A 70801-nucleotide genomic window follows, 5' to 3' on the forward strand; every position below is an offset into this window, starting at 1 on the left:
GTAGGGAGTTCCCTGTCTCGCTTATGCCCAACGTCAATTAATCTGTATCCGACGTGAATTAGGTAGTGACCCTTAGGCCTTTACGCTTAATGTGGCAAAGTCTCATGTCTGACCCCATTATAGGTAGAGACACATCTCTCTTCTTACACTAAGTGTCACTTCATTGGCACCTAATGTCAATCCAAACAAATTCAATTCTCTCACCTCACATTTGATGCCACTCAAACCATGCCTGTCGAGACCAAGTCAGAGGTTATTCTTTCTCTTCACGTCCAACGTCACCAATCTTGTGTCTAATGCGAGCAAGATAAAAGACCCTTTAATTTGAGCCATGATCAATGCACCAATGAATTTTACACTTAATAAACCACAAACTTGGCCCAAGACACTTGAAAACCTAGAAATACCAACATGCATTGTAATATTTCATTCATAAAAATCATCAACAACTCGAATCCATACTCAAATTCAGCATGCAACCAGGTATAAGTCAAAACACCAAATTGTCTCTCTTTGAAAACCAAAAACACAAGGTTCAACCATTTTTTCAAATTCATGTAATGCAACCTCACCATTACAACCAATTAGTAGACATTACATGCATACAACTCAAAACATACAACAAAAGTATATTCTTACCTCAACTCCAAACAAAGAGATGAAAAAAGAAGAAAAACGATTTTGAGCTTTAAGTATTTGTAAGCTTCGCACCTATCCCACCTTGATTCTCAGTTATTTGACTTTGAATCAACAATTCACAACAATCTTTGCGCACTTGGGATGCTTAGGAAAAAGAAGAAAAAGAAAAGGAAATTAAAACTCTCCTCTCTAGTATCTCTCTAAAGTTCTATAAGAAATGACTTTTATAAGACTCAATTTTCAAAAAAAAAAAACCTTAAATACTCCTTTACTCATAGTTAAACTGGACCTCTTTTTAAAGAAACTCTCTAAAACACTTAAAGACTCTATGATTTACTTAATTCTCAAAGTCTATCAACACCACGCTTCAAAACACCACAACACATAATTATTGCTAATAAATAATAATTAACAAAATTTTATTGTGCTACAACTTTTAATTGTGACTAGTTTTAAGGTGGTATAAGATGATATGTTGTTTATGGTGGACCTATTTTTTTACCACTAGATCTTACAATTCCATCAAATATAATGGTATACTATTCATTGAGTTTTTTCTACTTTTCCTCCTCCAACCCCATCCTCAGTCTATTTCCATGGCCTTTTCATGTCCTTGATCTTCAAATCCCATTGGCTTTATGATCAAAGACAACACAAGTGTTGATGATAAAGAACTCAACACATGGAATAATGAAAAAAGAAGCAATGACAACTAAAGAACAACACTTTTGATCTAACATCTAATGGAATGAATATTGTAGAAGGACATGTAAAAATAAAGGCAATGACCATCACAAAGTTGGATGGTGAAGGAACTGTCATGGCTAACTCATGGAAGTTGAAGAAGTATAAGATCAAAGGTATAAATGTTGTGGGAGAGAAAATTGGTGTTATTATGAACTTGATGGTGTAAATGTCATTGTGTGAAGCTTGCTTTCAATCCTTGAATAACAATCACCTTTAGGTTGCATATCATGTACCTCTTCTTCATCTACAACGATGACATTTTGTAGATGCATATGATCTCCTCCTTGTTAAGAGTCATTTGACTTGATGTATATGAACGATGGTTATGACATGAAAGATGACCAATAATAATTAACAATGATTGATGGTGACAAATAGCAGTCAACACCATTATCAAATGATGCACTGTCATTCAATGGTGGTCAATTGCCAAGAAAGAATTGAAAGAAATAGTATGATGAGAAGAATATAAGCTAATACCTATGAGTTGAGATTAATTAAACAACTAAGAACTGCGATCCACCATAGACCACATGTTAACATGTTTCATTATATATCATTTTTAATTGTTTAGAAAAAAATAAAAAGTTTAAGAGTTTTTGTAATAATTAACATTTTCTCTCACATTGAAATTAGAAAAACATTTTGACATTTTTTCTAAAATCACCCACTTCATATTATATATATATATTAAATGACATATTTACACTCTTTCAATAACTATTTATTTTATTTTCTTTTTAAATTAACAGGTATAAAGTGTTTATTTTTTTTACAAATGTTTAGAAAATAACATTGTAAACCATATTTTGTTTATACTAGTAACTAAAAGACAAGTAATTTTTTATATGTGATTTCAAATTGAATAGAAGGAAAACAATGACAATAATTTAATAAAATTTGATACCAATTGACTATTTTAGAGAAAGAAAAAACGATGAAAATTATTTTTTTAAAATAATAATATATACATGTATAATTATTATATTTAAAAATATTGCAATATTCCTTTTTGGAAACAAATTACTAGAGTAATATGTTACAAATAAATCATAAACATACAATACGTTTAAGTTCACTCAATAGTATGTTGTGTTCAAGTTTATAAATTTAAATCTTGTACTCAATAGTATGTTGTGTTCAAACTTTTTCATTGTAATTTTTACTGATAAAAAATATATTGATTAAATTTTTCAAATTTTTTTTCTTATGTATATTTATGAATTAAAAAATTAATTATCTCAATTAAACACACGTAGATATATAACAGTTATAATTGTTAATTTGATATATATATATATATATATATAATTTTGTAAAATAATTAAACACATATTTTTAAATTGAAAATGTTGAAACTTTATTAAAAAATGAATAAAAGGTATTAAGAATATAAAAATAGAGAAAAAGATTCATAAACTTTATTTAATTTATTTTCATGTTGCATTCAACGTGCACGGGGTATATTTATAACTGAGTTGAGCATATAGTTTTTTATTTCATGGTTTTGCTATAAATATGAATTATAATATATATATATATATATATATATATATATAATAATAATTTTTAAAATTTAAAACAAATTATGAGTGTAATATGTTACATAAATGTCTGATGTTAAATTTATTTAAAATATTTAAAAATATAATTGCAAAATTATAAATATAAATATACAACGAAAGCTTAATTTTCTTTTATAAGAAATGATCATTTCATTGTAATTTTAATAAATAAAAAAAATATATCATTTATGTGTATATAGTATGTTGAATACAAATCAATATACAAATTTAATGCTGATGCTAAAATGTGAGCAAACAAATTTGCTTATCTCCAACAACAACTTAATTCAAAGCTTTGAAAATAACTAAGTTTGTGTTTATAAATTTTAAGTGTAACACAAGTGAGATTGAGTTGTATAACTTCCTTAAACTATGTCCATAATTATTTTGTAATTTAATTAAAACAATTTGTCTAATAGTAAGGGAGTGACCAATTGATAAAATGCTTATGTATATATTTAAAATTGCGTAAATAGTTAAACCGGAAAAGTACAAGAGAGTCTTTTATGTTCTTCTTCCCCGTCTGGTCTCGCTAGGGTTTACGGCGCTGCAAAATTGCGAAAGAAATCCCAAACCTTAGACAGCGGCAATGTCTTCGTCGAAAGAAGCGGACCCAACGCTGGGTTACCTGACGCGGAAGGATACGGAGGTGAAGCTCCCGCGTCCAACGAGGGTGAAGAACAAAACCCCCGCTCCCATTCAAATCACCGCAGAGCAGATTCTGCGGGAGGCTCGCGAGCGCCAAGAGGCCGAGATCCGGCCTCCGAAGCAGAAGATCACCGACCCCACCGAGCTCGGCGAGTACCGCCTCCGCAAGCGCAAGGAGTTCGAAGACCTAATCCGCCGCGTGCGATGGAACATCGGCGTCTGGATCAAGTACGCGCAGTGGGAGGAGTCGCAGAAGGACTTCAAACGCGCGCGTTCCGTCTGGGAGCGCGCCCTGGAGGTCGATTACAAGAACCACACGCTCTGGCTCAAGTACGCGGAGGTGGAGATGAAGAACAAGTTCATAAACCACGCGAGGAACGTGTGGGACCGCGCCGTCACGCTCTTGCCGCGCGTGGATCAGCTATGGTACAAGTACATTCACATGGAGGAGATGCTCGGCAATGTCGCCGGCGCGAGGCAGGTTTTCGAGCGGTGGATGAAGTGGACCCCTGACCAGCAGGGATGGCTCTCTTACATCAAGTTTGAGCTTCGGTACAATGAAATTGAGCGCGCTAGAGGCATTTTCGAGCGCTTTGTTCAGTGCCACCCTAGGGTTGGGGCTTGGATTCGCTACGCGAAGTTCGAGATGAAGAACGGCGAGGTTGCCAGGGCGAGGAACGTTTACGAGAGAGCGGTGGATAAGCTCTCCGACGATGAGGAGGCTGAGATGTTGTTTGTTGCATTTGCTGAGTTTGAGGAGAGGTGTAAGGAGACTGAGCGTGCTAGAGCTATCTACAAGTTTGCTCTTGATCACATTCCCAAGGGAAGAGCGGAAGACTTGTATCGCAAGTTTGTGGCCTTTGAGAAGCAGTATGGGGACAGAGAAGGTATTGAGGATGCCATTGTTGGGAAGAGAAGGTTTCAGTATGAGGATGAAGTGAAGAAGAATCCGTTGAATTATGATTCCTGCTTTGACTACATAAGGTTGGAAGAGAGCGTTGGGGATAAGGAAAGGATTAGGGAGGTTTATGAGAGGGCTATAGCCAATGTTCCTCCGGCGGAGGAGAAGCGCTACTGGCAGCGCTATATCTATTTGTGGTATGTTTGATTTGAATTATCTTTCCCTATCTAATTGTTTATTCACTGTTTTTACATTTTGTGTTGATATTTGTTATTTCTGTATTAGGATTAATTATGCACTCTATGAAGAGCTTGATGCTGGAGATGCAGAACGAACTAGGGACGTATACAGGTATGCAGCATTTTATGAACATGAAGTTTGGAAATTTATAATTGTATAGGCTTGTTTTGAATGTTGCTACTCACTATCATGTTTAAATCTCTGTTTTGTCCATCAACTAATGGTTAACCCTGTGCATATAATTAAATTAAGAAATTATGACTCGCTTTATGTCAAACATGTGGAAAGACAAACATTGTCGTAGTGTTGCGTTTGTCTGTATTTTTTTTTATGTTTTGGAATTGGATTTGTTGCACATGTAATTAGTGGAGACTAAATGGAAATATTCTTTTCTTATTGTTTTTTAGATTATAGATACAGATACAATGAGTTTTGCATAATTCAGTAATCTATATACCAACTGTTAATTATGATGTAATTACCTCTCAACAGTTCAAATTATGTAAATCGTTGTCCTTAGTACTGTATTGTCAAGCATTAATATTCTATACAAAGATATACATATGCTTAGAAATATCTGTATGTCATATATTAATTGGTGTCACCAGTGCTCACCATGTTAACTTACTGTGATCTCATTCTCGTCTAACATGTGGTGACTTAATTCGGAAGATTGCTGTTGAAATGAAACTACTAAAATATGTTCAATGAATATCATAACTCTCCTTCCTCTCTCACAGCTAAAAATAGATCACATAAAAAGAACATAGAACATAGCCCCTTAGTAAATGCAGAAATCTAAAGGTACAGTATGTCAATAATCATAGCGTGAAGGTCTTTGCATTTCTGGGTAGAAAACATATACAAGTATTCCAATATTGAATGTATGTTTTAATTTTGCCTTGGATTGTATGGACTATGGAATGTCACTTTCAGAGCAATCATCTAGTTTATACTTCACCTAGCCCTGAGTGTCAGCAATTAGTTAAAAGTTAAAACAGACCCAATAACAATTGTGTTGACAATCGTATCAACTTTAAATTGGTTAAAACAGTGGACAGAACGTATAAAGAATAAAGGAAGAATGAGAACTCTAGAATTTGCTGGGACTACAAGAGAGATATGTTCATTTACTACTTTCTACTTGATTCTGCAATCACATCTGCTTTAAATTCTAGGATCATCTTGTGTTTATTTCCATCCTTTACTAAATCACTTCAAAAACAACTTTTTTTAAAATTTTCATGAAAGTATTAGCATCATTAGAATTATTTTATCGAGCATTGGCCCTACTGATGTTCTTTGTGACTTCCATTTCTTTAGGGAGTGTCTCAACCAGATACCTCACCAGAAGTTCTCGTTTGCAAAGATATGGCTTCTAGCAGCGCAGTTTGAAATACGTCAGCTGAATCTCCAGGCTGCTCGTCAAATATTAGGAAATGCCATTGGAAAGGCTCCTAAAGATAAGGTAATATATTTGTTGATGCAAATATTATAACTTTATTCCATTGCAATATGTCAACTTTTCACTCAGTTTTTTTTTTTGACAACAGATTTTTAAGAAGTATATAGAGATAGAACTGCAGCTTGGTAATATAGATCGGTGCAGAAAACTTTATGAAAAATATCTGGAGTGGTCTCCTGAAAATTGTTATGCATGGAGTAAGTATGCTGAATTGGAGAGATCTTTATCTGAGACTGATCGGGCAAGAGGAATTTTTGAGCTTGCAATTGCCCAACCAGCATTGGACATGCCTGAACTGTTGTGGAAGGTACACACATTTATTTCTTCTGCAAGAAACATGCCTGGACACACTTAAATTGCTTGATTCATTATTGATGCAGCACAGGAATTTACTTAATTTGTGGGTTTTAATGGAAAGGGAAATTATGGAAATAGGTTGGGTAGATTTTTTCTTAAATATAAAGATCAATTTATGGAGCCTTATTCTAAAACCATTGGAAAAATAGGTGATGAAGGAAAAAAAAATGATTTTACAAAACTACAAGTGATTAAGGCATTTGATGAATATAATCTTGTGTTTTGACGTTTACATTCTTGTTGCTTTTGGGCTCAGAATTTGTGCTCAAAACACATTGACTAAGTATATGCACATTATTTTCTGTTTTTATAATGTATTAACACAAAAGAAGTTGAATAAAAATGGGGAGAATTACTGTCAAATTATTGTTAATAGATATTTCTAGTAGATGATCAGGTGGAAGTTTCTATATTTTCTCTTTTGTATTGCATGTTTTGGAACTACGTTGTTACTTTGTTAGCAACGAAATCTTTGATGATATTATTAATCAACACTTAAAAAATTAACTGAGTGGATGTATATTAGCAACTCCCACATATATCGTGACTCAGTTTAAGGGGCCAATTGCCACATAAAAATCTAAATATGGTGTGTGATAGTCTCCGTTTTTCATCATTCTGATTTATCATTCCTTCTGTGACTTTTATTGTTGTTTTGTACTGCATACCTTGATAACTACAAATATTGGTCATAATATATCTAACTTTGTGAATACAAAACAGGCATACATTGACTTTGAGACTGCTGAGGGAGAATTTGAGAGAGCAAGAGCACTTTATGAAAGGCTTCTTGATCGAACAAAGCACTTGAAGGTATGGATAAGCTACGCAGAATTTGAGGCAACGGCTATGGATATGGACAGTGCAGACTTAGACGAACATGAACAAAAGAAGCAATGTATTCAGCATGCTAGAAGTATGGGATCCCAGTGCCACACACAAGCTGTTAATTTTAATTGTTTGTTTTCAGTTTGAACATTAGTGAAATTATTTTTTGATTCTCTTTATGTCTTGTGTGTCTGCCTCAGGGGTGTTTGAGAAAGCTCTTACATACTTTAGATCATCAGCTCCAGATTTGAAAGAAGAAAGGGCAATGCTATTGGAGAAATGGCTCAACATGGAGGCTTCGTCTGGAGAACTGGGTGATGTTAGCTTAGTCCAGTCTAAGCTGCCCAAGAAGCTCAAGAAGAGAAGGCAAGTTGCCACTGAAGACGGTTCTACTAGGTATGTAACTAACTCACTTTATCTTTTGGGTAGTTCCCAAGGGTTAGTTGATATGGTTCTGTATGCAACATAGTGACGGCTATTCTGTGGCTTTATTTTCCGCTTTTCCACATATTTGAAGGTCCACTTTGAATTTTTGTCATCTTGCATGTTGAGATGCCCGTTAATTTTATAACTGTCGACATTTTCCCCGCTACTGTATTTTTGTAAGCCTTCTTTTTCCTACCTCATTCCTGTTAATTTGGTTTTGCAGAATTGAAGAATTCATCGACTATTTATTCCCAGAGGAAACCCAGACAACAAATCTCAAGATCTTGGAAGCTGCTTACAAATGGAAAAGGCAAAAATTGTCTTCTGATGATGATTAACAATATCTTGTAGCTGCTATACCTTTAGCATGTGTATATATCGGCAAGGTTTTATTGTTGTATAACCGGCAAAAACAGTAGCTTCTACAGCCAAGTCAATCACGGGCTTTTATAGTTTGTGACAGACACATTTGAGGAACATTTGTCTTGCAACCGAGATGGCCAAAATTTTTATTGGGAGAATGTTGGAAAACATATTTAAAACAAAAATGATAATTGAAACTCTTAAACTAACTGTTTTTTTTTGTTTTACAACAGTAACAAAAAAAAAATAATAGTGAAGTTATTTGTTTTAAAATGTACGGTAAGCCATAGTGCTTATCTGATTTGTCAGGGTAGTGATTCTTCTGTCATGCTGTCGAGTGAGATAGATCAAGCATGGAATGTCATTGGCTTTCTCTCTTCATTCTCATTCAATGATCATTTAACTACTTTGGATTCTTTTGATTTGCTCTGAACGGATGACCAATTGGCATAATAATTGTTAATAAGGTGCAAAAAGTTATATGTAATCTATTTTTTTAATATATATTTTAATGCCCTTTATTTTGTTGTCATTTTTTGTTTTCTAAATTTGTATTTTTTTCATTTTGCTTTTTTGTTGTAATATTCGGTATTCATTCTGATTTTAGTGTAAAAGGATTGTAAATCGCAATTTTATCTCCCCGGTTAGTACTAAAATCAACTATTATATATGGAGATGTATATAACCAGGACTTTTACTGGGTGATTACGGCAATGTATGGCTGGTCTGTATTAAAACCATTTGCATGCTCTTCGAATCATTTGATGCGACTTTATTTCGATTTAGTTACAAATTAACAATGGGACGCTCGAATATATCTAAAACCCAGATAAAAGATGGTATGAAATGAAAAATTATCCGTAGGCCAGAGCTTAGGGCAGAAACCAGATGCCATAACCATATATTCCTCCCAAATTAACCCCAGATGATTTCCCCTCCTAACAAATCGAAGTCCTCCTACCCCCATTATTATTCTCAACACATGACCCTTTTCCTCCTGAATAAGTTTTCCAAATGCATTGTCCATGACTAAACTGATCAGTAGATTAAGCCCATTTCTTCCCCTTGATCCTAATCTATTTCATATTCGAACAACCTGCTATGTTTCAGATTTTTCAATGCAGATACAATTTTGAAAATGCAACAGGTTTATTTACTTTGTAGTTAGTAATACCGAAGGGATAGGAAACATCTCAGAGAACAATATTTCAACTCTTGCCCGTAATAGTTTCACACATGTACTTTTTAATTAATAAATAATAACGGTGAAAAAAAAACGTCGCTGTCATTGACTAGTTAAATGGGAATTACATTTTTATTCTTGATTTATATAGTGCCTTCACTCACTGCTTTATCTTGTTAGTTTGCCCAAACACTTGGTTCATAATGCCTACAACACCAACAATGTTAGAAAACATGAAAAAACATCCAACGTTACTGGATACAATCAAATATTTGAGTGACTACATAAAGCTTCACACATTCATATGAATTAGACAAAATTACATCCGTGGTTACAACAAATGACTTTAGATAAATGCATATAGTAAAAACTCTAACAGCTCCATCAACAACCCCGAGTTCAGACTTTAGTGCAAAGAGAGAAAGCGAAGTTTTCATACTAAATACTTCATAAAAAGATGAGAAATCAGCTAAAAGTGATATATTTCAAATTTTCAATAGGGTCAAATCACAGCAATCACACTAAATCACTACAGTTATCCCACCCGACAATTTTGCCAGAAAATGAACCCCAAATTACTGGCCAACGTGATTCTATTATGATTCCCAATTACAAGTTACCCTCAATAGCTACGTTGTTCAAATACACAACCGTTGAAACATGAAAAAATTCTTATAAATGTTCACACGAAATCAGCTCCTGTTCACGGGCTCAAGCGCTTCAACAGTGACCACACTATTTCCTCTGATAACCTGCAGTAAGAAGGTATAATTATCAATTTAAAGTCCATGCTCATACTCTATCAACTGCTATACCTTGACTGCTTATATTTAAAAGACAATGCAGAAGAGGACTCACCACCATCCCTATGTCATTTTTCTCATTGCCATTCACTTCCACAGTATTGTCAACAACTAAATTCATAAACTGGTCAAAGCCACGGAGAGTACCAACAATCGTGCGGTTTGCATTCAGTTTGACTGCAGGGAAAAACCAAGGATTTCAGCATAAGATATTTTTATTCGTATATAAAGCTATAGATTCAGTAGGTTCAATTTTTTAGTTTGTTTAACACACATGTTCATACATAAACATCAAGACTCAAGACGCAGTCAAAACACAAGCAGAATTCACAAACAACAAATAAACATGCACATAGATAAGAGCAAGATAGAAAAAGAAACCGTAATGCATCCCTGATCCCTAAAAAATAATAAGAAAAAAAGACAAAAGCACTTATGAGTTATGATAGTTTTTCTCTAACCCATATTGTATTTCAATCATTTTCTAAGAAATAGTACAAAAACTCGAGACATCAGATATTCATAATATAAACCCTAAAGCTAAAAAAAGGTCAATTTAACAACCACGCTACAACATTCTCAGTACCACACAACTACCAAATAAACCCAAGCTGCTTAACACCACATCACCAGAAACCACTGAACTCGGCGACCAAGTAAAAATACAAAGATAGTGAAAATTTGCAGTTTAAGGAATTTTCAAATTTCCATGGACCTAAAAAATTAAACAACCATACACCACTAGAAAAACCTCGTATGACGTGGAAAAAAGCGAAGAATCGAACATGTAAAAATGGAGATAAAGAGAAAGCAAGAATGCAGAATCACACTTACTCTGAAGCTTCTTGTCCATATACCTGCCACAATCCCCAAAGGAAATAAAATTAAAAAAAAAAACCCAGATAATTGCATATTAATACCAATGGAGTGTGACAGAACTTGAAAAATTAAAAATTAAATAAATAAAAATGAGAGAGAGAAACACTCACTTCTTCAAATCCGGTGGTTGTCCTGATCTGCTCATGATGATGAGATGAGACAAACGAACCTTAAACCCTAACTTTCGGTTCTAGGTAATGATTTGATTCGATATGGTTTGGTTCCCTCTCTTCGTATTTCAAAGCTAAGTCCTGAATGGAAATATATACCTGTTCAGGAAACTTGGACTGTGCAAATGCAATGGATCCACTAAGGCCCAACATTAGGAGAAGCCCAACTCAATATCTAAGTTTTTTTTTTTTTGTAAAAATAAATTTTTATTTAACTTAATGAGCATGCACTATTTATATCTTTTCCCATTAAATGTCCTTTTGTCTACTATCTCACACAACCTCAAATTTTATTTCTTGGGAAAGTGTTTAAAAACTTATTTAAAGTAAAAATTAATTTTGAAATTAAATTTTGGATTAAGGATTTAATAATGCATAGGGAAAGTATTAATATCTTACGTTATTTGATAAAAAATTAGTTATTTTTAATTAAGTAATTATTTATAATTTTCAAATATTTGTCTCATCATAAAAATGAGTTACATTATTTATTATTATTTTTTATGATTTTTGTAGTTTTGTTTTTATTTTTCCTTGATTTTGATAAGCTGGAAGAGCAATTTATTATCCCTCGTTTTTTAAACACCCCTCGCTTTCAGTTGAGAGACAATAATAATAATAATTTTATTCAAGAATAAATATTTTATTCTTCTTTTGGTTAAAAAAGTTTTTTTTTTGTTTATTATTAGCAATTCTTTCTCTTATTTTTTTTAAAGAAAAAACAATCACTGAAATTCTTCTTTGTCTTCTATTATTTTCCCTTTTCTTTTCAATATTTCTTAATCCTATCGGATTTGGTTGAAATCGAGTTCCATTCCCAGGTACCGTTACCTTTTTCCTCTTTTATGTTTATTATGAGGAAAAAGAAATAGTTATGGATCCAATTTTACATGGTATGTTTCATTAACATTTCGTTGAAGAAAATCCATCTTCTCTTTTGCTGCACATGATTTTTCTCAGATGATGAAAGTGTTTGTAATATGAATATGGAATAATCAATGCATCAATAATATGAGGGAACATAAAAGGCAAAACTAGATGATCATAATGCATAATGTATGATAATATGAACATTAACGAATTAATGACAATCGAATTTTATCATGATTTCGATTCCATTCCACCATTCATTTGAGGATAATAATTTGATTGATATTGTAAAAATAAACACGTGGGGACTCCCTGGACCCTGGCTTGTCTTTTTTGATACATCTATGTTTGTGTATCCATCTTCAATTCTGCATGCATTTATTTAGAACTTATATATATACCTGTATTGTATGGTTTCGGGTTGTTTTGTTTCATCGATGTTCTTGTTCCCTTTTTACCCTCTCTTGGAGTTGAATATCATCTCCTAATGTATGCTTAATTAAATGAACATGTTCTTTACGTAAAAATGGTTTTAAAAAACAATACAAACTCAAGAACACAGTGGTTTTCAGCTAAATCAATCGACACTTTACGTTAAACATTTTATTTAAGGTTCAACACACATACAGAAGCCAACACATATAGTTTGGATGGTCCTATTATGCGATTGCAATTAAAAAAAGGTTGACATACACTTGATTCTTTTACTGATAGCTAATATTATAAGAAAAGAAAGGAGTTAAAAAAAAAAAAAAAGAAGATGAATATAAAAATATGATGGGAGGATTGGTTGGTATACTTTCCTCTCACGTAAGATCTTAAATTCATGCATAATGTAGGGAGAAAAAAATATCATTGAACTAGTTTTACCTTGTGGATATTTTGAGAAATCTTTCATTAAAAATACCTATGATCTAACTTTAAAAAATGAATGGGTCGGAAAATTTAATTCATGAAAACATAATCATCATTGTACTATAATTCATTAATTTATATGACATTCAAATTGTCATATATCACTGTCCTATATAATAGAGAGGAATCAATATTACACTATATCAAATTTTGTTGGAATTAAAACCTTTTAGATTTTAAGTAATTCTATTAGTTTTTATTTGGTTTTAGATAATATATTCATTATAAATTTCTTATATTGTAATATATTAATTAATAGGTTTAGTTATGAAAAACTTTCTCTTAAAGTGCATTTGCATTAATTGCCATATGCATATATCAATGTTTCAAAATTGTCTCTTAACTTGTCATGTGATCTGTTTACTTTTCAGTCTCAGGATTCTTAATCATTTTTTGAGGAAATGAAGAGTTCCTTGCAAGAAAACTCCTTATAAAAGTAATCGTTTTGAATGTCTCCCCAGTAAAAGGATGATCAAGCAGCACTTAAGGGGATTTTCCAATTCCTTTGGGAGACAAATTGATCTTGGAAAATCCGAAGAATTGAGAAGAACCAAAATAGGTACAAAATTTTTCTTGTGGACTTCCAAACTTGTGCTATATATGCATGAATTTAAGAATACACACATTAGAGTTAAGATTTTATTAATTAATCATCTAATAGTTGAATAATTAAAATTTTAACAACAGTTAAGTAATAAGCTTAAAATTATACATTTAACTAAAATTGTAATTTAATTATTCAAATTTTATTTTTAAGGTTTTTTCTTATTTAGTAATTTTTATATATTGTTTGAATTAAAATATAATTAAGAACTTAATATATATTTTACTTAAAGTTGTATAAATATACTCTTTTTAAATTCAAATTCAACCCACCTCATCCTGTCCAATTATCATCCTTAGTTTCATGAGTGCTTAGGAAACATAAGTTTAACATAAGAATATATTTTTTCTAATTACATTATTTATTATTAATTAAAATTTATTCAAAATTACAAAAATGGGGAGTGCTTAAATAATAAGTAAAATCTACAAAATTGGATGTGTGACTCGCAATTTTTATAACACAAGCTTTGCCTAGTGTAACCTCTCATGAACTCAACTTTTGAATGTTTACTCATCCTTCATTCTTGACAGATATTGAAAACAACCTCACACGAATAGCAAAGTTCATTAAAAGCGAAGAGCAAAGCAGAAAAGATGGAAACTCCAAAAAAGATAAAGAGGTCGTGGGGCTAATTGAGGACTTCTACGATGAATACCAGTCATTGTACAAATTGTATGGTCGTCTAACTAGAGAGTACATGAAAGCAACTCCATGCATGGAGGGTAATAGGGTGTCCTCAGTGTCTTCCTCTAGCTTAGAATCAAAGTCAGAGGAAACAAATGCCAATACAGATGCCAATGATTCAAACCAAAGAACTTTCTACAAAGAAAGGGAACATTTAGCTATTTCCAATAACACTCAAAAGGAACGCCTAACTATTTCTAATAACCAGAAGAAAGACTTCCACAACCGAATTGATGTCATGCAACAAAAGTTAGATTTCATAAGCAATCATAACAAAGATCTGGAAAGAGAAAGAGAAGTTTTGCAATGCTTGGTTCGAACAGAAAATGTTGGGGAGAATTTATCTAAAAATGAATTAAATGAAAATAATGTGCTAAAAGAGGAGTGTTTTCTTGCAAGGATAAAGGACTTGGAACTGGAAGTGGAAATTCGATGCAAAAATCAAAGCGTTTTAGAGGACAGAAACAACAAACTAGAAAAAGCAATGGCACAGAGAGAGGAAGAGATATCTCGACTTTGGAGGGAGCGCGTAAGTTTTAAAGAAGAAGCTTTTATACATGCCAAGGCTTTAACAACTGAAGTTGAAAAATTGAGAGTAGAGTTGGAGTTACAAATTGAACGAAACCAAAAAGAATATTCAGAAAGCCTAGCCAAGATGGAAAATCTAAACGCAAAGTTAGAAACAAGGGTGGCAGATCAGGAGGAAATGATAAAGAAGCTAACAGAAACCACTGAGCAAATAAACGCAGAAAACAAACAAGCCAAGTCTTGGTCGAGTAAGGTGGAGTTATGTCAGCAATCATCTGAAAGGAAAATGGAAGATTTGGCAGAGAAGTTCCAAAAGATAATGGAAGACAACAATCGCGTATTGAACCAAAGGATTCATGTGGTGAAACAACTGAATAACGAAAACAAAGAGAGTCACAAAATGACAAAAAGGTACGAGGAAGATAAGAAAAAGCTTGGAGAGAGAATTGAATCTTTACCAATAGAGGTTAATCTAAAAGGGTTAGAACTTGGTGCACTAAATTTGGCTGTAGGGAAGCTTGAAGAGCGTAAAGATCATGTTTTGGGGCTTGTGTCTAAAATGTTGGGGGAAGTTGAGTTTGCAAAGGATTGGGTAAGGGAGGGAAAAAATGAAACAAAAGAGCTAAAAGACAAGGTGGATTGGCTTACAATGTTATTGGATGAGAAAAAAGAGCAAGAGAAGTTGTTGAGAAAGAATGTGTGGAAGTTAGAAGCTAAGTTGAGCAAAGAAGGTGGGGAGAAATTAAACCTCATGAAAGTTGTGAAACAACTTGAAAGGAAAGTGTCAAAGTTGGAAAAGATTCTTAGAGACAAGGATGAGGAGTTGGTTAGCATTGCAGAGAAGAAGCGCGAAGCAATAAGGCAACTTTGTTTTCTTATTGAGTTCCATCGCAATCGTTTTGTTTATCTAAAGGAATCGATGTCAAAGAGAGGGGTTAATGACAAAAAATGAGTTTTAAGTGTCATTGCCCTTGTTATTATCTTTCCTCTCGTATAAACCCTGTCACTAGTTACTATATTTACAACAAAGAAACACAAATTTTGTTAAAACATGTGTTTTTCATGAGAAACTGTCACTGTTGTCTTTCTTTTTTAGGTTCAAGGTTGTTATCAACTAGCAACCACAATATATCTTTTAGAACTGCCACTAATGATGTGAACAAATTCCTTTTATCACTGCGAGGAGTTGTCACTCTTAACTCTTTTTGGTACTTTAATTCGATTGTCTCTCTAGTTTGCTTTTTTTTTTTGTGCTAAAAGTTTATATGAGTTCTTAAATAAAGGAACCAAACTCACCACGAGTTTAAGAATAAAAAGATATTATTTTCAAGTACAAACAAAAGTTACTTAAGAATAGAATATTATTATTGATGGAGAAACAAAGAAATGATCACATCAAGATCCAACTTAAAACTTAGAATGTTTTGAAAATTCAAATGAAAAAATAAACAAAAACGTAAATTCAAAATGCATATCATAAAATGCAAATCCAAGTTCAGGGAAATTAAAGATCAAAAAAATCAAAAGAATTTGCAAACATAAAATTAAAAAAAATCAAACAAAGATTTAAAAAGAATATTAGTTACAAATCCAAAACTAGTGTGGTGATGGGCTCACAAGAACGAGTAAAAATAAAAAGTTTTGGCCTGCATATTTGTGGAGGAAAGTGTAGGTAGGAGTGTAAATCGATGATTTGAACAAAATTTTATTTGAATTATAATTGATGAATTATAAATAATTAGTATTTTATTAAATATTTATTAAATGTAGTTAAACTAAATAAATTATATTTAAAAAATTATATAAATAGATATTTTTTATCATATAAATTATATTTTAAATCTATGATAAATAATTTATATTATAACAAAATATTTTATTTATTGAAGATTTATTTTAAAAATTAAAATTTAATTAAAAAATAATTATAATAAATAAAAATTGAATTATATAAATAGTTAAAAAGTTCTTAAAAATTCTCTTGTTGAAGAAGATTTTTCAAAAATATTCTCGTGTAAGATAGAAATCCGTGTTTAATATATGAGTTGATAGATTAATTTGTTTTACAAATTATTAAAAAATTTAAAAATCAATTTGTTCATAAATTATTTAAAAAAACTGTCTAATATATTTTTATTCAATTCATTCACAAATTAATTTTAAGAAATATGTTTTTCATTATTATTTCAAAATACTAACTCTCCCCGTGGATAAAAAAAAAATACTCATTTTCCCAGCAACAGAAATATTTGGAGGGTCAATTTGAGTTGGATTCGATTAAAGTCGTTACTTAAATCAATTTTTACTTAAGTTGGGACAAATTTGCACTTTTTTCTCCAAAATTTCAAATTGAACAAACTTGATACATGATAGATTAATTTGGATCGATTCTATCGGTCCAAAAGGCTAAAAAAAAAAATGTGTTAAAATTTTATAATATTGAAAGAAAATTAATAAATAAATGATTAAAAAATGTAAATAATAATTTGAAACTAAAATGTCACATAAATGAGTGAGATTTCGTGGGTAAAAAAATTAAAAATGAATTATCTGAATCAAAAGGCAAAGTTTGGAAAAGTTTAGTTAGGCTTCATAAAGTAATAACAATTTTTGGATCAAAGTGTTTGGAAATTAGTTTGGGTTTGTGGGTTATCCCAACCTATATATATATATATATATATATACTAATAAATACCAAAGTACCTTAATATATAAGAAACTACTCCACAATTTTAATAAATTTAAAATAAAACTAAATATGAACTTGAAAAAATTAAGGTACATGTGCTTAGTTTTTATTTTATTTATTTATTTTTTATTTTTTTAGTACAGGTCCTTAAGCAACTCATAAACAACTTGCAATATAATTGCTCAAAGATAAAGGAAAACACATTTTCAATTTGATCGGGAGTTTGGGTTATAACTCTCCACTTTATCTCATTCTCAGTAATAGTTATATCTGATTTTGTACATTATTTCTTTTAATTATTAATAAAATATTATGACCTTTAACTTAAAAATGGTAAGAGCTTAAAATTAACTTAAAAAATTAAAACAATAATTATCTAAAAATATATTTTTGCATATAAAAAACATTTAAATGTGTTTTGAATGTTATTTTCTATTTATTAACTAGTTGACTAATTAATTTTATTAAACATTTCTAATTTAATAAAATGACTTTAAACTTTAAACTAACAACATTCAATTAAAAAGGTTCAGTGGTGGAGTTGCGGGTAGACCCATGAGAATTTAGTTTCTATCTACGTTGATATCATTGTATACACACAAGAGACAAGAAAAACAAAACTTAGTTAAAAAAGAACTAAACAATTTTCAATAAACCTTGCCAAACATGACTTTTGTGATGTGGATGAGTAATGCCCGGCAAACTGTACACCGTAATGTTCAAAAATCATTATCTTGGTGAGAGTCATCTGTCACTAATCACAATGCATACAGTTTGGCTCCTCACACAAAACTTATTGTCACTGAATGAAAATAATATGCAGAGAAAGGATGGTGTATGGATATGGATACTGCTGACTTTTTACAATTGAATCTTCAAATTTCATTTACAGAAAATGAAATAATAAATTACCTTCTGATACTATCACTTCTGGCAAATTCTAATTCTTCAGTCAGATATTCTCATTTCTGCCCCAAGAATGTCCTTGGCCATCTCGTATGAAACGAAAGCAATAGCTATAGAAGGGACCACCTGAAATTAATGGAGGATTGCAATCAAAACGTTTCTCTTCCGTATATGACGCTATAAATTAAACTCTCTTCTAAGGCTAATAACTATTGTTCATACCGGTTATCAAAAATCTGGGATAAACATAAAATTTTCCAACCAAAAAATTTAATCCAATTCACTTGATCGTAGAGCATTATATAAAAACAAGGAAGTTATGCAAATGGCCAATAATGGATCAACTGACCTTCACTGAATTGGGAACTAAGCCTTTGTATAATGCTCCAAATCCTTCATACTTCACAGTTTTCCTGAATGCATCAACCATGCCAGTATACTCCATTTTCCTCTTCCCCTCACCAGCGACTACTGAAGCAGCATCTTTCCAACCCACCATTTGCATTCTTCGGCGAATGACATCAAGGGGGTAAGCCACAGTCTGGCCAACAGTTCCAGCAGCAGCCCCACATGCAAGCCTTGTGGTCACACTTAACTCAGAGTCCTGAGCTATTCCAAATGGTTTAGATCGAATCAACCAGTCTTTGAGAGACTCGTATACGGAAAAATTAAGCCCCACATACGGTATCTGCAAACAACATAACATTTTCATGCAAAAAAGAAACTGGATATCCCAAAAAGCAGAAAGCATGACACTTGAGGGCTCATTTACATGCAGGCTCCCTAGATTCAGATATTAGTACCAAATAACAATCTTTTCAACAATCAAATGTTGTTCACTTACAACTCCTATGACTGAAGGTAGCCAGCCTTTATACAAAGCTCGAGGGCCTTCTTCCCTGAAGACTGTTGAAAGAGCATGAAAAATTCCTTTGTATTGACGAGGAGATGCTTCTGTCTACAGAATCATTGAAAATGAACTGAAGTTACAGCCAACATAGCAAACGATTCAGTGTCATCTTTATCATCCACAAACAACACTTCTAGAAGCAAATCCAAATAAACCAAAATTCCAAAAAAAAACTTTCTTTACAACACCTGGACGGTTAGCCTTCCTCGCACCATGTCCATTGGATATGTTGCAGACATGGCAATGATTCCCGCGCACGCGCCAGCTCCAAGACGCAGAATAGGAGTGAGTTGAGCTTGTTCTGCAAAATAAGTTAGTTTGGTGAATGAAAATCAAGTAATCAACCCAAAAGCACCATCGAATGAAGACAAGCCTTAAAAGGGTAGGAACACATATTAATTATGAATCCCATGTCCCCGGACCAAATGTATATAAATCCTACTTATTTTCACAACTGTTAAAGGGGGTTTGATTCCTTCGGTCACCTTTCCTTCCAAAACAATGCCATCATAACCAAGTTTTTACACATAAAAACTAACATGCCATTGTACGAAGCCGTTGACCAGTTACAACAGCTACTACCTTTCTTTTCTCCTCTACAATCTATTCCTTATTTTTCACAATTTCTTCTCTATTGAAAAGTTTCTACTTTTCAAAACACCCGCTAGTAATACAAATAATTACATTAATAAAAATAAACATGCAGATTGACACACACGTGCTAATAATTTGCATACTAATGGAAATCTATATTCAGATAAGAAATAAGAAATTCATAGTATGAGTGTTATCATCAAAATCAACAGAATAAAGTGATCAGATCACCACACCACGATGAAGAATTATTCCCATGGACAACTCCACTGTTAATAAAAATGTCTACTTGTCTAGTATGAGTGTATGATCCCATGTGATTTTCCTTTAACAATATGATCACCAGCATATTATATGGACAGACGGACAGTCCAGTACTGTTTCTCAGTTCTCACTTTCTCTGCTGTATTGGACCATCTAACTCAAATAATGTTCAGATGCATGATAGAGTGATTTAATGGAGAGGTATTTTGGTTGTACCATTTCCAGGTTGCTGCTGGTAGAGCCATAAAATACCCCTACATTATTATTAAGCATAATTAGAGGGAAACTGATATAGAATTAACACATTTACAACAGAGTAATGAAATGAATATCAGAAAACAAATGTGGAGAAGCATACATGGAAGCTTGCTCATAGCTAAAGAACTTTACTGCTGAATTTGGGATAATACGAGCGCAATTAGTTCCGTTTCCTTTAAACATTCCTCTAAAACCCTCAGTTTTCCATATGTATTTTAGGCCTTGAATCGTTCCGTCGTATTTTATACTATGAGGATTTTGAACCTGCATTTTCAAAAAGCAATTTGTTTTATTCACTGAACAACAGAGTATATAATGAACACATTCTTCCCCGTTGAACACATTTTTCTACATGAATGAAACTAACCATCCACACACTTGCTCCATGGAGAAAATGCTGATTGCAGCATCCCTATGTAACTACAAATTACTTTTATGAAAAGGCGGTGTGTGGATGGAAGGAGGAGATTGGACAATAGCCAAAAGACAATAGTAGTAGTAATAAACTTAATGGGAACTACCTGCAGCAGAATCTTCAATCTCTCCAGAGGAGCTACAGCAGTTCGTGACCTATTAATATTATTAATAGAAGTTAGATATATAATGCTTGACTATATCATAGTACAAAATCAGAAGTCAAAACCATAAGGAAAAATAATTTCATTGTTTTGAACATTGAGAAGTGAACGCCGCAGATAAGATTCTATATAATTATCTTTACTTTTCATGTGTATTTTATTTTTTCCATACACGCATTGTAAAAATTCATCAAAAATTAAAAGTAACATTTCTTTATTGTATCATTTTTAATGTTTACAAAATACTTCTTAAGTAAAATTTGGCTCGTCGATGCCAAGAAAAAGTTAATGACGAATACTGATAATTTTAGTAATATTTTTAACAAACATATTCACATGTCAACAAATAGCTTTAACCCATTAGATTTGACTCTCATCCTGAGGACCTACCGATCCGGTAATTTGATAAATATCAAAGAATTTATATTCACTGCATTCAAAAAACTTATTATCAATTTTTACATACCACTTTTACATTTGACTTTAGTGGAATAAAAACAATACATGCAGAGAGCAATACATTATTTAAATAGTATTTTTCACAAATTTTAATATATTATTTTTTATTCTCTGTAACATTTTTGCTTTCTTTAACTCTATCTTTGTTGCATTAATTTAATTTCTCTTTTTTATTGTTATTGAAAAAAGCTTTTACAATTTTTCTACAAGTAATTGCCGTATATTTTTCCTGTCCTATTGAATGGGATGGACTAAGGAAATAAACAAGCCTATTGGACACCAATAACTAATAGCTCAGGCTCAGCAAAAGTTCTTTATGCTGCACATATGAATGAGAAAGAAGAAAATTAATTATATGAATGATATACAAGAAAATTCAGATTTCAGGATCACATGAAAAGGAATGAGTACCGTGAGCACTTCAATAATAAATTCAAATCGAAAAGAACAACAGAGGGAAACAAAGGCAATAATGGCAAAAATAAAGAAGAACGCTAGCAAGAAAAGCAAGAACAGTAACAAAGGTGCGAGACGAAAGGAAAGAATTAAAAAAGAAAAAGAAAAAGAACTAATGCAGAGGGAAACTCACACTCCACCGGCAACTCCACCGGCAACGAGAGACTTGCAGATGCTGAGAAGATCGGGAGACGGAGGTTTCGCACCCTCACCGGACGCCATTACTGAAAGCAACGAATTCCAACGGTTATGTGCGGTGGCGTTGCTGAGAGTCAGAGATCAATTTTGCTTTCAAAGAGAGAAAGGAGAGGAAAGTAAACGGTATAACAGAATCCAAACGAAATCAAAATTTTCTTGTTCGCCGATTTCCCTTTCGAAAAGAGACTATTATATATGCGCGCGCGTCCACATAACGTGTGATGCGTGACTTCTTGCTTTCTATTTATTTAATTCTTGTGCTGAAGTTGTATTTTTTTATTATTTTTTTTTGTTTTGATGTGACGGTTTCGTTAAGCAAAGAACAATCCAATCCATGACGTTTATGTCCTATCACACACATCTAGTCATGATCTCCTAATTTAAGTCTACGTTAAAAAAAATAATTTTTAAAATTATTTAGGCTTAATTACATTTTTAATCTTTCATGTATTATAATTGTGTGATTTTGATCTTTAAGATTTTAATCGAGTAATTTTAGTTCTTAAAAGATTGCAATTGTGCGATTTTAGTCGTTCAATATTTAATTAAACAATTTTAACCCCTCAAATACCATAATTATGCGATTTTAGTATCTCTTATTAAAAATTTAATAATTTTAATATATATATATACAATATTTTAAAATTATACAATTATTTATCTATTCAAATTAACGTATATTATAATTTTCATTAATATATTAAATGATATATATTTATTATTACTAAATAAATAAAATTTATATATTATTATTTTTATAATATTATTGATAAAATTAATATCAATAATATTATTAGTATATTTATAGATAAATTAATAATTTGATAAATATAACTTATTATATACTAATATACTTTTATAAAAATATAAGTATATTAATTAGAAATATACATATCTTATCTAATATATTTATATTTTTGTAAAAGTATATTAATATATACTAAGTTATATTTATCAAATTATTAGTTTATCTATAAGAATATTAAAAATATTATTGATATTAATTTATTATAAATATTAAAATATTAATAATATATAAATTTATTTATTTAGTAATAATAAATATATATATCATTTGTTACATTAACAAAAATTATAATATACTTTAATTTAAATAAGAAAATAATTGTATAATTTTAAAATATTATATATAATATATTACAATTTTTAAATTATTAAATTTTTAATAGGAAAGACTAAAATTGCATAATTATGATATTTGAAGGACTAAAATTGTTAAATTAAAAATTGAGGGACTAAAATCGCACAAATGCAATCTTTTAAGGACTAAAATTACTCAATTAAAATCCTATCAAAATTGTACAATTGCAATACTTGAGGGTTTAACTTAATTAGAGTCGAAACAAAATATTACACTTATAAATTTTTATTTTATTTTTATATTGATGCAATACTTTTTTATTAAAATAATTTTTTATTGAACATGTTTTTAAACTAGTATTCAAACATTTCCTTAATGTATTATATCACACAATCTAATGTTATGTTTTTTTAAAACAATTATTTAATTAAAAAAAATTCAAACTAATTCAAAGTCCATATTATCTCACATGTTATCTTATTTAAACAAATATAGATACATAATATGAAGAAAATGTTTTGAATTAACCTCTTGTTCAAATCCTTTAAAATTGATCCTTATAAACACAAAAGTTTATTTAGGTATAGATTCTTTTAATACTAAAAATTTTTGAATTTTAAAAGATTTGATAAGAATTTAATGACTTTTAATTTTTTTAAAAAATATTTTGTAAGAATATAATAATTTGAAAAAATATTTTTTTAATTAAAATTTTATAATATGAATTTTAATGAATTTGCTTAAGAATTTATATGATTTGAAAGAATTTTATTAGATTTTATAATATAATGATTTATTTTTTGTCCTTTAAAAATAAAATTATTGTTTTTAGTTCCTATAATTTTAAAAAATCTTATTTTAATCCTTATATTCAAATTTTGTTAAAAAATTATTAAGTATTATTGTATAAAATCTATCTATTAATGTTTCTGTTAGCAAAAACATCACATTAAATCGAGTTGATATTGTATAACAGTCTTAATTTATCACTTTCATATGTTATTGGTGACATGAGAGATTAAAACAAGATTTTTAAAAAATTTAAGGACTAAAAATAATATTTTTAAATTTGAAGGACAAAAAAAAATTATCTTAAATTTGAGAGACTAAAAATATATTTAAGCATTTAAAATAATTTATTGAAATAACTATTTTTCTTGATACTAACATATTTTTTTAACTAATTTTTTTTAATTAAATATTACTAAATTTTGACTACCCCTAAATTTCTGATTTTCTTAATTGAATACTACATAACTTTTTTGTATTAAAAAAATGTTGATTGGATATCACAATTCTTTTTTATAATAAAAAAGCTTTTTAAAAATTTATTGAAATTCTACACTCCCCTTATTTTAGAAGTCTGTTGGCGAAAGCAACCATAATGGTTTATTTGAAATTAAAAAAATTAAAATTATTTTTAAGACAAGAAGATCAGAGTTACTTTAGAAATTAAAAACGTAAATTTTCGTTTGTAACAGCTGCAAAAATGTTTTTAGAATAAATAGATCAAAAATCATTCATTAATTTGTTTTACTAATATTCATTAGCATAACTGATTGACACTTGAGTTGAATCTTTTATTTGAGTATAAAGTTGCGAGGAAAGATATTGGTTTATCTTTATAGGAGTAAACTGATCGGAAGTAATTTATTTTTTAGATTGTTTTTTTTCTATTTTTATTAATCCATAACTTTTATTTTTTATTTTAAAATAGAGATATTTAGTTTATCTAATTTTAAAAATATAAAATTTTAGTTATCATACAACATTTATTAATTATTAAATTTTAATGTCTACTGATATTTAAGTGATATGACATTTAGCAACATAACATTAAGAAATAAAAAAATTGAAAAAAATATAAATAAATTTTTTATTAATAAAATGAATATTAATTACTCATAAAAGTAAATACAACAAAATTTTTTTGTATGTTATTTTTAATTTTTATCCATATATTATGTCACTAAATCACATTACTTAAGTAGTGACACATCATTAAATAATGTCCAAATTTAATAATTAATAAATATCAAAAGTGTAATTTAGTCTTATTTCTTTATTAAAAAATTTATTGCAAAAAATTGATGTAAAACATGAGTCGAGTAAAATAAGTGGATCCCTTCTCTCTCTCATTCACACAAAGACACACATATATATTATTTATTAGTCTATGTAAAATAAGTAATTTTTGAGTTTGGTTTCTTTGATTTTTTTATTTTATTTTTTATTTCTCTAAAATTTGAACTATGTTTTTAGTCTCTACTATTATGTAATATTTTTTTTAATTACTCATGTGTTTATTAAAAGGTCAAATGACTATTTTAAATGATACTTACAATTATATATGATACTCGCTAATTTTATATAAATATCTATATATATATATAAGTATTTATTTATTTTTTAGATTCAAAACAAAGTCCAAGCGCATCTTTGTTATATTATTTTATTTTGATTGTATAATTCTATAATAAGAAATACTAGTATTTTTTACACTATATATACTTCTTATAGTTCTTCATTATTAAGTAAAATTTATTGAAAATCATAAGTCTATATTAAAATTAATTTGATTGCCATTAAAAATATACTTTATATCGTAATTAAATAGATTAATATTAAAAAATTAAATTATATTGTAATTAATTTAATGATTATAAAAGATGATAACTTGTATCATAATTAATTAGTCTATACTGAAGGAAATTAATTTTTATAATAATTAATTAATCTAATCAATATTAAAAATGATCAATTATATCACAATTAATTTAATTTTAGATAAAAATATAATTTGTATCACAAATTAAGTACACAATGAAACGTGATATAGAGTGACAAATATGTTTTTGTTATGTAAAGTAACATCCCTAAAACATAAAGAAAATACATTTTTGCTATGTAATATTCAAAGTAAAAAAATTGTTTTTGTCAAGAATATTTGTTAAAATAAAAAAGTAAGGGTATATAAACTTCGTAATAAGGGGTGTAAAAATAACAATCTCCTTTTAATTTTGGGCCTTATCGTTTTCAAGTTACAATAGAGGCCCATTGGAATGTAGCAATAATGGTTTGTAGTGTCGGTTCAAATCATTGTTACTGTAATCGGCCTACCACCCGAAACGTATAAATCAACAACGTTATTTGATCATTTATACATGCTTTGGCTATAGATTATTCCATCTATCTCCTTTGCAATGAAGACAATAATGCTACCTTGTTGGGATGGTTGTGGAATATGAAAAATAACCATCCACTAAAAATAGGGTAACTAAGTATGCCTTCCATTCTGACTAGACTCATGGTGACTTATTTCATTCACGCAAGTTTCGGTAGATTGACATCACTGTTATTAAAGTGGCAATCTCCTAATTTAAAACAAGCCTTGATACAGTGGTACTACATGATTATATATAATTCAAGGCTCAAAGAAAGATTCTCCCCCTCCAAAAGAACTACACTACACACCCGCTTCGGTATTTCCTCCCATCCTAGTGTCCAAGTTCACATCCTATTTATTTGCTCTTTTTGCGGTAGTTACTTAATTACACAACCTAAAAGGTAAGGAAAGTTTAGGCTTACATATACATACACATTTTTTTTGTTTTTGTTTTGTAATTAAGACTTAATTTGTTATTCATTAGTCCACGGCCGCCCCACTCATCATGGCACATTCTTTGGAGAAGCGCCATGATGAGGAGGATGCCGGAGCTACTTTTGTACTCCAATCAAAGGGTAACTCTTCCACCATCTCAAAGTAACTCATTTACACATATGCATGGTGTTATACATTTTTTATGGCATATGATGATATATGTATGGTGTTGTACATCTAATAAATTTTATGACACATGTAATGTAATTATGTATAGGTCAATGGTGGCATGCGGGTTTTCATTTGACGACGGCGATTGTGGGTCCATCCATACTGACATTGCCTTATGCGTTCAGTGGCTTGGGGTGGGAGCTTGGTCTTTTTTGCCTAACATTGATGGGAGTGGTCACATTCTATGCTTACTACCTCATGTCCAAGGTGCTTCATCATTGTGAGAAAGCCGATCGCCGTCACATACGTTTTCGTGAACTCGCTGCTGACATATTGGGTCAATACTAATTACTCTTCTCCATTTTTTTTCTTCAAATAAACATACATGCACCTATATTTCAATATTTTTTTCTGTTGGTTTTCAATTTAAATGGGCGTCAAAATTGACATTCAAAGTTGTTAATCACTAATCATTGAGTAACAATGCTAAAAACTCTTCCAAAATTATATACAAGATTTATAGTTTATAATTTTGTCATTAACATCATCAGATTTCCCTTTCAACACATGGCCTTAGTGTAATGAGTATATATATAACTGTCAACTGATATACTTCCTCAGGGCTTTACTTTACTTTTTAGCCTAATATGATGTTAGTGTGCTAATTCAAATGCCTATAAGTACAAGTTATTTTACTAACATGACAAATTTTGGGTTGTCCCTGTCTACTTAATTGTTGGAAACTTTGGTAGATATCAATTCAATAACTTATTTTGTCTGCTACCTATATATCCAACTCTTCATAAGATCTTTTAGGACTAACAACTATACATGATTATTGATACTAGTTAAATGTTTATAAAAGATAATCTTATCTAAGCTTAAATTGATTTAAATCTGTATGTTTCAACTTTCTTTGTGGCAGGGTCGGGATGGATGTTCTATTTTGTAATCTTAATACAAACAACAATCAACTGTGGGGTTGGCGTAGGAGCAATCTTACTTGGGGGCCAATGCCTTGAGGTTTTGCTTTGGATTTTAATTTCTTTTTCATCCTCATTTGTTTATTACTTGTTACATAATATCTTCCAATTTCTTGTTAATGTGCACTTTGAATTTGAAAATATCTATTAATAAAAAAATAATTATTTATCAAATCATTATAATCATTCAACAAATCAGCATTAATTTTATTTTTTTTGTTCTTGTTAGTATATGATAGTTGTCAATGAAATAGTTGATGGAATAATAGAAACTTATTTGTATTTAGAGAATAGTAGTAATTGTGATAATTGTTGTTGTTGTTACAATGAAGTCCTAATTTGCCTAGGCATGGTGCTCCATCTCTAGATGATGGTGAAAATATCTAGAATTTTTTAGACTCTTCAAGTCTCTACACTCTTTTAGATTTTTCTAGAGACTTATACATCTTTTCTTATATTTCTATAATTTTCCTTTTATTTTTTATACATCTTATCTTATGTTTCTAGAATTTTCTTTTCTTTTCTAGAATTTGCATCATAATTTAACAGTTCTAAGTGTTTTGAAATATACTTTTTGTCTAGTAGTTTATATTTTAATGTTTTTAAGTATTAATTTGTGAGTCAACTCTCAAGACACATGTTAATGAGTCTTGTAAAACATATAAGCTTCACTGACATGAATGAACAACTGCAAAAAGAATGAAAACAAACATACAATGATTTGAACAGATCTAAACATCATTGAAGAAATTAGAATATATTCTTTATAACTCATGATAAGGCAATTAATAGTTATGATTTGAAAGTTTCCCTTTTGTAGCAGGATATACACAATGTCAAACTATAGTATGATTTTAATTAACCCGAACATGAAACAGCTTTAGTAGCAAGAAACAATGGTGATTGAGTTGGATCGTCAATGTGGAAAAGATAAGATTCATATTCAATATTGTATGTTCACCCCCATTTCAACATATATACCCTTTTGTTACCCCATGAACTATGTTGAAAACCTACCTTTAATTTATTGATGATCCTTTATCTGCTTAGAAATACACCCTCTTACTCAAGATTTACGAGAAGGGCATCAAGTTGCTGTAAAATTCTAATATGTTAATATGTTACAATCATTATATATGTTTTTACCATGTTAGCATTGACATATGATTAAGTTTTTACCATGTAGTTATTAAAGGATAAAATGAGCAAAATAGATAACAACTTCATTAACTCTCGGTATTGGATTCTGGCTAATATGGTCGAAATACATGACTAACATTAATTATAAACTTTTTTGTAAAAAAAAAATAGTTATAAACTAATGAACTTATTAGTTGTATGAGAGGTGTAGGAAAATATTTTACATTTACATTCTTATGTAGACACATTAAATAATTAAATGATTTTGATATATGTGATAAGCTAATCATCTTAATATCAATATGTAAGATTTTAATTAAAATTAATGATTAACTTCTTCTTTTTTATATATTGTGACAGATCCTATATTCTAGTATTTCACCACACGGATCCCTGAAATTATACGAATTTATAGCAATGGTCACAGCGATAATGATAGTTCTTTCTCAGCTTCCTACTTTCCATTCCTTGAGACACATCAATTTGTGTTCGTTGCTTCTTAGTCTAGGCTACACAACGCTTGTGGTTGGTGCCTGCATTCATGCGGGTACTATCAACTCTTTATACCTCTTCATTACATTTATTGCAAACATTCAGTCGCAAATTAGTTCCACACTAAGTTTTTTTTATGCGCTATTATGGATACATCGAAAATAACGAGTAAATACATTAATCATAAATGTCGCATAATTTTTCACTAAGACTACCTTGAAGGGGAAATGACTTCTCATTTGATTCATTCGGTAACAATAAGACTCGTGCATTCAATTTCAATTTGTGACCAAAATTAACTAATAAGAAATTGCTACAATAAGTCAATAAAGTTTAACCAAAAGTAGGAATATTTTCATTATATATTCACCAATGCGAAAAGGTTTGTTTAATTGTAATATCTATGAAGTTGATAGTCATATTTCCAAATTGTACTAAACATAATTTGGTAGTTTCCACAATTGGGTGCCTTTATTTTTGGTTGAAATATTTTAATTATTTAATCAACTTCCAATCATTTTACAGGTACATTGAAGAACGCACCTCCCAGAGACTACTCCTTAGAACATAAGAAGTCTGCAAAGGCTTTCAATGCCTTCACTTCCATCTCCATACTTGCAGGAATATTTGGGAATGGCATATTACCTGAGATACAAGTAACCGCATTTTTTTGGCATCTTTCGTATAAGATAGAGTTAAATGCAGTGTCACTTGCTTTCCCAAAAGCGTTAAACTACCCTTTATTTGATAAATTATTCTTGATCGTACTTTGAAAATGTCATTTTGGATACAGGCTACTTTAGCACCTCCAGCCGCTGAGAAGATGGTAAAAGGCCTTGGTATGTGCTATGTTGTAATTGGCACGACATTTTACACAATTGCAGTTTCTGGATATTGGGCATTTGGAAACAAGTCTAGTTCAAACATTTTTTTGAGTTTGATGCCAAATGATGGACCTTCTTTGGCTCCAACTTGGGTCCTTGGCCTTGCAGTCATCTTTGTTCTTTTCCAACTCTTTGCCATTGGTTTGGTAAGCTCACATAGTTTTCATTTGTTTTATTTTAGTTTTAATTTTACTTTTGATTCCTTAGTTATGATTATTTGTAAAATTTTAAACCTTTATTTTTAATTTCACAAATTGGATCTTAGAAATTTTACTCGAATAACAATCAAGTGCATGTGCTTCTACATCAACTTCATACAAACTCAAATGATCATGTTAGCACCACAAGCAACGTACGCTAGATAATCATATTATCTATAACAAGTTATGATATCTACTTTGATTGTTACTTGTAAAAATATTATGAGACCCAATTTACGCAATTGAAAATGGAGAATTAAAATTTCATAATTGTTGGTGATTATTGAAGATTATAAGTAGAATTAAGCCCATTTTTTTTTTCTTTGGGAGGTAGTTGAGAGATAATAAATGACTATGTTGTTTGTCTTAACATATCACAGGTTTATTCTCAAGTGGCTTATGAGATAATGGAGAAGAAGTCAGCTGATGTGAATCAGGGGATGTTTTCCAAAAGAAATCTTGTTCCTCGCCTAATTCTTCGAACACTTTACATGATATTATGTGGGTTTGTGGCATCTATGCTACCATTTTTCGGAGATATCAATGCCGTTGTTGGTGCTATTGGTTTCATACCTCTAGATTTCGTTTTGCCTATGCTTCTATACAATATGACATACAAGCCTCCAAAATCATCCTTCACTTATTGGGTTAACACCTCAATTATGGCAGTATTCACAGGTGTTGGAATAATGGGCGCATTCTCTTCTATAAGGAAATTGGTTCTTGATGCCAAACAATTTCAGCTCTTTGGCAATGAGGTTGTTGATTAACCAAATGGATATAAAAACTATGTGAGAGCAACAAGATTTGACTTCCCTAATGTGCGTCAATGTAAAGCTCGTTTTAATGGATAAATGAGAAAAAAAATTGACCAACAAAAAAAACACTTCCCAACATTTTGTCCTAAAAAAATTCTAAGCTTAGGTCACAAAGCTTGTAATATTGAAAGAGTGTGCTTATTGCTTAGTATACAGTTAAGTGGTGATTTGTTCTTGTTTATACTTCATAGGAATGCTTATTTTGTTGATGTTGTTGTTTTGGATATTAGTATGCAAAAATCATGTAACGTTCCAAGTCTTGTTTTATAAACGATGATAATAGTCATCCTTAGTAGGGGGAATGATCATTCCTTGTAAAAAGTAATGAATTAATATTTTTTTTTCTGCGTACCAATATATTTTGTTGAGTCACAATTATACTTTTCTTCGCATTAATTTTATAATATAATTAAAATATTATATTCTCATTCAATTACAAATCATTTCTCCTAATTATTTATATAATAAATAAATAACTATAATTTTTATCCTAATTATAATAAACCCTAAATCCTAAATCATAAATCCTAAATCACACACATAAATTACTTCTCCTACCTATTTATATAATAAATAAATAGCTATAATTTTTTATCTATTTATAATAAATCCTAAATCTTAAACCCCCCCTCACACACAAAACCCTTAATAACTATTTTGCTCTCCTTTTTTTATTATATTATTATACCTTTTAATTACTAAGAATGAAACTAAAAAAAATCAAGATTTTTTTAGTCCTTTACATTATAAACTCTCACTTTATTTAAGTAACTATCCACAACCACTTAATCAACTCACTCTATCTAAATAATAATTATCCATAACCACTTAATCAACTCACTCTATCAATTATCTATTCAAATGTTAAGAAGGAAAAAAAAAACTCATGTTCTTTCCGAATTAATCATCCACAATCACATATTTCATTACCTCCTTTTTATTTTATTTTAATTTTAAAAAAGTTAAGATATGCGAAGTATTTTTTTCCTTACTAGTTATATATAAAAAAAATATTTTCCTTGATAACCATTTTTTATTAGATCATTTTACTCCTTAATTGTTACGAATAAAAAAAAAGAAGTAGAAAATCAAGACTTTTTTAGTCCTTTACATTATAGTTTCTCACCCTCTCTAAATAACCACCTACAACCATTCAATTAGTTATCTCATCTTTATTTATTTTTATTTTAAGAAAATATAAAAGCATGAAATGTCTCTTTTCATTAATCTATAATTTATATTTGTAATTTTTAACACAACAATGATAAAGAGAATACCATTCTTTTCCACTTTTCTAAAGACATATATACCTTTTAACTGTAACAAATATAAAGGGGATGTCATTTTTTGGTTATCATTTTCCTTAAGATATATTTACCTTTTAATAACTAAAACTTTCCTTTATTTGTAATTTCTATACTATTTCCTTTAATAACCGCAACCCTCCATTAAATAAAACTAACATTAATGTGCAAAAACAAAAATTTAAACTCAGTAAGTTCTTTTTGTATTGCAAGTATTGCAATAAGCGTATTAAACTGAGCCAATTCTCTCAAAAAAATTTATATTTTACTTTTTTAAAATAAAATATATAGAGAATGTCTTGAACCTATTATTGTATAAAGAAAATATTCATTTACTTAAAGAATAACTTTTGATAGAGTTATTATACTCAATAATCATTAAATTAAATGTTTTTATAAATAGATCATGTTAACAAATTTTTGTAAAATTTAAAAATTATTTAATAATTCGTTTCATTAATTCAAATTAATATATAATATATTTTTTTAAAAAAATAGAATTCAAATTAAATTAATGAAATAAGTTATTAAATATTTTTTAATAATTATATATATAATAAAATAAATTAAAATGATATTTTAAGAAATTTTAAAAATAAATAAAAAAGACGTATCTATTAAAAAACAAAGTGAGATGTATATAACATCTGCCAAAAACTATTTTTTGACCAATTGGACTCACTCCATCCAACAGAGTAAGTTAAGTCCATGAATTTTAAGCCCAAAAAGCTAAGTCTATCCGACTCCGTATTATTTTTTTTCCTCTTAAAATTTACATAAATGTAAAAAAAAAAAAATGACCATGAAGCCATGTTACGCCAACAAAAATGGAGCACGTAAACAAATAATTTGAATCGGACCCATCCTTTTCACGCTCTAACCTGCTAAGACCAAATGATCCTTTTTGATAGCTATACCCTTACGTCTATAGAAAAAAAAAATTATAAACATGCATTTCACATGGAAAAATATTTTAAACAACTCTCATATGCAGAATCACTAACAAACACGTACGTCTATATATATTTAATTTATTATACGCGATCACTTATTCATACAATAATATATTAGTACAACCATTTTTTTTCTTTACGTACCTTATCTTTCCATTGCATCATAATTATCTTATTTTATACAGTTCGTTCTCTTCCTACTTCTCTTTTCATCTTCTAACTCTGTATACATATCTTCTGTATCAGTCTAATTTCTATTATTATATTTGTACTCACCATGAGAAGATAACTTCTTTCTATTTCCCATCTTAAAAAAAGAAGCCTTTTTTTTATTACCCTATCCCGTTTCCCCACCTGTTCTTGTTTATTATATTACTTTGTTAAATTATCATATGAATCATACTCGAATGAAGAATACGCAATAAAGTTAAAAAAAAAAAAAAAAAGCTGATCTGTGTCTGAAATATCTCTAGCTATATTTGACCAAATATTGAGGTATCTGGCATCAACTAACATCATTTAGAAAACGCATGAAAAGTTAATCTTGGTTATATATTTTATGGTCCATGTATGGTGGACGTGAAAAAGCTCATAAGGACGGTAACCGTATTCATGACTAACGCGTTTGATCCTTCACCAACCATTTCAAAAGAAAAGGCGAAAGCGATTACACGACACTCTCTCTAAATCTTCCTCCTATTTAGTTTAGTTTTGGTTTTGGCACATACAAAAAAGACAGAACAGTCTCATAGGATTCTCGACATGTCTCAAACGACAAACAACCTAGTCTCTATGGAGAAACTCACACTGATAGAGGAAAAGCATAACCAACTTTTAGCGACAAAATCATATCGTAGTAACTTGTGGGATTGTGGGAGCACGCTCTACGACTCGTTCGAGCTCAACTCCTTCAAACGCCAACTCGACTCAGCCATAGCTAACTCCGCTAGAACCCTTTCCATGCCTCGTTTAGCTGAACACCCACTTCACGCGCCGCCGAAGCAACCGCCACCTTCGGTGGTCGTGTCACGGAAGTCCTTCAACTTCTCTCGGTCATTTCAGAAACTTGTTCGCTCCGTTTTCAAGTCCAACAATAAATCCACCAGCGTTGGTTTCCAAGTGGCGGAGAAATACTCGAGAGAGCGTTTGTACGTGGTTTATGATAAGTCTGGATCGGTTCTCTCCACCATACCCGAACTTCCGGAATTTGAAATCGGTGCGCTTTCGCCGGAGATCTCTTCCTTGGTTAGAAGGTCTGCTTCCGAGCGCTTCACTCCCACTGCAGTAGGTGTTTCGTGCGCTTAAGATTTACAATAATTTTAAAATAATTTTTATTTTTTTTATTTAAAAAAAACATTTCTAACTTGTATCTTAGTGTTAAATATTTTTTTCAGTTTTACCAACCTTGATTAGCTATAGGGAATTTTAGAATAGTTTCTTTTTCAGAAATTTGAACTGAAGGCAGTGGTTAAGCTGTTTTTGTTAACTATGAACTTAACCTTATTTGCTTTATTGTCTAATTCGTCTTGTATATTTGTATTGTATCGATTGCTGTATGTGAATTAGCGCGTGAAAGATTTCTGTTTCAAATATTTAGTTCTCATGGTTCGCCATGCAATTTTTGTTTGTATTTAGTTTCAACTTTGAATTATTGATCGGGTATAGGAAACTGCAACTTCGATGAATATATGATGCTAGCTATTTGTTTATTTATATATGATACTGTTTAATATAAAAGGATAATTATAGTTCGAATTCAACAATTCCTTTTATAACAATTTTTATTACTAGGCTAGGGATAAAAAGAGAGAGAGAAAAATTATAATCAAAAGGGATGGGAAGAAAATAAATAATGTGATTGAAAAAATGAAGATAATAAAAAAAAACTATTTCAAGGTTTAAAAATTTATTCATTATAAAATATGAAGACGAGATGCATGCTTATCATAAGCTTTAATTAACAAACTATATTATTGGGAGCTGTTTATTTATGAAAAAAATATATTTTGTTTTGTTTTGTCTTATTTTTATTTTGATGGTATTTGTTTTTTTTCCTCATCGCGAATAAGACAATTAATTAATAAATTATGGAAATAAAATGCAAAGAAGGATGGTGATTGAGTGAAGTTGAGCTGAAGATGAGGATAAATATATATATTATTGGTGTAGGCATGGGGTCGTTATTGATGGGTCTCATTCCACCGTGACTGTATTGATTGTTTCAGCACGGCACTGGAACAGTCATTATTGATGGAGCTTATTTGAATACCAAGTATGGAATCAGAGAAAAAATTGTTACATGGATATTTTTAATTTTTTAACAATATTTTATTTTAACTTCTTATATGCTAAATAAAAATTATTAAATATTTTTTACATTTCCAAAATATTAAATTAATTTATTTTTAGTTTAGACTTTGTAATATTTAAAATTATAAGAAAAATTACAATAAGATATAATATTAGTCAACATTGCACGTATATATTGATTTTATGTATTAAAAGGTAGGCCATAAAATACATGGGTAGGACAGAGTCATAATTGAGAGTAGGTTGGTTATAAATTCAGTGGGAGTGACTACCTTCTTGGCATGTATTGGCAACACATGGCCATGGTCTGGCTTCTAATATTTTTTAATGTAATAACAAAAAAACTATTTACTAAAAGAAAATTCAAAAAAATTATTTACTACACCATGTCCGTGAGTTTTCCTCACAGAAAGCATAATTTGGGCCAAAAGGGAAGATGCAACTAAACGTGAAAGAGTGTGTATGCAAAAAATCACTTTTAAACTACTTTAATTAGAAATAACACTAAAATAAAAATTATATTGTTATAAAACGGTTATAATACCCTAAACTAAAAATGCTCAAAGCTGTGTAAGTAAAGAATTCGCCATCTTAATTATATAGTTAGCAAAAATAATCTTTTAATTAAGCATACGAAATCGAAAACATCTTTATAATTTATAACCTAAACATACAGACTAGATATTAAATGGAGTTAATCAGTTAAATAAACTTAAACGATACATACATATAATTTTTTTTTCATTGTTAATTCATCAACTATTTTCTCTTTATTTAACATTATAACCAAATATTTTCTCAAAAAAAAACAAATATTTTTATAACCAATTAAAACATTCCGTGTATATATATATATATATATATATATATATATATATATATAGATATATATATATATATATATATATATATATATATATATATATATATATAGAGAGAGAGAGAGAGAGTTAATCACCTATACACTGTCAGTGTAAAGTTTTTTTATACTGGCAACCAATCATATCTTTTAATAGTGTCATGTCAGTTGCTTATTTAATGAAATAATAATAAAATAAGTATTTTTAAAAGATATGATTAGTTGCTAGTATAAAAAATTTTACACTGACAGTATATGGATGATTAACTCATATATATATATATATATATATATACTTATCAAATAATTTTTAAATTTTTTAAAAATTTGTAATTTTGATTTGTACATTAAAAATTTTAAATTCGACAATTGGATCGTTGAGATTTGATATAAAGCATTAGTTATTGAACGAAGTAAGTTTAGATAAATTTATTCCTGAAATAAACGGATCTTTCCAATATATATATAGAGAGGAGGGATAACATCTAAAAAAAAATATTTTATTATAAAAAATGAGATAATTAAAAATTGTCTTTATATTATAAATAAAAAATTAATGATTGAGATTAAAATTTAATCATTAATATTTATCCTATATATGAGATTATTATTATTAATTATCATTATCATCACCATTATTATTTATCATCATCTTTGTTATAATGTAACGTGACAAACACAATAATAATGATGATAACAATGATAATGGTAATGTTATCTCTACTATCACCATTACAACCACTATGTGATAATGACAATAATTATATTACAAGACTTATGAAATTAGAAATAAAAGTATAACTTATTTTTATTAAGATTTAATTTATTTATTAACAATCAAATAATGATATATATATATATAATGTATTTTGTTGATGATATAATAATAAATATTATTATTTTTAATTAATAAATTTTGATTTATCATCTAGAGATTTTTTGGCATAATATTATATCATGAAATACATAATAATATTATTATTTTATGAGTATGTTTAGTTGGTGTTTAATAATTTTAAAAGAAAAAGAAGAATAAATGAGAAAGAATGGAGCAAGTAGTTATAGTAAAAAAATATTTTTCATTCTTAATTATAAGAATTAATAATATTAGATAAAACTAAAAAAAATAGGAAATGTCAATATTTTATATTTCTAGAAACCAATAATTTGTTAAAATATTTATTCAAAACTTATACTCCTAAATATGATAACATGATATACGTTAACCTTTTCATAGATAATTTTTTATTATGTTGAACCAAACACAACTTAGAAAAGAGAAATATACAATGACGTTTGAGGGCATTAAAAATGACATTGAAATATAAAAGAAATGGAACTCTAACTAGTTAACCTTCACTTTTCTTGCAAAAAAACATTTTACAATTTTATATTCTAATCATTTAGGATTGTACAAACTGTTTAGATCGAAATTTATTGAAATTACGCACTTTAATGGATTACACTATTAAATCATGAATATATATTTGATTTATCAAAATTTGTAAAATATAATAAAAAAAAATATTAAAGAAAGTGTTGCGGTCATTTTTTGAATTTTGAAGAAACTTTTGATCTTTAATTAAAGATTGATATGTAATTTTTGCATGAACATAAAGTTACAGCTAAAAATATTTTAATTGTTATAGAGATCAGTCTTCTTATTAAATAAAAAATATTATTTAATAATAACAATTAAAAAGTGTTTAATGAATATTATTTTATTTTATATATACTAGTTATGATCTCTATACATAGAATAATATATTATTTTTCCATTTTATTAAAATTAAAATATTTATTTATTTATTTTAAAGATTTAAAAACAAAACTGTTTATTAAAAAAGAAATAACCATAGAAAACATAAAAATTTAAAACGAAATGATTAAATATATAAATTGTCAAAAATATTCGATGTGTGAGTGAAAACTAAATAAATTAATAATTTTTTTTATATTGATATCGATAGAAATATTTTTCAACTTTGCTAAAAAGTAGTTTCCAAAATATTAACTGTTTTAAGAGTATCAAATTTTTTTTTTATCAAATTCAAAACTTAAATTTATTTATAATTATTAACATTTTATAATAATTTAAATATTTATAATTTTCACATAATAATTTAAAATAAAAAATTTCGTTGGAATATTACCACACCCATAAACCTCAGAGATAGGTTTTTAGGTTTGGGGAGTTTCAGCAGTGGGGATATGGCGAAGGAGTTGTTGAGTCTTGAAGATGGCACAACCTGCACATCTTGGAACTACTCTGGCTCCAGACTCGCTGCGGGTTCCGCCGATGGCACGCTTTCAATCTTCGATTCCCGCCACCCACCTTCTTCTTCCTCCCTCCGCACTACTTTCAAGTCTAGGGTTCGTCTTCCAACATTGCACCGTTAATGTTACATTTCCGAATTTCCTTTTGCTTTTATTAAACCATTTAATTCGGACTAGGTTAATTGATCAGCATGAATAGATAAATATGTTTAGTTTGGCTTATATTATGTAGAAATTCAAATAGTACTTGTGGAAGAATTATTGTTCATTTGTTATCATTCTCTCGACGATTTCTACGCTGTATGTATTTATTTTCCCCTCGAACTGTGAAGGTTGTTGAAGGAAACATCGTGAAGATTGTTTGGGTTCCACCAGAGTATGGCGATGCAGTTGCGTGTATATCTGCCGATGGAATTGTGTCATTGTGGGAGGAGGTTGCAATTGCAGAAGGTATCATTGATTGGATTTTTTTTGCTTAAATTGAAAAAGGTTCTTATGATAAACACTTTTTTGCTTTAGTTTTCGAGCACAGTTGCACGCTAGCTATTAAAGTGTTGGGAAAAGAAACCTTGGTTTGGTGATACAATTGTTGATGGGATGCTATGCTTTTTGTTTTGCGGGTTGTTTTACATTTTCTGTACTTCTTTTTAAATCGATTGTTTTGGTTTTTGTACGATTCCATTAACAGCTCAGAGCTTTTCATTCATTGAGTTATTCTTTAAGGAGTTTTATTCAATTAATGCTGATAGTCTGAAAATTAATGTTATGTCTCTTTGTGTAGATTCCCAGTCTCTTCAGTGGAAGATTTGCAAAAGCTTTGGAAACAGTTCGGGCAAAGTCCTTGATGTTCAATTTGGAATCTCTTCGACTAGTTTGAAAATGGTTGGTTATCTAAATAGAAAAATTTAACTAATATTTGTTTTGGAACCGTTTTTTAAATCTAAATTTCCAACAGTTATCCGCTATCATAGTTATTAGTTTATTGGTTGCAATTTCACATTTTTTTATCAGTTTTTCCCTTACTATATTTTGTATGCGTTCTTTCATGTGAAATCCTGTAAGCATGCTTATAGATAATGCACTAATTATTTACTCTTTTCTTATTAATTAATTAATTAATTTTTCATGAACATTAAAGGTTGCTGCATATTCGGACGGTAATGTAAGAGTTTTTGAGCTCTTGGATCCCTTGGAACTGAGAAACTGGCAGCTTCAGGTGAAACTAACTTGTTTACCTATCGGTCAAATTATACATTCTCTGAGTCATAAAATGTGATACTAAACATTCTTAATGCAAGAATATCAACTTATTGTTCTTTTATTTTTGTTCTCTCATTTTAGGCTGAATTTCAAAATGTTATTGAGTCAGTGTCTGAATTTGGAAAAGCTTCATGCCTTTCTGCGTCCATATCTTGGAATCCACAAAAAGGTGGAAGCCAGGAATCCTGCTTCCTTATAGGTTTTAATTCAAATACACCAGAGCTTAATTCTTCTAAGGTAAGTCTAGTCTACAAATTTGCCCTGTTATTTTATTGATTTCAGCTTCATTACCATGTTATGATTATTGCATTCTAGAATTGTCTCTCCATCTCTCTGAACTATGTATAACCTTGCAAATGATACATGCTCTGACTGTGACAATGGGGAAGATTATTTCAACAGTAGAAAATTTGTCCACTTCTTTCTTCTGTTGGATTTGGGGAGGGGGATTCTGCATCTTTGACATTTGATATTTTTTCCCACAGGTATGGGAATTTGACCGGGCTCATCAAAGATGGCTTCCAGTGGCAGAACTGGCCATGCCCGAGGACAAAGGTGATCTGGTTTATGCTGTTGCATGGGCACCGAATATTGGCAGGTAAATATTTGTAAAATTTTAGAAAAATGTCAAGCACATTTATTGTTCTGGATTTCCAAACAATGAATGGTTGGCATCAAAAGGTTGGATTGGTGTGATAGCCATGATTTCATGTATGGCTTAGGATGTCGTTGTTTCTACCATAATTGTCTTTATGTTGTCAAACAAATGTGAGAGAACCTGTTCTGTTAAATGCATATATTACTAACTGGTATATTTTCGTGTAGACCGTACGAGATCATTGCGGTTGCAACTCAGAAGGGAATTGCTATATGGCATCTTGGATTGAACCCTGATCACGATGGAAGGCTCCCAATAGAGAGAGTTGCACTACTGTCAGGTCATGAGGGCATGGTATATGAATATAGATTTGCCTTTATTTTTGTATATTCACCTCCATTTTTTAATTTGTCTTTCAGAGACCATATGAATGTTCGAACTTAGCCTTTGATTGATTGTATGTCAAGGTGTTTCTTACTAGATGTTCTCCTTTAAATTTTGTTTAGGTGTGGCAAATGGAGTGGGATATGAGTGGAATGACGTTGGCAACCACAGGTCATGATGGAATGGTCCGATTATGGCAGTCTAATCTCAATGGCGTTTGGCATCAGCAAGCTGCATTTGAACCCACTTCTTAGCCACTCGTCACCAGTTATCCCAGCTGTTTTATGTGGAAAACAAATCTCTTATGGGCTCTGGAGAGAAGGTTGAACGATCTCAGTCTGTTTTTTAATGATAACCGATATTTAAACCTCATTCAATTTGTTGCAAATTGTAAGCTGGCAATGGCATGGGTTCTCTCTCTCCTTTTGTTTTAGCCCCCTAAGTTTTAACTATTGAATCGGATGACATGTATTCTGTTGTAATTTAGGTGGACAATATTCTGGTGTTACATGAAAGCCGTAATGCCAGATGGCTTTTCCTTGCCCACGACGAAGTATGCTGCCGTTTGTACAAATTAGACATTCGCTTCCGTGTAGCATGTTAACGATAAGATTTTCCTCAATGCTATATTGAAAAAACACGCTCCACTTTATCAAAAGGAGCTATTGATTTCTGTTTAGAGAAAGAACTATTGACACTCATGAACTCTCATTCTATTGCTTATTAAAATTTATTGAAAATTATAAACTTTTGTGGGGCTCGTTGTTTACTTGAGGCGTCTCACTTATGATTTTGTAAATTTTAACAATTTATAATCAATAATAGTATTGAGAAGAGTCTTAGAGTGTTATGAGCTACATAGACGGCAGTCCTCGCCTCCCAGTATTTCAACAACAGTTCTGGTCTGTTGCCTATGAAGGGTCACTGTGTACATATTTTGGGCCCAAAAATGAAGTAATTCTTCTGGTTCAATTATGAGAAAGCTTGACCATAAAAAAAATATGGCGTAAGCGAGATGAAAATGTTTTGACATTTGAAAGATGCAACTCTTACCTTTGCTTCTTCCTGATTCTGTGAATCCACTACTTTCTTAACCCTTAAATAATACTAATATTGTCCAAAAACAAACGTGGTTATTTTGAAATTAACAAACTACACCGGAACTTATTAGTGATGTCTGTAGCGTATGTATTACATCCTCCTTCGGTCCATTTCTTCAAATGCTAACCATACTACTTTTAACATATAGCATAAAATTCACTCTCAAGTGCACTTAGGAAATTGGGATAAAAGCCCGCAGGCATTGAAGGGGAAATATGAATCATCAATTCCCACTGAATGGAGTGAGAAATTAAAATCGAAAATTGGAGAATTGGTGGCTGATGTATCTGCTGAAACGATTCCGGCAACATCAGAATCTGGGCATGGCTTGTTACAGACGCCATCGAATTCATGTACGAGGAAAGACGGAGGCACAAAATAATTCGATTCAGCAGTGTTTGTAGATAACAAGGATGTTTGGGAGAGGCTTCTCAAGAAAGGATCATTCTCTAGAACCATAGAAGAAAATAAAGTGTGGTGGTTATCCTGTGTCATGCATCCAAACGAAGTCAATGGGTGTGCCGTTATGTTTTCCGTTTTCACAGTTAAACTGTCTTGTGACGGCTTTGCATGGTGAGACTCAACGTTATTATGCGGTTTCTCTTTTGTGTCTTCTGATTTTGGCGTCACAACGGCGTCGTTTCCCTTACAACAGGTGTGGCTTCCTCGGTATGTTATGTCAAAGGCATTGGGGTCTTCTTCTGATCTCTGCACTTGCTTCGTGGCGCAGCATCCCTTAGTTTTGCGGAACGTGCATCTATAATAGCTTCTGTAAACGTAACAATCCCTTGTAAATTAATAATGAGGTTACAAAGTTACATATAAAGTATTTTGTCACTAATTTTAATTTTTCTTATGGTATGACAAATAAAGCTAAAGTCCTCGTACCTGGGATATTTTGCACTAAGGATGTCTTTCTGTCCATATTTTCTCCAGCTGTAACCATCGTGGAGGGGTCCTTCAACGCCATTCTCAATCGTCACTCTAACCTGTTCCGTCCATTTGGGCGTCATCTTTCTGAAACCAAATTTCACATAAAAAGTTGGTTAGTTTCTCAATATGTTTACTTGTGCTATTCAAGTCTCTTAGTAAAACGCACCTTTTCTTTGAATTGTGTTTAAGCCCTTCAGCTTCCTCCCCCAGAGGACTTGTTTGGACGGATAATAGTGGGGGGTGTGGTGATGGTTGATGAATGGTTTGTGAGTTGGAAATTGATGCATTACATTTTAGAATAACTAAAGCCTTGTCATAAGAAGATAGTATCTTCTGCAACAATGAGTTCCTAGAGTCAACAGAAGAGGGTAAACTCAAATCTTCCTTCAACTTTCTTGCTACCTCCATCCCCTCAATTAGCTCATTGATCAGTGCGTCCTGCTCCCAACTCTTCTCACTTTCCATTTTCTATTATCTTCTCTAGAGTGTGATTAATACCTACTTTGTGCCAATGAGGAATGGCACTTTAAGCTAAAACAACTGGCTTCATATATTAGGCAACTGAGTTGAAAACGAAAGAATGCATGTGAATATTGGTGGAGTAGAATAAGCTATTAACATAAAATAGATAGAACAAGGTTTGATATTTAAAATGAAGTAAACTACGGGTTTCTATTTAATGGTAGCTATTATTTGGAGATTTTAAGTCCAAGTTTGACTGAGAAAGTGACTTTTGAGCCAAGACTGAGACTCTTATTTTGTTAGTAATGCTGACCAAGTCCAGTCCACGTCAGCGTGGTGCTGATAAGTGATTGGTCGGTTTTAATTGTGTGTATTATCTAAAGGGGAGATTTGAAGGTCAGAGTTGGAATGATGAGCACAAACCAGAGAATTTTCAATTCCCATTACGCGTTGTCGCTTTTAGTTTTATCCCTTTTTCGTCTTCTAGAAGGCAAAGCCGGAAGAAAAATGTTCATTTCACATTCTTTAGCTCTATGCAGGACTTGGGGTTTGATAAAATTTAGAGTGCAACAAGAATTACGATCGAAATGAAAATGATTGCTGACATGCATATACATGTTGCTTTAGTCCACATTTATTAGTTGATTTAAGAGAAATTCTAGAATGCATTGACCAGCAAATAATATTATTTTATATTTTAATTTATTCAATTCTAGAAGAATATTTTGTTTTTATTTAGGTGTCTTTTTTAATAGTTTAAGTAATATTGTTTATTATCTTTTCAATTATACTTTTATTCATTTCTATTTAATTTTTAAACATCTTACACACTTATCATAATCGTGTAAAATTCTTGGAAGTTATATTATTAAAAAATTAATATAAACAAATTTTATTAATTTTACTTTTTACTCCATGTACTATTAAGGAAAAAGCTTTAAAAAAAATCTAGACATATCCTTTGATTAAGTAAGTTGTTAGAAAGTGGAATACAATAGTAAACAATATTTCTTGGAGTTTACTTTTTTGAAAATAAATATGAAACATAACCAATTTTTCTAATATAAGATTTGTAAGAAATTAAATTTTTTTCTCTCACTAAACTCTTAATAACACGCACCCATCGAAGCACACTCTTATCATTATTAAAGCACATAAGTGTAATGATCCGACAGATTATTATATTTAGTATAACACAATTATTATGTAACAGAAATACAAAATTGAAATCAACTATCCTAAGATTTTCATGTAACAGTACCTAATCATTCATACAATATATATATATATATATATATATATATATATATATATATATATATATATATATATAAGGTGCAAAAAACTTAAAACAACAACTGCTTATAAGATTAGAAAGCATAAAGTTCCTTATGGAATTACATAAAAATCTTATACATATATACCACCTACATCATTGTACAAAATACTAAAAGCATGAAATCATATCGTCAATCAAGCAACTCTATACAACATAATACTATACAAAATAACATCACTAAAATTAGGTTATCTCTAGCATGACAGTCCACTAAGCATAACTCTCCAACCTTATCCTTCCTTGCTCTCATATCAAGTATGATCATTGTAATCCAACAATATGAAAAAAGTAAAAGTATGCTTGTGAAAGAAAATAACATAATCAACTTGGAACAACATGATAGGTTTCAACTAAACATAATCACATATTCAATATCAATAACTTATAACTTCAATTTCAACTCAAATTAGTTACAACTTTTAACAACAAATACCACTTATAGCATAAACAACATTGAGTTATAAATTCACAACTTATGCAACATACAACAACTCAACAACATCAACTTCTCCATATAGGTAACATTCTCAACATGTTCAACTTACAACGCAGTCATGCAGCTCATCAACATGTCAACATAGCATGTGAATAACACAAATTAATATATCAACACATTACATGCACAACACAATAACTATATACATCATCAAACATTCAACTAAAAGATCTCTTACAACACAGGTGAGCAGTCTAAGTGGCTTGACTCTACTGAATTAACAACAACACATCTTTTCAATCTAACTAGATCAATAACCAATTTGGATAAAAATTCACAACAACATGATTTCTCAGATTTTACCACTTAATCAAGGAAAGTCTAGTATTCTTGTCAGGGTAGAACAACTTAGGTGTAGATCTACTATGATGTTAACATGCATAACTAAGTCTCTTATGTGATTAGCCTGTTGAGTTAGGGATTTTGGCCCTTGACCTTCGACCTTACTCTAATTTGGCTTCTTTGTACACGTATGGCTCGACCTAATTCACATACGGAGCAGTAGTTGGTCACTTTATAATCAATGTAGCTCAACCTTACCCCTATACTGTATTAACTAAGGTCTTAAAAAACTCAACAATTCGCTTCAAGGGTCAACTTTTCAAAAAGGATTTTCAATAACGGGGCTCATAGAGCACCACAACAATATTCTCATAATGGGATATTCACTTTTAATATAGACTCTCTTATATTCCTAAGTTAATGAATACAACTCAACATAATGTCTTAAGCATTCTTAACATTATTGCTTCAACATTTCTACATTCATTATTCCACAACTTCCAACTTCAACAAGTTAGAACATCATACAACTTAAGCAACTTACATCAATAAGCAACTTAAACAATAGGTAACTTACAACAATAAGCAACTTGCAACAGTAGGCAACTTACAACAATAGGCAACTTACAGCAGTAGGCAACTTAAGCTGTAACATTGTTAAAAAAAAAAAAAAAAAAGAGGATGATTCAGTAGCCCAGAACGGGCCGTTCCCAAACTGGAACGGGCCATTCCAAGCTACTGAATTGAACTACATATTGTAGTTGAGAACGGGCCGTTCTGGGAAGGAGAATGGACCGTTCTGGAGGGAGAACGGACCGTTCTGGAGGGAGAACGAACCGTTCTGGAGGGAGAACGGGCCGTTCCGGAGGGAGAACGGGCCGTTTCGGATGAGTCCCGGAATGGGCCGTTCTGATTTCAGAACCGGCCATTCTGGGCGTTAATTTTGTGCGTGATTTGGGAGTTCGGAACGGGCGGTACGGGCCGTTCTGGGCCAATCCGAAAGTCTATAAATAGGGGGTTAGGGGCCTTCAGGAGTTTTGGAGTTTTTAGAGAGAAGTTTTAGAGAGAAGGTCTCTGGGTCAGTGAGCTCCTTTCTCTCCCAAATTTCTCTGTTTGACTCCTTTTCTCCTCTAGATCACTAACTCCTTCTGACTTTTCTTGAAATTCAGATTAGAAAGCTTGTTTTGGGAGGACTGAAGTTCCGAGTTGAGCCTCGAGGGAAAATTCTACTTTTGTTCAGTCTTTGGCTATCTGAGCCAATCTTCAGGTAAGGGAAGCTAGAATGTTTGTTATTTAAGTTGCATGTGAGTTTAGAAACTCAATTGATGCATGAAAGTTGAGGATCCATGGCTGGATCGGAGAATTCGCTAATTGTTCAAAGTCTTGGAAAAAATGGGGTTTCTGGTGAATTTGATGCATCAGATGGGTGCATGTTGATTCTAGGTTTATTTAAGTTGTATGGAGCCTATGCATTGTATTTTGTGTTTGCATGTGGCTGGATTTGTTGGTGTGGATGAGAGTTTGTGAACTCTGTTATTGGAATTTAGGCCGGGCGCAGGTTGAATGCGCTAGGCGTGGATGAGTCTTGGGACTCTCAGGCTGGGATTAGGCTGGGCGAGCTCAGGCTACGCTAAGCGTGAATAAGTTTATGAATGAATTGATGCTTATGCATGTTTAAAGTTGAAGTTTTAGATCATGTATGTATGATATATGATGCATGGTGAGGTGTGATTCATATGTATGCTTTGTGATGATACGTATGAATGTTTGAATATGATATGACATGCGTATATGTTCATATGAGTATGATTGTTGATCATAATGGTGGGCAGACCATTATGATGTATGATGCATTATTGCATGTGATGTCTTATGACATGTGTATGATTGTTGATCATGATGGTGGGCAGACCATTATGATGTATGATGCATTATTGCATGTGATGTCTTATGACATGTGTATGATTGTTGATCATGATGGTGGGCAGACCATTATGATGTATGATGCATGATTGCATGTGATGCCTATGGCATGAGTCTAGCCTAGGACTTGAGGAGAGGAAAAATATTTTCGAACTGGAAGAGCTCACATAGAGTCTCTTGAGAGTGGTGCTTGGATAGGCCACTGATATATGAGAGTGGTGCTCTGGGAGGCCACTAGATTTGGGAGAGTGGTGCTCAGATAGGCCACTGGGTTGGGTGAGTCTCCTCTAAGTCTTTAGCTAGTGTTGGAGCGGGGTATGAGGTCGAGGGTTATTCCCTTAACCAAGTACTCGGGAAGGTGCGTGCATCCTTGCGGATAGTCGGTGGGTGAACTCCACAATTGACTTGGTTAATGCATGCCAAGGTCGTGGTAAGCCCGTACCCAGCTGTGCTATACCTGACGGTGGATCTGGACTTCCAAGTGTGTAAGTGACATCATCCGAGTAAACTTGAGGGAGGATTATATCCTGTTTAGCTGTGACCGAGCGGGCGCTTTGGGCGTGAAAACGGTTGGGGTGGTTTCGGTAAGATGGAATGTCACTTATACAGCTCTATTGTTATGGAGATCTCCTAGGTGTATGCGTGACGACGCATTATATGATTGATATGCATTGATATCTGTCATGAGATGCATTTATTGCATGATTATTAATATGATGAAGTGTGGTGTTTGACTTCATGATTGGTGGATTGTATTTTATGCATGAGTAGTATTGGATAGAGTGTATGGTGACTCTATGAATACGATTGTGTAGTATAGATTATTATGATTCATTTGTGAATTCTAGCTTACCCTTCTGTTTCCATGTGGTGGAACTGCGATGATCATACTTGGTATGGGAGCAGGTCAGGGCTAGCTTGGAGTCGAGGTGACCGCTGCGAGACGGGGAGTTTGATCCTCGTGTTAGGGTTACCATTTTGGGTAGCGATTTTTGTCTGTTTGACCGGCACTAGGAAATATTATTTTTGGGATGACTGTACATATATGGCATTTTATTTTGTATTTAAAGAATTTGGTTATTTTTATTCTTATCTATACATGTATGTATGAGTTATCCAATTTAATATTTTTCTTAGTTCACTAGTAGTAGTGCGATTCCACTAAGTGTAGAGACCATGGCGGGTCGTTACATAAGCAATGTGTACATCTTTATACATAAAGGTGTCAAAGTGAGCTAACACAGCTCATATGAGTTGGCTCACCATGGATTGGTGCTTTAAACGGACTAACTCAACCTGACTCACTTTCTGTGAGCTAGAAAAATTTCAACCTGACTTGACCCATTACAGATTGGTGGGTTGGCTCACCATATTTTTTAAAATAAAAAAAATTAATCATATGTTTCTATTTTTAATAAATAAAATAGAGTTATAATTTTTTAATCCAGAAATGAAGTCTATCATTGATTTAAATATAAATATATAAGAAAATATCAATTAAATTTTCAAATAAAAATTACATAAAACATAAATATATACATTTTATTTTATTTTAATAGTGGGTTAAACGGGTCAATCCGATTTGCTTAGACTCGGATTTGTTTGGCTCACGGGTTAAGTAAGTCGTTGGGCTAGAATTTAGCCAAAATTGAAGAAAAAAAATTCTAACCTGACTCGAATCAGATCTGTGGTGAGTCAATTTAACCCACCGAATTTGACTCATTTTGATACCTCTATTTATAATACATCATATATTACCATATGTTATAAGGGGATTAATATATATCATTATTTTACGATATTTAATTCTCAATTAGCATACAACGACAACTTCCACATAACACAATAAATATGGAGTTCTGCCAATCCTATCAAGCTTATGTTTATCTCATATAAAAGTTAAGAAGATTATCTACAACTCTTATCTTGATCTCCAATTTTAATCAAAACATCTATTATGATGAAAATCACAAAAATCGCAACAGTTTTTGACTAATGCCTATAACTTGACATTTACTCACTAAAAATGTCATAACTTGAGTTATAGTCCTCCTTTTTAGGTGATTCTAAAGCCATTGGAAAGCTAACATTCAAGAATACAACTTTCATGAAGACTATAAAGCCTAATTCGTCCATCTAACATTGATCAACGAACATTTTCTCACTAAGCAAGCTAAACTTTATGGAACTCATCGATGAACGACTAATTTATAGCTGAACGAGTTGGGTTCTTTAGAATTCCTTATTGAGTGGCCAAAATTCACCACTGAGTGACCAAAACTCACTGCTAAGCAAAAATATGAAGACTAGGTTGATGTTTTTCATTTGTGTATGAATGCTAAGTGACCATACACTTCTAGCTGAGCAAGAATGCGGTGTTCTTTCATGGAAATCATCTTCTCTTAACAAAATCTAGCTACCCATATCAAATATAACATATTCAACCCATGATTATTCTTATCCATACCTTATACAATTCAAAACACCTCAAAAAGATCACATGTAACTACTATCAAACTCAAAATCATCAACTCATTTTCATCATTCGAAAACCCCAAAACTACATATCATGAACTTCATGCATTCTCGTGTCTTTGATTGCTCAGAAACAAGAAAGGGAAGAAAGAATAATGAAGAACAAAGCTTCCCAAGAGTTCATCGTATGACAACCTCAACTTTGAATTCTCAACCTTCTCTAGCCTTCAATCTTCAATCCAACACCACTACTCAACTAATGGAAGGATCTATAGTGCTATCACAAATTCAAAAAAAGAATGGAATCTCTATTACTCTATAGCCTACCTCTCTAGTTTATCTATAAAATTTTAGAGTTATGAACTTATGAAGTTCATTTATCAGAATTTGCATTATATATTTTAGCCTTCCTTAAACCAAATATATATATATATATATAAAATAACAACAACCAAACAACATAAAATAACATTCTTTTATTATATATATATATATATATATATATATATATATATATATATATATAATTAATGAATTAATTAATTAAGAAAGATAATGGTGTTATAGTCAACACCCAATCATAATTAGAATTATATACATAGACATTATATGACTAATTTGATTCAGGAAGGCATTCGTAAGAACCTTTATTAAGGTGTATTTTTTTTCTTCTTTTTGGGTATAACCAAAATTTTATAAGTATAATTTATTCTCATCAAGTTGATTCATTTAGCCATAAAGTCATACCTCTGATCATAGTTTTATACTAAAGTCAGAAATCAAATATCATTTCATAGTTAGAGAACATAAATACTAACCTAATTATACCAATGACTATTGGTGCTTCGTGTAGATGTATTTATTTCTATGAAAAAATAACTAAAATATGAAAGAGAAAGAAAGATTAAAAAAAGAAAAAAGTGAAAAATATACGATTTATATTAAAAAAGGAAAAAGGAAGAGAAATATTAAAAAATAGATTACGATACAAAAATATCAAATTTATAAATAAAATAAATTTTATATTTGAATTAAATTATCATTAAAAATTATTACAATCTATTTCAGGATACTTAAAAGTCCCATATCATTTAGGAAAATTAAAGATAGTTTATAAATATTTTTATTCTTTAACTTACTAAGGCATATTTTTTTAAGGATAAAATTGTAATGGTCCGATACAAACCTTGAACTATGTAACTACTTTAATGATGTAAAACTTACAATCGAAACATTGACTTTAAAAGGAGGATCTAAACTACTTTTACCCTTCAGTTCCAACAACTATTGTTATCTCTTGACCTCGGTTGAGAGTCGATATATCTAAAAATTCGACACTACTTTTACCCCTCAGTTCCAACAACTATTCTTATCCCTTGACATCGATTAGAAGTTGATATACCTAAAAGTTTCACATTATTATGAATGATGATAACAGATTTATGACCAAAATACAATATATTAATTTTTTTCTTGTTTAATAATATGAGGGATTTTGAATAAAAATATCATTCCATCTGAAAATTAAAATAATATGATTTAATTTATTTTAGATTATTTTTATAAAAAAAATTCAATTCAATATGATAAAATATAGTTTAAATTGGATAGAATAATTTAATTTTTATGAACTTATAGTGATTGACATGACATTTTAATTTTCATTTACTCTCCAAATTTCAAACACTAATTTTAAAATACGCATTAAAAAAATCATATATTAGTGAATTATTCTATAACTTAGTTATTTAGTTAAAAAGATATAATGTTATGTGACATAATTATATATTTATTCTTTTTTGGTTTAATTTTTTTTATCAATTTTTTTTCAAACAATCACATTATTATATTTAACTATAGTAACTAAGTTGATTATAATACATATATAATAATAATAATCTTATTTATTATATACTTAATATATTAAGGCGATTTTTTAGTAATCGTATAACAGTGTCCGATTAATTTGATATTTTTTTTTGCAGAAATAATGTTTGATGAAGTTTTATTTATTTTTATGTCAGATTAGTGGAAATCTTAAAATACTATGAAAATTAAAAAAAAAAAGTAAAGGAATTAATTACGACTTTTATTTCACCAGAATTCTTTCTAATAATAAATCAAACACTCTGCCACTGAACATTGATTCAACCCACCAATAACGTAGAATGACCCAACGAATTAATAATACCATTTAAATGTGCAGAAAATAGAGAAGACATAAATATCTAAAGTACATCACAAAGTCATCATCAATTCTAGGAGTGTTGCTCAAGTAATTGGTTATATGCCCTTGTTGTCGTCAGAGCATGTGAACCTTCTCTAATGAAAAAGACAATAAATTAGAGAAACCATGTTGTTGATAACTTGTTACACTTGAAGGCGTTTGGTGTTGCGCATGCAACCAACTAGTTGAAGATTGACATAGTTTTGAATGAAATATTTCTTATTATTCATACAACGATAATATTTAATAGATTTGTTAGATTTATAAGTTTGCGTAACAGTAGAGACAATTGAAGGGTATAATTGTCGGTTGGAAGTGATTTGCGGTGAATTAATGATGGAAAAGTTAGATATAGTAAAATAACAATAACCCCATGCATAGCTAAAAATTTTAAAACAAGAAGTAAATTCAAGATAATTATTTCTAATAACTTGTAATAATAATATTTTTATTAAAGTATTTTTTAGAACTAATTCTTCACAGTAAACAAACAAGAAGCAGATATAAAGATTACAAATAACATAGAAATTTCATAAAATTAGAAAGTAAATTCAAAATGATTGCTACTAATAATTCATAATATTATTACAAATTATTATTATATTTAAAATATATAAAAATAATAATTTAAAAATATGAGAAGGGAACATATATAATAATAATAAAATATAATAAATATAAGATATAAGATAAGATAAATAAAAGGAATCATACATCCTCTAATGAAAATTCTGACAGAAAAATAACTAATGTTTTTCGTTACGTTTAAAAGAGAGAGAAAAAATGTTATTAGCTCAATACTTTTCATTTGTCTTTGAGAAAAAGTTGTCTTATTGTGTGTTTGGATGATGAATTTGTATAAGATAATTCATTTATTTGAAGAATTTCAAATTCTTTGAGGTGAAATATTTTGTTTGGATGAAGAATTTACAAAGAATTTGAAATCCAAGCATTTGTAAAATTTCTTAAAATAGTAGAATTTCAAATTCTCTCAAAAATGGGAGAATTTGAAATTCCTCATATTTATTTTTCTTATTTCACCTATATATTTTATCTTATCTCTTCATTCTTTTAATTATTGAATATTCAAAAATATTTTTAAAATATTAAATATTATCTTATATTAATTTTTAAAATTATTAAATATTATCTAATATTAATTTTTAAAATTATTAAATATTTAAAAATGGATTAATATTTATTTTTATAAAATTTAATTTAAAAATCTCAACATATAAATATATTTTTAAAATCAATTTTACTATGATGGAATCAAATTATCATATTCAATCTAATAATTTAAAATTTAAAAAATTTGAATTGACTCATCCAAACAAAATATTTTAAGAATGATAGAAATTGAAATCAAAGTAATTCAAATACTAAGAATTTAAAATTCCTTAAATTTGTAAATTCCTCATCCAAACACACTATTAGGGTTTGGATGATATTTTGTTGTTATGTATTTTTAAGTTTGGGATTTCCTCCTTATATATAGGAGAATTAGGAGACACATGAAATTATTTTATTTAATGTGGGGTTTCTTAAGGGAAAGAAAAAAGTAATTAAAGGATGTGGGCTTATATTTTTAATGATTAAATGTCATATTTTAGGTTTGATTTTAATTAAGATAGAAATTGATTTTGTATTTTAAGTGTAGGCATGAGTTGTAAATTATTTTTATTTTTTCTTTTAGCATTTCAATGAACAAAACATGAATTTGTACTTTTTTTTATAGATTTATTTCACTCGATAAATCATGTCTTACATCAAATTTTAATTATTAGATTGTTAAATAAAAAATTATTAATGCATATATTAAGTCTATGAATTTTTTTAAAAAATTTGAAAGTCAAATGATATTTTATTTTATTGTGGTAGAATATAATTAAACTCATTCTCTTGTACTTATTTGATTAATATATTTGTCATTGTACTTCAATATTAGTGTTTTTGTTTATTATTATTTACTTAATGTTATATATTATTTGATCATTCATAGCTGGATTTATGATTTTGATAGTTATTAAAAAATATTTTCTTAACCTTAAACTATAGTAAAACATCTAGTGATTCTTATGTCGTGAATGAATATTGCTTACAAGTTATCATTGTCCTTTTTATATAAGAGATTAAGATTTAAAGAGAATTTAAAAACTAACGTTAGTTTTGAAGTTCCAAAATAACATATGATGATTTTATGAAAAGGAAATGTTATTTAGTGAAATCTAAACCTAATAACGTCTCATGTCTACTCTCGCACAAATATATCTTCCATTGTTAATATGATAAAAAAGAATAAAAATATTCATGTAACAACTAAATTGTGATTTATTGTCAAATATTGAGTTTATTTGTTTAAATTTAAAAAGAAGTGATTTAGACAAATTCAACAAAAAGTAAAAAAAAAATGCTTATTTTATTAAAAAAACACTTTTATAAAAAAAATTAACAAACAGACTCATTATATGGGAAATCTATAATACTTTATATACTTGCCAATTTTTAATTGAGTGGATATACTTACCAAAAGAGTCAGCACATAGTTATTAAACTCAAATTTTTTTTATTATATTAGATTATATTATTTAGAAAACATTAGGGCTCGATAATTTAATTTTATTTTCATTTTCATTTTTATTATATATAACTATAAAACTGTCGTCACATTTTTAATTTACTTTCTTGTTTTAAAGACTTGTAAAAAACAAATAAAAAATAAGCAACTAAAAAAAAGGTTGTTTTCAGTGGACCACCATTTACTGATCAAAGAATTAATGGATCACCATTTTTCTACATAATTTTTCATGAGAAACGAGGCTATATTATATGTATACATTAAATGTCTAAATTCCTCTATATTTATAGAGTAACGTAGAATTTCTCTATAAGTAATTATTAGTTATTAGGAGATAGAAGTCAAATTACAATTGAATTAAACTAATAAATAAAAAGAATGACAAGTGAAAGTGTGAATAAATCACTCAATTAAATTAAAGCAGACTGGTACAAACTTTTTTTTTTTATACAAACTAAAATGCAAACTTTTCCGTAGCTTCTAGGTTGAAGGAGAGGGAACACAATGAGGGGATAATTCTGTAAAATCCAGAACAAAATTAATGTATATTTACGAGAATTTAGCCCACTTGAAGAGAGAAAAAAGAATCACGAGTGTTTGGCTTTACTTTGATTTCTTGTAACAGAAAAAGCATCAGCGTGTCTCATAATCCAAAATCTCTCTATTTCTTCTGCTTTACGACCTGGAATGCGACCCGCTATCAGATTCCACCTGTTCCATCGCTAACTCATGTAAATGCTAAATACATTACTATTCAAATATCTTAATACTGTATTCATTTCACTATTCAAATATGTTTTATTAAATTTCCCTTCCCATTGTTTCGATTACAATGCATGCAACACCCATTTTTTTCTCTTGATCATAATAATCGCCGCTTTGGCTACATTTCATTTTTGCCTAAAAATGTCCAAGTCAAATTTGAATACATTCCTTAGATAAACTTCATTATTTCAAATAATTCTCACTATTTTAAAAACTAGTCTTTAGTACTCTGTCAAAAGATACTCCAAATTCAACTAAAATAATAAAATTACTTGTCGATTAATTATGCACTATAAAATTGGATTATAATATTGTTTGAAACTTCTCAATTAATTGGGGATAAGTATGCTACATTAATTATTTGTTTGATTCGTCTACAGGACCCAACTAAACAAACTGATTTTGATTTTTTTTTTTTTAAATAGCTTGATGTAACTATTAACGAGGGAGAGTGGTACAAGTTATACTATATGATTCTTGTGGTTGTAGTAGCTGCATAATATTGATTTTTATTTGCTTCATGCACTAGAACAGAAATATAAAATAGTTTGAATTAGCCTTTGGTTTCGACATTAATATATTTTTTTATTAAAATAAAAATAGAATGAAATCAAACCTAAATCTTTATACATCTACTATAATTTCCAATTAATTACTAGACCGATGCTTATTAATAACTTTTGTTTAAAACTTAATTTTTTAAATTAGTATATAACTACTCTAAATAGACTTAAATATATATATAGGTTTAGTTGGCCAACAACGACTATTATTGAATTAGACAAACCAGTAACGACAACATTAGCGATTCTTAATTAATCAGTGTACCTGCAGCAGTTAAATGGGTTACTTCAGAATTGATGACTAACTCATAACTAGAGGCGAATTCACCATTAAAAAAAAATAAAAAAAAAGATAGAATGGGATTAACAAACAAGACTTAACTTTAACTACATGTTCAATAATTTAGAACTCAATCCATTTTTGTATGATAGGTTGATAAGGTAATTAACTTTTTACTTTCTCTGCCAAACTTTTGTCTCTATGTAGTGATTATGCCCCTTCAGCGATTTGGTAAAACAACCTATAACTACCAAATAGTCAAAGTTCAGATCCGATGGCATGTATCGCTAACCAAAGAAAGGTGAATCTGAATGGATACATCTACTACTTTAACCATCGATTAGTTTGACTTTTAAAATCAATATAAATGAATGAGTTGATCCATGGTTAGTAGGTGCATTTTCCATGTACCTTAACTTTTTGGGTGCATGCTAAGTCTATCTTTATGTTGTTGCAGTACCGAAACATTCTAATTAATATTGTATGATCATCCTCGGTAAAATAAATGGAAAAGAGAGAACAGTTGAAAACTACTTGGGGGAGGCAGACGAACAGTCATTTTCCCCCCATAATAATGAAAATCATAACATTAACATTATCTTTATGCCATGAATTTTGTCCCTACAAAATATCAAAGAACTAGCGACTAAATTCACATGTAAATCATTTCGTTATACTGATTTAAAATTTTCCGGTAGCAGAAACAGAAATCCTTAAACTGTGATGGGGTTTTTTGATTAATGCAGGGATGATAGGTCATAATTGAGAGAGTTGTAGCAATATATATATACCTGTCACCAACTAGCTTGTACATTCTGCAAATGAGATCCTCCTCTTGCTCGCTCATGTGTATGAATTCCCACTCATTACTGCTCACTTCTGCATCCAGACATTAACATGCATTCAACAAAAAATGAATCATATTTGAGGTGCGTTCAGTTATTGACCACTCTCAGATCTCAATCTCTTAAATTATATATGCATGTATATATATATAAATAAGAAGAAGCCCGGTACAGATATATATATAAACAAGTGAATAACAATTGAAATTGCATATATGCATACCTTCAGAGGTTGTATTTGCTGTGGTGGACATCTTTGCCTTATTCTGGGGACGCGGCTACCTCACCTGCTCATACAACACACGCACAAACCGCTCAGGGAATTCCAGATAATTTGTTTTCAAAGTGTGCAAACACCACACAACTTATAGGTACCAAACTCATAACTCTACGGTACTTGTATTCAATATTTTAATAATAGAGTCAAAAACAGAGAGAGAAATTGTAAGGTAACATCAACAAGTGTAATAAAGAGAGATAAAAATTAATATTATAAAATGTAGAATAATATATATATTATCCATGTACATAATTCATATAATATCTAAAATTAACAATTAATGATTAATATATATTTGCAACATATAATTTTTACTCAACAAATGATGCAATAATTAATCATTTGTATCCTAGAACAATTTTTTTTATAATATATATGTTAATGATGTATATAAGTTATATTGTTATTAAAACTAAAACTTATCAATAAAAATAAATGAATAATATAACTCTATTATATTCGTATAGCTCTCTGGCCGTGGGTCAGTCAAACTAATGTTAATATATATAACCTTCTAGAAAACATATACAGAATACTTAGCGTATTTGATTTTGTTTAATTAATATTCCACGGTTTTCAGCATTAGTAGATGTTCTATTTTTTAATATTTCCATTTAAGCTAAACAAAAATGTAAGATCTACGTAAAGTTCAAAAGTACAGATTCTTCACAAAATAGTGCACGGGTAAACATCAAGCAAGAGAACAAAATTTTGGGTGGATTTGATCGAAAATACGTGTAATTATAATCTACGAGATTAATTTCTATACTTATTATTTTTGTCTACGAAGATATATCTGATATTTGTTATAAAAAAAAAATGCCGCGGCCATACATGGCTGTATACGCTATATATAGCAGTGTACCATTACTTAATATTTATATGGGTAAATGAAAAAATATTGTTAAGAAATTTGCTGACAACCAATGAATTTTCCAAGGTTACTTGTCAAATCTTCTAGGAGGAGATTGGATAATTTGTTATTATTATTATATAATTTTTATGACAGATGGTAGAACTGCTATAAGTACACTTAAAAAATGACTGCTTGGTGGATACATCACATGGTATGAACGGCTGGTGCAAAACCATCGATCTCACTTTATAAAATTTTAAAATTATGAGTTTGACTAGTAGATATCTCTTTTTGTGGTCAATTAATACATTAGTGGATAAAATTATTGAAATATTGATAATTGAGTTTTTCAGTTCATAACAAATTTAATTATTAAATTTGGGGAACTGGACAACCAATGTATCTGTAACAGAGTGACGCTACTACTGACGTTATATAGAACGAGATGAATTCAAATAGGTTGAATGGTTGGAATATAACTAATTCTAGAAACGTTTTAATATGGAATCTGATAAAAATAATGTGCATGAGCGTTATCATATTTAGAGAGTGAGTTTTCCTAGCTTCTTGATGTTGATGGCCCTTTCTTGAGTTCATACATGTTAGATTCTAGAAAGCCATAGCTTAGACTTGACTAATCCGCAATGAAGATTATTTTGTCGGAGATCACCTATGAAGATTTTGTAATTGAAAAATATGGTGTACGTGAGATTTGCACATTATTCAAATTGTTTTTAAAATATTAATATTACGGCCGGAGTAAAGTTTTATAAGGATTTAGCGATAAGTTAAGGTTTATAAAGAGTATGAATATATTTAAGATGCACTAATTTAAGTTATGTTTTTGTCCTACTCCTTTATTTAATTATTAGTAAATATATAACAAGGGCTGTGTGAAATTTTGAAGCTTTAGATTTATATTTAAAATTCAATATAATTTGTAATTCTCATTTTTTTATCGATTATAAAATTATTATTGAAGTTTTGTAATTAAGTATTCAAAATATTTAACTATCAATATATAAAATGACAAAATCGTTTGAGTAATTTTAATTTTTAAAAACTACTTTTTATCCATAACCATATGAAAAAAATAGGTTATATGCTTTGTTTTACAATGTCATACAATTACAAACTATTATGGATAATAAATTTGTTGATTTTTATAACAAATAATTAGAGAGTCGTTGCAATATTTTTTTTTTTTATTAATTGACAATGTGAAATATTTTACACTGTCAATTAATGCATACTCATTAAAATCTAATAATAATAATGATGCTTTAAAAAGTGCATGTAGTTAAAAAGATATGTTAAGTAGAATATGAATTTCTTTTGTATATACTTCTTGCAGTATTTTATTTTTGAAAATAAATCAAAATACTTATTGTTATAATGCTTAATAGAACTTAAAATCTTTTGAAGATTAATAGAATATTCTTTCTTTTCAATTAATAATCTTAGAACTATACAATTTTAATAATGAAATTAGTAATATAGATCATAACGAAATTTATCACCTAATAATTCAAATTAATAATGAGAGAAATACTAAGTAACACATTTTTAAATATTTGTTAAACTTTATTGGATCGAAATGATAATTTTTGTAATTAAGTCTTACTTATTATTTAAAAAGTATTTCTCTTAAATTTCTAGTCTTTAATAATTTTATGTACATCCAAGAGTGTACTGTATCGAGTATGTTGATAACACCATTTTTAATAATATTTTTTTAAAAATGATTTTTTTAAACCTTAAATGATTTGGGGCCTACTATGAATTGACAATGCAAAGATTTCTTACATTGTTGTCCATTTTCTTAAAACTTATATATATTTTGAATTTTAACTTTAACTTAGAAGTAACTTTTAAGATTTTTTTTTTAATTTTTATGCACAAATAATTAACTTTTAACATCATATTTTAAATGCGTGCAAACTTTCTACGAACAATTTAAATGTTGTCCAGCTTATATACTTTTGAAATATTTAGTTTCTTCTTGTAAAAAAAAAATTTAATTTCTAGATTAGTTTGTTTTCTATTAAAAAAACAATAATACTTTTAATGTAACATTTTACGAAATTCAATTATAAAGTGCGGTTTCAAAATGTTTAAAAAGCTATGTTACGAAATACAAGTATATAAGTAAAAAAAATATATATATATATTTAAAATTATTATAATTCTATTGTAAATATAAATTTATTAGAAAATTTTTCTTAATTTCCTTTTTAAAATTATAATTATATTTGTTTTATAAAATAAATAAAAAAAGTGATTAAAAGAGTGACAGTGGACAGAGACTTTACAGTTTTTACCGTGGATGTATCTTTGGGACTTTGACTAACGTGCATAGTGCATATTACACTGGTTGTCAAAAATTGACGAAAAGCTTACAGCATGGCGACTAGTTGACGTGGCAGATTCTACATTTGACCAATTATTAACCTCTGTGGAACAAAATTGGGCTAACTTTTATCACGCTCGAACGTAGGAATCATCAAATGAAGCTTCAACGTGGAAAGCGGTTGCCCAGATAGGTACCAATTGCAAGCTTTTATTTTCCACTGAATAAAGGAGATATATGCTTTATTGTACCAAACAATTGCACTAAATGAAGAGAGAAAACCCTAATCCAAATGCATGCTTAATTTTCGGCAAATCCTCCATTTGTTATTCCCATAAAATCAATCCAAATTAAAATTTTAATCATAAATAAGGAGTTATAAACGAAAAGTTATGAGGGAAAAGTCATGAATAAATATTTGTGAACGAAGAGATATGCATACATAATTATTTCGTCTTATTCTATAAATAAGAAGTTTTGTGATGATATTAGTCATCCACTACGAGTGAGGGGGTGATCATCCATTAAGAGAGCGAGGGATCACTATCCAATAAAAGAAAATGGGTCATCATCCTATGTAAAAGGGGTGATTTTTGTAATGAAAAGCTTTCTTCAAATTTTTCAACTAATAATGTGTTTTAACGAATGAATATATGTTAAGATGATCCCATAAACATAAATAAAAGATTGTTGAATTACGTTAAACTCATGTATTTACTATTGTATATCTGTGTTGCATTTGTGTGTATCCACATTTTGATCTTCATTGTGCGAAATTTTTTTTCCTAATATGTTGCGATTTAGTGAAGTTAGATGAGGATTTGATGAAGTTGATGGTGAATTGTGTGGATCCTTATGTCGAAAGTTTTCTTAGTGAGAGTTAAGTGACGTGTCCTGACAATTAACAATGGTGCAAATTTTGTGTTGAAAATCTTCTTGACAATAGAGTCAAGAGACGTGTCCGAGAAGCTAACAATGACGCAAGTACAAGAAGTGTCACCATCAAATACTTGTGGACAAATATTGAGGTTAGAGGTATGGCAAAGAGCATGCCAAAGTTTGAAGAGCAAAAACATGATGTAAAAAAATTCTAAAGATGAATCTTTAGAAATTTTAATTGAGGGGAGGTTGTTGGAAAACCAATTCAAAATTTGGAATCATGAATAAAGAATCATGAGCGAAAAGTCATAAACAAAGAGTTGTGAAAGAAGAGTCGGCAATGAAAAGGCATGAATAAATGATCATTCTGTCTTTTTATAAATAGAAAATATCTTGTAATAACATTAGTTACCCACTATGAGAAAAGGGGTCACCACCCATTGTGAGAGAGGGGGTCACCACCCAATGCAAGAAAATGGGGCATCACCCATTGTGTGAGAGAGGGTCACCACCCAATGTAAGAAAAGGGGTCACCATCCCTATGTTAGAGGGAAAGTTTTTGTAATGGAAGGTTTCTCAAGTTTATCCATAAAAACTTCTAATATGTTTTGATGAATGAATATTTATTGAAATGTTCTCATTATTTTATATTTGTGTTGTCCATAAAAACTTGTAATATGTGTTGCATAGAGAGATGTCAAGAAAACTATCCTAAGAAGACAACCTTGAAGATAAAATCCCCGCACAAAATGATGCACAATAGTGTCTAATAGCAACTAGTACATAAGTGATTGATCATGTGTCTTGCAATCGATATTGACCTATGATGTTGTGGACAAACTCATGAGGTTTGCAACAAATCTTAATAAGGTTATTTGCTTTACATTAAGTTTATAAGAAATTTAAGCAAATTCAAACAATTAAGTTTGAGTTTTTAGAATGTTTGAATAAAAATTACTCCAACTAAACTCGTTGTTCTTTAGATTGGTATTGGATTTGAGTGTTAAAAACCCTATTGAACCCAAACAATGAACAAATTTTAATTTTTAAATTCATTATGTCTATGATAGTGTAGGCACCACTGAAGTTTTTGTTTTAAACTTAAGAATTCATAGTAGGTTTATTTCATAGATGAAAATTTTTAACCCAAATAATCTTACTTTTAGATTATTGTTCATGTATTTGTTTTAATTTTCTAGTATAGACAAGATGATTAAAAGAATATTGATTAATTAGATCTTTGTTTCACTTAGACATTTATAACAAGAGGTTGTGTTTATTTGGGTGTCAGTGTTTGTTAAAATAAGACTCAAATTAAAAGTGTTGTTCCTCATCATTATAAAAACATTCTAGAATATCTCTCTTCATGTAATTTTATCCGTATTTTCGTATTAAGTCTCTATTGTTTAATATATTTTTTTAAGTTGTAATTCTAATATTTTTAATAATTAAATATTATTATAAACTAACACCATTTTAACTTTATTAACTCATGTTATCATGGTGTTGTTGCATATATAGTTACGGAAGGTTACAGGGAATAAATTTATAACAGCCTAGCTACGAGCAAACAAAAGCTATTAAAATGAGAAGCAATGAAAAACTTTAAAGAATATTCTCATAATTACAAATAAATAAAGAAAACACTAGTCAACATAATAATAAAGAATCTGAGTTCAACGTTTTGAAATCTTACCGTGAAACATTTCCTTTGTTCATGTGTTTAGAGAAACGAATCAATGTGGTGAGTGATTAATTAAACAAGTAGCAACTTCAATTAATTCTTTCATGATTATGTACAATCATACCTACTTCAAATTATTAGACATATAGGATACCTTTAGTATTTCCTTAATAAGGATGTAATTCTATTTTTTTTTCTTGTCTTTAATTTCCTATTGATCAAAAAAATAGTAAAGAATTTTGGTAGTTTTCACATGATTATTGGTTCTAAAATTATTCTTGCCAGTTATTATTAAAAAAATATAGAAAACCCCCCAAATATCTCCATGTGTTATGTCATCATAATTGTGCAAAGTATTTTCTTATTTTGTTAATTATTAATCTTCATTAGAGAACTTTGTTAACTATTTTTAGTGATTTTTTTGTTTAATTATATTTTATTTATTTATAATACTTGAATATAAAATTTTGTTTGAAGAACTAAAACTCAATATCATTTGGACCAATAAAATACTAACAAGAAAGTTTGGTTTCAGAAACTACTGTAATCGGTAAGAAATCAATAAATTTAAACATATTTACAATCTCGTAAAATATAAAATAAATAGTGAATTGAAAAATTGATAATTATATGTCTTTGTTTTATTTGTTTGTACTTTGTAATAAAACTTGAGTTGTATTTTTTATAAGTTTCTATAAGTCATTATATTTAGTTTTCATATATGGTAAATGATTTTTAGGATATGTAAAAGGATTTTAAAATTGTTACTATGTATCTTTTTCAAAATATTAACTTTGTGCCTCATCTTAGATATAAATAAAATTATTCTGACAGAAGAACAAATTAAAATGATGTTAAGTGTTAAGTATTAATTAAAGTGTACGTAAAAAAATGTTGATGAAAGAAAGAAAAAATGGAGGAGGCTCCTGCTCTGTATATGCATCAGATTGTGTCAGCAGAAACAGTCTATATATGGGAAATTAGTTTGCATTCTCATTGTCATGTAACAAAAAAAACAGAAGAAGAATACAAATACAAATTACAAATTACAATGGAGGAGCTACTTCTCTGACATCACATACAACCCATTGTCTGTCGCGGGATTTACGCAAATTTTGGTTTGGTGATGAATTGAATTTAATTGATGCCAAAGGACATTCAATGCAATTGCATATGGGTAGTTGTAGTTGTAGTTACCACTTCCCATTTTTACTAGTCAAGTTAGCTGCACTCCTGCAATATAATACTACTATAATCCCCCATTCCTATTAGTAACCTATTCTTCTTCAATCAACTTTATTTATTCAAATTAATCTCTTATGATGGACCAAAACATTCATCTCTTATGTTATTTAATTAAAATGGTCTATTTTCTAAAGGGCAACTCCATCTTTCAGAATGCTAACTTCATTTTTGTCATGATCTTATATGAGAAACAAAGAATGATTAAATACCACCAAATATGAGCACATGCACCCCAACATAATTCGAACACAATTTGTAATTAATTTTATGGGGACTAACCTTTGTAATATATCCAATCTGGTTTAGCTTTTTTCTTAACAAGTTAATAACTTATTTAGAATATTAAAACATTATTTTATAATCGCAAAAAAGTCAGAGAATGAAAGAAAATCTCTTAGCTAATTATTTTGATATCATATTAATGGTTAGTTTTTATGTAAGATAATTTTAAAATTAGTTTAATAACAAATAATTAAAGTACTGTTAAAACAATCATTGTTAAACAAACAAAATCATATTAGTACAGTTAACTTTTCTTAAATAATAAGGACTAAAATTAATATTTTTCAAGAGACCTATATCAAAAGTTTATATATTTCGTAAAAAGTTAGATGCGATAACCAAAGACCACTAATTTAAAAGAAACTTTTAAGTTAAATTTATATATATATATATATATATATATATATATATATATTATTTTTTATTTTTTTACTTTTTTTAGTTCTTATTTCAACTTTAACATAAAAACTATATGAAATAAAAGCTGGCCAAATGAACCCTTAGTTTTTAAAATATAAATTTGATGACAAGATTTTTCAATTAAAGTATGTGGTGACAATTTTTTGAAAGATACTAAATTAATTAGTGGTCTTTGTTTAAAAATATGAAGGACTAAAATTAAATGTTTATTTTAATGATATTTATAATTTATTCATATCATCCCTTTTAAAACCTTTGTGTAACACATCACCCGTGAAGAAAAAATTAAGGTTGTTGACACTTGTTTACTAGCTACCATTATTCAATGAAAATGTCACTTGTATATATAAAGTAAAAAACAGGAAAACTAGGGATAAGACAATAAAGGAATGACAAACAATAAATATATTTGCATTAAGACTCGTGTGATTAAAGATAGATCAAGATACCTCTATAGTTTAAAGTTATTTTATTCTTTGTTATCGTCCTTCAAAGTTGCTAAAGTCCAACCTATCTTATTAATTATTGGAACCGAAAGGATGTTCATCCCACATGAAACATTAATTAACATGAAATTTAGGATTAAAAAAAGCTTAATCAATGTCTTGCTTTTGGTTTGACAATGTTACCTTGATGGAATAGGTTCCAACTTGAAGCAAAGGGATATGATCTTGCCACTAAATTTCAAAAGTGCCGATACATGGGAACCCCACATAATAAGGTTAACGATTTCCAAATTTTTAATAGCTTCTTTTTTGTGGTGTATAAAATGGGCTTCATAGAAACCTTGAAGGAATTAATAAGCTAGATGAATATGAGAGAGAGATGGATGAATAAAGGGGATTAAGTTTTCACCCTCCCTCAAGGGCTTCTCATCAGGACCATCTAATCGTTTTCACAATGTATGGAAGTTGAAACAATTATATATATTGGGTCCGTGTATGAGGCAAGAAGCCGTTAAGGAGGAGTAAACAAGTTGTCCTTTATGCATGTTTTTGGTCCAATAGTGGATACATTTATATGGGCCCTTGGTAACATTTATTGCTCACTTTCCCGCAAGGGCTTTAAAAATTGCTTCTAGTTTGAAGTTCTTCGGCGGAGAGGATAGGGCACGATCGGTATGCCTTAAATTTTTTTTAATCACGTTATTAGTATAAAATATCCTTTAAATTTATCAATAACTAAATTCATACTTTAATTTTTAAAAAGTCATGCAATATTGAATGTTCCACAATTTATTTTATTTCATGGGTTTGTTTTATGAAGATTTTTTAATGAAGATTTTAGTAAGTGAGCATATTTTAAGAGTAAAATGTAATTCTAGTTATAACTTTAAATTTAAGGCTGATTAAATCAATCATAACCGTTGATGAAGAAATACAAATGTGAAATGAAGATGGTTTTTAAAAAAAGTTAGTATGTGTATGGAGAGAAGCGTTGCATAGTGACAAAAATGGTCTCCAGTCACGTGGTGGGTAGGGCGGTAATGGTGTATTGTCCATGGTTTCGTTTTGAAATGTTTGTTTGTCCCTTTATATTGAAATGGTCTTTCTTGAATTCCATTTCAAATTTCAAGTAATGACCATGGCAAGAGGCATTAATATTGCGTGCTTCTTCTTCTTCCTTTGGTTTTTGACCTTGTTTACCTTGTCATACGCTCGCATACCCTTCCACAGTCACATTGACCGCACCACCCCCACTTCATTCTCCCAGCCCAAACCCCAGGCCCAGGCCCAGGCCCAGGCCCAGGACCAGGACCCATCACCTGACCCGCTTCGTTTAACGGTCCTCAGCTTCGACCCTCGTATTCCCCCTAGTCCTAGACATCCTAATCCTATGCACCGTTGCCACCACTGCAAGCCCCAACCACGTCCCAGAGTTAGACACGTCGCACGTGGCTGGACCAGGCTTGGACGCGTCGAACCAACCCTTTCCCGCCACGGTGGCATGCCCGTCCAGAGGAGCCACTTACTCACCAGGTTTTATCACCGTCACCGCCCTCAGCTACAGACCAAACACACTGCCATTGTCAAAAGGATTCGCAAGTTCTTGAATAACTTTTAATTATGCCTGTTTAATCTATATGTACCTATTTCAATTTTCCTTTCATTTCCTAATCATGTTTTACCAACCACTACATGCTATATATCATCCTAAATAACACGCACAATGCTTTCCATTCATACTCTTCTTCAATGCTAGCTTCTTCAATTCTTCCGCTTCAATTATTTCATAGTCTGCGCCTATTTTTTTTAATCTAAGATATTGATTATCATGTTCTTCTGTCTAAGCTACAACATTTATTTTATAACTAAACTTTATGTACCCAATAAATATTCCAATTAGAGTGTTTAGGGAAAACCATAGATAGATCAAAGTTTTCTAATTGCAGTTTTGGGTTGAAAATTTAAACGAAACGTGCAAAGTAATCTAAAATCAAGCCAAGTTCTGGGCGTTGGGTTGATGCAAAATTTTAATGCTATGCCCGTTCAATTAACTTTCTTGTCCAACCCGTTACACAAAAAATGCCAAAGATGGTCCTAATATGAGAACAAATATGACCCAAAAATATTATAACTTGCGTAATGTAAGGGCAGATGATAAACACACCTCCACTCTCATATAAATACACCTCCTTTTTAAAAATATATATATAAAATGTCTAAATTTCCCTTAAAAAAAATTTAAAATTTACACTCCTCTCCTTTGAAATTGATGTGGCTGAGATTTGCCTGAAACAACCTATGGTTTGCAATCCTCTTAGGCAAGGGATGTTGAGGCTCCGGTATCACAGGCCGTAAAAAGAGAAGTAGTATAAAATATTAGGCATTATACTCTGACTCATATATTCCGGGAATTTTTTCCAGATCTTTCCGGCGAATGTTTATAATGGTCTGCTCATGAAACTTCGGGTACCTTGACTATCGATAAATGATGTTCCCCAGGAGCAAAGCCATCTAAGCCAAGATCGTCAATTCCTTTCACTACCAGCCGCCGCTCAACAGCATCGGAATCAGGGAAGGCGGCACTCTCTTCCCCGCACCCCCTTCCCCTCACCCTACACCCCCCTTCTCCGCGCAATATATAATAAATAGGAGCAGCTATATATAGGTTTAATTACTGCTACATTTCATGGCTTCTCTCTCGTCCTCACCACTGTCCAACTTGCTACATCCACGATTCTTACATTGGGGTTCGCGTGGTAGTCCAGCAGCATCGCCACCATGTCCGGCGACACTATCTCCGCCGCAATGTGGAGCGGCGTCTTCCCGGCGGGGCCGGAGGGGTAGTTCACGGCGGAGGGGTAGTTCACAGATCCCAAAAACTGAAGCAGAGGGGGTACGAATTCCGAAGAGCTAGGCATGAAACATAGGAAAGAAGAAAACCTGAGTGAGCAATGCGAGCTGTTCGACGCCGAAGTATCTAGCTGGGTGTCGAGGGCGAGATCAACGGCGAAGGTGCAATGCGTGTGCCATTGAGCGGAAAGAGGTTTAGGAAGAAGGGGGGTGTGGGGTGCGGGTGCGAGAAAGGGAGGTGTGAGGTGCGGAGAACGGAGGTGCGGAAAATTGAGATACGGAGAAGGAGATATAAATTTAGGAATTTTTTTTTTAAGGATAATTTAGACATTTTATATATATTTTTTTAAAAAGGAGGTGTGTTCATACAAGAGTAATCTAAAATCAAGCCAAGTTCTGGGCGTTGGGTTGATGCAAAATTTTAATGCTATGCCCGTTCAATTAACTTTCTTGTCCAACCCGTTACACAAAAAATGCCAAAGATGGTCCTAATATGAGAACAAATATGACCCAAAAATATTATAACTTGCAATGACCCAAAAATATTATAACTTGCGTAATGTAAGTAATAAGAGTGAAAACTTACCCCAGCTTGGTCCATTCTCCCTATAAGTCCAGCCCACTAAAAAATCGAATCATCTGTTTTCAATTGTATATATGTCCAATTAAAATACAATATCTACATAAAAACATTGTTCTCATCGAAACCTGCAAGTGTCCCCATGGCGGAGATGACATCCTAGCTATAAATGTTCTTACCAAAACATTGTGTTTCATGACCCAGATGGGATAGCTAAGTTTTCTTGGTATTGGATGAAGAATTCCCACAGGTTCAAGGGAAGGACAAAAGGGGGATTATGAAGGCCAAAGTTAACTAGTGTTTGAAGTTGGTGAAATCACCTCACCCTTTGAATGTGAAGATTGTGTTTGCATTGTCGAGCACCGACAATTTGGACCGAGCATTGAAGGGTGAGTATGGTTGTGTCAAGTGTTGTATCTGGTTTTTGTTTCGAAGTTGTTTGTTGTATATTGATACATTGCTTGCTTGTGTGCAGAGCCAACAGGGAAGTGCACGTGGAGACAATTGAAAATAAAGTTCAAAGTCCACAAACGGGGGTTGATGGTTGTGGTCAGGACTGCTGAGGAGGAAGTGAAATAAGTGTTAAACTTATTTTTTTTTAAGATGAAACTATAAATCTTTTTCATGTTATTTAAGAATAAAGTGATCCTTCTATTCATAATTTTATTTTCAAATTGAGAATCGAACCTCATTTACTAATTGTCTATTTTTTAATTGTTGTATCTTTAAAATTGTATATATTTTTTTTTGTAAAAATAAAAAAAAGATTACAAAAATAATTACAATGATCATCTTATTTAAGTTTTCATACTTATATTACCTCAACTCTTTTCCCTCCAACTACTAGGATAATCTAGTAATTAAAATTACTTATTTTGCTCTCAACAATTTTCTCGTCAAATTATAAAATATCATAAATTAATTTTGTCTCTACATACTTAAATCACCTTAATCAAGACAAAATTATCATAATTATAATTATAACAGTTTAGGTAGGCGCAGTTAAAATTGTGACATTTTATAAGTTAAACTATTTTTTCAAAATAATATAAACTTTATTTATTTAAATAAATAGAGAAAATCTATATTGTTTTATTTCTATTTCTACCATTTAAATAAAACATTTTGTACTTTATTTCTTAAATTTTACTTTTAATTCAAATATTTGTAAGTCCTTAATAAAATTAAAAGTTA

General features: G+C 30.2%; 9 protein-coding genes, 1 long non-coding RNA gene and 1 other non-coding gene across 16 annotated transcripts; 7 read left to right on the forward strand and 4 right to left on the reverse strand.

The window, feature by feature from the left end:
* The first annotated feature begins 3423 nt into the window (after nucleotides 1-3423).
* On the forward strand, nucleotides 3424-8595 carry LOC109801046 (uncharacterized). The gene is made up of 7 exons (XM_083067031.1): nucleotides 3424-4697; nucleotides 4786-4851; nucleotides 6064-6208; nucleotides 6294-6512; nucleotides 7286-7478; nucleotides 7591-7786; nucleotides 8040-8595. Exons 1-7 carry the CDS (start codon nucleotides 3541-3543, stop codon nucleotides 8152-8154), a joined length of 2091 nt encoding a protein of 696 aa, XP_082923157.1. The 5' UTR covers nucleotides 3424-3540; the 3' UTR covers nucleotides 8155-8595.
* A 1232-nt stretch (nucleotides 8596-9827) lies between these two features.
* Nucleotides 9828-11273, reverse strand: LOC109801431 (putative small nuclear ribonucleoprotein G). The gene is made up of 4 exons (XM_020362495.3): nucleotides 11155-11273; nucleotides 11000-11022; nucleotides 10221-10342; nucleotides 9828-10114 (listed from the first exon to the last, which is right to left on the reverse strand). The coding sequence occupies exons 1-4, from the start codon at nucleotides 11187-11189 to the stop codon at nucleotides 10055-10057; spliced, it is 240 nt and encodes a 79-aa protein (XP_020218084.1). The 5' UTR covers nucleotides 11190-11273; the 3' UTR covers nucleotides 9828-10054.
* Nucleotides 11156-22348, reverse strand: LOC109801430 (mitochondrial adenine nucleotide transporter ADNT1). 2 transcript variants are annotated; one of them, XM_083067033.1, is made up of 9 exons: nucleotides 22066-22348; nucleotides 20961-21009; nucleotides 20540-20703; nucleotides 20398-20435; nucleotides 19512-19624; nucleotides 19258-19371; nucleotides 18763-19101; nucleotides 18420-18539; nucleotides 11156-11295 (listed from the first exon to the last, which is right to left on the reverse strand). In XM_083067033.1, exons 1-8 carry the CDS (start codon nucleotides 22152-22154, stop codon nucleotides 18456-18458), a joined length of 990 nt encoding a protein of 329 aa, XP_082923159.1. In that variant the 5' UTR covers nucleotides 22155-22348; the 3' UTR covers nucleotides 11156-11295; nucleotides 18420-18455. The 2 variants fall into 2 exon arrangements, with proteins under 2 accessions (XP_082923159.1, XP_020218082.1); XM_020362493.3 differs by lacking the exon at nucleotides 11156-11295 and having other exon boundaries at nucleotides 18112-18539.
* On the forward strand, nucleotides 11922-14365 carry LOC109800575 (uncharacterized). 2 transcript variants are annotated; one of them, XR_003804322.2, is made up of 3 exons: nucleotides 11922-12035; nucleotides 13371-13558; nucleotides 14137-14365. It is a non-coding gene; the product is annotated as an uncharacterized LOC109800575 (transcript). The 2 variants fall into 2 exon arrangements; XR_014430764.1 differs by having other exon boundaries at nucleotides 11992-12107.
* On the forward strand, nucleotides 14529-15770 carry LOC114914905 (uncharacterized). Its single transcript, XM_029271910.2, has one exon. The coding sequence runs from the start codon at nucleotides 14529-14531 to the stop codon at nucleotides 15768-15770; it is 1242 nt and encodes a 413-aa protein (XP_029127743.2).
* A 4467-nt stretch (nucleotides 22349-26815) lies between the features above and the next one.
* LOC109801624 (putative GABA transporter 2) lies at nucleotides 26816-31777 on the forward strand. Of its 2 annotated transcripts, none has more exons than XM_020362735.3 (7): nucleotides 26816-26973; nucleotides 27111-27341; nucleotides 27930-28027; nucleotides 29488-29674; nucleotides 30145-30275; nucleotides 30413-30649; nucleotides 31084-31777. In XM_020362735.3, exons 1-7 carry the CDS (start codon nucleotides 26904-26906, stop codon nucleotides 31471-31473), a joined length of 1344 nt encoding a protein of 447 aa, XP_020218324.1. In that variant the 5' UTR covers nucleotides 26816-26903; the 3' UTR covers nucleotides 31474-31777. The 2 variants fall into 2 exon arrangements, with proteins under 2 accessions (XP_020218324.1, XP_029127747.1); XM_029271914.2 differs by having other exon boundaries at nucleotides 26834-26995.
* Nucleotides 31778-34213: 2436 nt separating this feature from the next.
* LOC109801248 (uncharacterized) lies at nucleotides 34214-35368 on the forward strand. Its single transcript, XM_020362269.3, has one exon. It carries the CDS (start codon nucleotides 34541-34543, stop codon nucleotides 35081-35083), a length of 543 nt encoding a protein of 180 aa, XP_020217858.1. The 5' UTR covers nucleotides 34214-34540; the 3' UTR covers nucleotides 35084-35368.
* Nucleotides 35369-39104: 3736 nt separating this feature from the next.
* SEH1H (Transducin/WD40 repeat-like superfamily protein) lies at nucleotides 39105-42154 on the forward strand. The gene is made up of 8 exons (XM_020362169.2): nucleotides 39105-39320; nucleotides 39557-39674; nucleotides 40006-40106; nucleotides 40363-40440; nucleotides 40566-40721; nucleotides 40970-41082; nucleotides 41310-41436; nucleotides 41589-42154. The coding sequence occupies exons 1-8, from the start codon at nucleotides 39159-39161 to the stop codon at nucleotides 41718-41720; spliced, it is 987 nt and encodes a 328-aa protein (XP_020217758.1). The 5' UTR covers nucleotides 39105-39158; the 3' UTR covers nucleotides 41721-42154.
* A 247-nt stretch (nucleotides 42155-42401) lies between these two features.
* LOC109801162 (putative WRKY transcription factor 41) lies at nucleotides 42402-44148 on the reverse strand. The gene is made up of 3 exons (XM_020362168.2): nucleotides 43667-44148; nucleotides 43456-43584; nucleotides 42402-43336 (listed from the first exon to the last, which is right to left on the reverse strand). Exons 1-3 carry the CDS (start codon nucleotides 43963-43965, stop codon nucleotides 42730-42732), a joined length of 1035 nt encoding a protein of 344 aa, XP_020217757.1. The 5' UTR covers nucleotides 43966-44148; the 3' UTR covers nucleotides 42402-42729.
* Nucleotides 44149-55462: 11314 nt separating this feature from the next.
* Nucleotides 55463-58155, reverse strand: LOC109801143 (transcription factor TRY). Of its 3 annotated transcripts, none has more exons than XM_020362147.3 (4): nucleotides 57959-58155; nucleotides 57682-57766; nucleotides 55890-55993; nucleotides 55463-55800 (listed from the first exon to the last, which is right to left on the reverse strand). In XM_020362147.3, the coding sequence occupies exons 1-4, from the start codon at nucleotides 57987-57989 to the stop codon at nucleotides 55763-55765; spliced, it is 258 nt and encodes an 85-aa protein (XP_020217736.1). In that variant the 5' UTR covers nucleotides 57990-58155; the 3' UTR covers nucleotides 55463-55762. The 3 variants fall into 3 exon arrangements, with proteins under 3 accessions (XP_020217736.1, XP_020217735.1, XP_029127694.1); XM_020362146.3 differs by having other exon boundaries at nucleotides 57682-57769; nucleotides 57959-58119; XM_029271861.2 differs by having other exon boundaries at nucleotides 55463-55993; nucleotides 57682-57769; nucleotides 57959-58119.
* Nucleotides 58156-66226: 8071 nt separating this feature from the next.
* Nucleotides 66227-70343, forward strand: LOC145953205 (uncharacterized). The gene is made up of 2 exons (XR_014430762.1): nucleotides 66227-69996; nucleotides 70083-70343. It is a non-coding gene; the product is annotated as an uncharacterized LOC145953205 (long non-coding RNA).
* Nucleotides 70344-70801: the final 458 nt, after the last annotated feature.

Source organism: Cajanus cajan, chromosome 11 (assembly GCF_000230855.2).
Source record: "Cajanus cajan strain Asha chromosome 11, NIPB_CcT2T_4, whole genome shotgun sequence".
Classification (NCBI taxonomy): Eukaryota; Viridiplantae; Streptophyta; class Magnoliopsida; order Fabales; family Fabaceae; genus Cajanus; species Cajanus cajan.

Excerpts from the sequence above, each read along its gene's own strand:
- LOC109801046 (XM_083067031.1), top strand. The coding sequence starts at position 3,541 with ATGTCTTCGTCGAAAGAAGCGGACCCAACGCTGGGTTACCTGACGCGG. Across the intron at positions 4,698-4,785 it reads CAGCGCTATATCTATTTGTG|GATTAATTATGCACTCTATG; the intron begins GTATGTTTGATT and ends TTTCTGTATTAG. Across the intron at positions 4,852-6,063 it reads CGAACTAGGGACGTATACAG|GGAGTGTCTCAACCAGATAC; the intron begins GTATGCAGCATT and ends CCATTTCTTTAG.
- LOC109801431 (XM_020362495.3), bottom strand. The coding sequence starts at position 11,189 with ATGAGCAGATCAGGACAACCACCGGATTTGAAGAA. Across the intron at positions 10,343-10,999 it reads TATGGACAAGAAGCTTCAGA|TCAAACTGAATGCAAACCGC; the intron begins GTAAGTGTGATT and ends TTTTCCCTGCAG. Across the intron at positions 10,115-10,220 it reads AAAATGACATAGGGATGGTG|GTTATCAGAGGAAATAGTGT; the intron begins GTGAGTCCTCTT and ends TTCTTACTGCAG.
- LOC114914905 (XM_029271910.2), top strand. The coding sequence starts at position 14,529 with ATGCAACAAAAGTTAGATTTCATAAGCAATCATAACAAAGATCTGGAA.
- LOC109801430 (XM_083067033.1), bottom strand. The coding sequence starts at position 22,154 with ATGGCGTCCGGTGAGGGTGCGAAACCTCCGTCTCCCGATCTTCTCAGC. Across the intron at positions 20,704-20,960 it reads GATTGAAGATTCTGCTGCAG|GTTCAAAATCCTCATAGTAT; the intron begins GTAGTTCCCATT and ends TTGAAAATGCAG. Across the intron at positions 19,372-19,511 it reads GAGGAAGGCTAACCGTCCAG|ACAGAAGCATCTCCTCGTCA; the intron begins GTGTTGTAAAGA and ends ATGATTCTGTAG.
- LOC109801624 (XM_020362735.3), top strand. The coding sequence starts at position 26,904 with ATGGCACATTCTTTGGAGAAGCGCCATGATGAGGAGGATGCCGGAGCT. Across the intron at positions 29,675-30,144 it reads TGGTGCCTGCATTCATGCGG|GTACATTGAAGAACGCACCT; the intron begins GTACTATCAACT and ends ATCATTTTACAG. Across the intron at positions 30,276-30,412 it reads GCATATTACCTGAGATACAA|GCTACTTTAGCACCTCCAGC; the intron begins GTAACCGCATTT and ends TTTTGGATACAG.
- LOC109801248 (XM_020362269.3), top strand. The coding sequence starts at position 34,541 with ATGTCTCAAACGACAAACAACCTAGTCTCTATGGAGAAACTCACACTG.
- SEH1H (XM_020362169.2), top strand. The coding sequence starts at position 39,159 with ATGGCGAAGGAGTTGTTGAGTCTTGAAGATGGCACAACCTGCACATCT. Across the intron at positions 40,722-40,969 it reads CAGAGCTTAATTCTTCTAAG|GTATGGGAATTTGACCGGGC; the intron begins GTAAGTCTAGTC and ends TTTTTCCCACAG. Across the intron at positions 41,437-41,588 it reads TGTCAGGTCATGAGGGCATG|GTGTGGCAAATGGAGTGGGA; the intron begins GTATATGAATAT and ends AATTTTGTTTAG.
- LOC109801162 (XM_020362168.2), bottom strand. The coding sequence starts at position 43,965 with ATGGAAAGTGAGAAGAGTTGGGAGCAGGACGCACTGATCAATGAGCTA. Across the intron at positions 43,585-43,666 it reads AAACACAATTCAAAGAAAAG|AAAGATGACGCCCAAATGGA; the intron begins GTGCGTTTTACT and ends ATTTGGTTTCAG. Across the intron at positions 43,337-43,455 it reads CTTAGTGCAAAATATCCCAG|AAGCTATTATAGATGCACGT; the intron begins GTACGAGGACTT and ends TTACGTTTACAG.
- LOC109801143 (XM_020362146.3), bottom strand. The coding sequence starts at position 57,989 with ATGTCCACCACAGCAAATACAACCTCTGAAG. Across the intron at positions 55,994-57,681 it reads TACAAGCTAGTTGGTGACAG|GTGGAATCTGATAGCGGGTC; the intron begins GTATATATATAT and ends GCGATGGAACAG. Across the intron at positions 55,801-55,889 it reads TTCTGTTACAAGAAATCAAA|AATTATCCCCTCATTGTGTT; the intron begins GTAAAGCCAAAC and ends TGGATTTTACAG.